This window comes from Polyodon spathula, chromosome 21 (assembly GCF_017654505.1).
Source record: "Polyodon spathula isolate WHYD16114869_AA chromosome 21, ASM1765450v1, whole genome shotgun sequence".
Lineage (NCBI taxonomy): Eukaryota > Metazoa > Chordata > Actinopteri > Acipenseriformes > Polyodontidae > Polyodon > Polyodon spathula.
The window spans coordinates 27,685,806-27,757,894 of record NC_054554.1 but is presented as its reverse complement, the minus strand read 5'-3'; the positions used below and the strand labels follow the sequence as shown (position 1 = coordinate 27,757,894).

The 72,089-nt window shown below is 37.9% G+C and overlaps 2 protein-coding genes across 2 annotated transcripts; both read left to right on the top strand.

Annotated features, from left to right (window-relative positions):
* Positions 1-38,605: 38,605 nt before the first annotated feature.
* LOC121296259 (inward rectifier potassium channel 16-like) lies at positions 38,606-39,875 on the top strand. Its single transcript, XM_041221599.1, has one exon. It carries the CDS (start codon positions 38,606-38,608, stop codon positions 39,848-39,850), a length of 1,245 nt encoding a protein of 414 aa, XP_041077533.1. The 3' UTR covers positions 39,851-39,875.
* A 6,310-nt stretch (positions 39,876-46,185) lies between these two features.
* Positions 46,186-53,052, top strand: LOC121296643 (inward rectifier potassium channel 2). The gene is made up of 2 exons (XM_041222400.1): positions 46,186-46,327; positions 50,256-53,052. The coding sequence occupies exon 2, from the start codon at positions 50,492-50,494 to the stop codon at positions 51,773-51,775; it is 1,284 nt and encodes a 427-aa protein (XP_041078334.1). The 5' UTR covers positions 46,186-46,327; positions 50,256-50,491; the 3' UTR covers positions 51,776-53,052.
* Positions 53,053-72,089: the final 19,037 nt, after the last annotated feature.

Genomic DNA, 72,089 nt, shown 5'->3' with positions numbered 1-72,089 from the left:
CAATAATGCTAATTCAAAAGTATTCCTCCCCTTTGATGCTGTGATAGTATTGTCTACAAGGTGCTAGAAATATGACAGTGCAAAACCTAATTTTAGAAAATGCTGGATTGTAGGTGAACATGCTTAGAGAGTATAAAAGAGTTAGGCATATTGCTGTCATTACCAATAAGTCAATATGGGAAAAAGTAAAGATCTATCTGAAGACCTTATGCAGAAAATTATTTATTGTCATAAAGCTGGAAGAAGATTTCCAAGCATCTGAGTAGCCCAATTTCAACTGTTGTTTCTATTATCAAGAAGTACAAGACTCATGGTACTGTCACAACGATTCTTCAGTCTGGAAAAAAAAGGTTATTTCACCAAGAACAAATAGAAGAATTGTGAAGAAGGTTAATAACAATCTGAGATTGACTGTCAAAGATATTCAAAGTGAACTGGCTGCAAGTGTGACTGGGGTTTCCATTTCAACCAGAGGTCAAGTATTGCACGGTGAAGGTCTCAATGGTCGCAGGCCAAGGAAAAAGCCACTCAGGAAAACGTCACAAGGACAATCTCATAAAGTTTGCAAAACGGCATTTGAATGTTGGAGATGTGTTCTGGTCAAAGGCTTTGTGGAGTGATGAAACAAAAACTGAGCTATTTGGTCACGCTGCTAATCGTTACATTTGGAGAAAGTCTAATTTTCCTTGTCAGGGTATGAATACACTTGAGTTTGCATTTTTAGAATTTTACAAACAGAATTGCTGAAATAAATTGTAGATGTCTACCTCTTATAACTTTTTTTTTCCCTCATAGACAAAAGCAAAACTTTTGCTGCAAAAGATTTTCCCCATAACTATTTGTCTGAGAAATTTGTAGAAATTATAAATTTACATTGGTGTATGTAAGGAACAAATGGGACTCCAGAATTACTCCAAAGAACGACCTCAATAAATTGAATTCACACCACATGGCTCTGAGCGAGTCCTTGTTGCCACTTCCCTTGCGAAACAGGAGGACTTGCTACAGTTATGACTCTCGATCACCACTGTATGCAACAGTCTTGTGATCTAAAATAAGGCAGAAGGCAACTTTTTTGTATGTTTAAAACAAATACTTTAGTAACTGCTTCAATGGCAATTATATAAAACACAAAGAAAAAAGCAATTAATGAGAAATTCCACACATATTTCACCACATAGCCAGACTATGTCACCTGGTGGAGAAACTACGGGCAACAGGTCCTGTTAAAGTATGAGGGTTAAAAATACTTCCCACCAAACATCGTAGGGACTATGCAGGTTTTCTGATTCAACTTTCCTTAAACTTTAAACAAGTTGTCCACATTTAAAAAGTTTCCCCTCTCAGTTCTTACCCTGTTCCTTTACTTTCTTTGCTTCTTTGTTGCTTGCTACATTTTGTTCCACAGCTCTCGTTTCTTATTACATTTCATTCCAGTTCTCTCGACACTTCATTCCAGTTCTGTTCTGCTCTGTTCTGATTAAACTACCTTTATATATACCCAAGATATTCTTCATTTCTCCTTCAATCCCGGTGCGTAGTTAACAAGCAATCAAAACTCTAGCGCATTTTACATGGGGATCCTTACAAAAAACGTGATCAAATAATTAGTGCTAAATAAAAATCATCGACACACAGAAAAAAAAAAAATCAATAATGAAGTGATGAAAAAGTTTACAATCAGAAAATAAAATAAAATAACAAAAAGAAAATGAAAACTGCATATAGTGATCATAAAAAAATTAAATAAAAAAAGACTCAAATTCATCCTGTACCCCAGACCTAGTAGGAATGTACCATGAACAGACACACAGTTTTTAATATGAATGCGTGTTGAATGAATCATCAAAAAACATTACTTCTTAGGAATTCCATATGAAAGAATATAAAATCATCAGTTAGTTCATTAGTAATTCAATTTTTATTCATTTCAATTTGCCATAAGAACTAGGAAATTAGCCAGAGTAAACAAAAACACATATATTTCCATTGTGAACCCATATAAGGGGACATGTTGGTGGGTGTTTTGTTGGAAAATGTAATCTGAACCACAATAAAATGGAGACAATTCCAATAATTATTTCCCCGCACAAAAATGCTTTTTTTTTTCTGATAAACTTGGAAATAATTCTAAGACACTCATAAGTGTAAGCATGCTGCTGGGGTGGCAGCAGTGCATTGTGACTCAGTGGCAAGGGTTACAGTAAGCAGGCTCCCACCACTCCCTCGATCTCTTTGCTTCCTGGCATGCTCCCTTTGCATAAATACACTGGCATGAGAACAAGGGGCAGGAGAGGAAGTGAGCATGCAGCAGCTCGTGTCCATGCTCATGCCACATCAAGGTCCGTCTTCGAAAGACAGTCATGGAATACGTCTCACGCTGCTGAGACGGCCAGCCAAAAACTCTTGCACTGTGCTGGATGATGATTCCAGCTCTATTTGCACAGATCCTGCTCAAACTGCAGGCTCTGATAATTAAGAAAACAAGCTCTAAACAAAAAGCAGCCCTTTTTAAATTCATCTGCAACACAAAGCCTAGGTGAGCTATATTTAGCCTGTCTGTGCAAATTAAAATAATGACAGGAGAACACAAAATGGTTATTGTACCAATACAAGCTTGTTAAACCATCAAATGTATATGGGCTGTAAAGCATTTGCTTCTCTGCTGATCTGTGCTAGCCAAGCTGTATTCAGCTTCTCCGTCTTTGGTGGCCAGGTCAAGCCTGCAACTAATCATGTGGGTCACAGATGGATAAATAGTGTAGAGGTCGAACTGTTACAGCAGTCAGACCCTAGGGACTGGGAAACAGTATAGCTTAGTGGTTAGAGCTAAGAGACTCCTCTGTAAAATGACTTCCATGTTTCCTTTATGATTCCCACTAACCTAAAGAATCATGGACAGCGGTTGTAATTCTGAGGCTGATGTCTCAAAGGATTGGTTGATTTTTATTACATGACAGTAGCTTTATTTAGAAAGTTTATAACTTTATTTACTTCATGCTCGGTTTTTGCCAAGATAAAAAGAGAAGGTGAGGACCAACCGAGAAGAAGCTTCACTGCAACACCTGCACACATTGAAGAAGGATTATGTCCTATTTAATCCAATTCTCCAGGTGTTGTCACAGACAATTTACAGCCTCACTGGCATGTCAGCACACACAAGGGCAGCGATGCTGGCCCAAGGGATTTCTGATTCGGAAACGAAAAAGGCACATGACCACAACATGGCAGCTACCACAGCTACCCTTAGATGTGGGGTTTCGCTGCAAATATAAAGTCAACATCTCAAATGGTTTATGCGATATAGGCAGCAAGCAGCAGAATGTAGTGACTTTTTTTGTTTTATAATGGAGGATATTAACATGCTTTTTACAGAGTGTTCGTTTTTCTAAAGGAAACTACTATCGTTTGTTAAATATTTAATAACCTGCAGGCTTACAGGGTAGGCAGTTGCTTTAGCAGCAGCTATAAAATGCTGTTATCCTCCTTTCTGTATTTAAAACACTGGCACTCCTAACCAGATGCTTTGCTCTCGTTTCTCCATTAAAAACCAAATGCACCTTCACAGCTTCAGTAGCAGCTGGGTTCTGGGGAGAGGGGCTAGACAGAGACTGGGTAAACTTTTAAATGAGTTTTCTCCAGGGGTACGAGGGGAAATGTGTAATGCAGATACAGATAAAATCAGGCCTTTTGCAGAGTCACAGGTGATATTTCGCAAAGAGGGTTCAGACATCACAGATAACGAAGAACACAGTTGATATAGAAAACAGGTACTGGTAATACAAAACACAGGTAGACTGGTATAAATCCACAGTGGGGCAGAGCACAGTTATTGCAGAAATCAGGTTAACATTTCAAAAGGTATTTTAGAACGCAGGTTTTAAAAAGGACAAGGTTTACAGATCTCGATAGAACGGAACACAGGAAATACAAACACTGCCCAGAAGAAGGCAGCCCAGTGCTTTTTTTTTTTTCAATGTAAATTTCTTAAAGATGGATTCAGCTGCTCTGCTTTACAAATCACCTGGCTTTAATCACCTCACTGCCCAGGCCCAGGGACAGAAAGCCTACCCAGGCAAAGCCATGTGTTAGGCTTTGAAAAAAATAAAAAGCTCTTGTTTTATAAACAGAGCAGTAAATATATTAATATATTAATTCTGCTTCGATTTCAATTTGTGTTTAACCTGTGTGGTTTGTTTTGTTTATTTATTTATCAGGTAAACAGCTTAGCCGTCCTGCAAGATAGTTTAGATTCCTGTTTATTTATTTTTTTGTTTGTTGATTAAAAATAGCGTGTAAGCACTCTTAAAACTCTCTCTCTCTCTCTCTCTCTCTCTCTCTCTCTCTCTCTCTCTCTCTCTCTCTCTCTCTCTCTCTCTCTCTCTCTATATATATATATATATATATATATATATATATATATATATATATATATAGTACATTGACAGTGTAACTTATATATTTTGCAGGTTACAGAAGCAGCATAGGTAGGGGGAAAATAACCAGATCATTTTGTGAAAGAATGTGATGCTGATCTCTGTGTTCTGTAATTGGACATTATCTTCTTCATAGACAGGCTAAAGATGATGGGAATGAGTAAACTGGAGTACGTATGACATCTGTACATCACTGCACTTCAAGAAAAAAGTTAATGTCAAATGAGTCAGTGTGTTAGGGTTAGGCAAAAGCGATTAGGCTAAAAGGTAGGAAATCAGGCATTCGTTGAAATAGCGATGCTGTTCAGTATTTTTACTTAACAAAATTAAAACAAAACAGGAGATTTTTGAACAAATAACAAGTTTGAAGTCTTGGCTTTCTTGCTGCTTTTTTTTCTCTCTATTTTTTATTTTTATTTTTATTTTATTGACAACAACCCACTGGTGCTCCTTCCTAAGCAAGATTGAACACAGGCAGCCTGCATCATTGAAACCATTCATGAATTGATTTGCCAACCAGTTAAGGCCCCCATTCTCCTTAATTCCAGCCACATTCTCACATGGAAATGAATGGTCAAGAAGGCTCAAAATGAACTCTCCTGTGTTCAGACACCACACACAGCAAACAACAAAAACTAACACTTGAGCTTTTACAAAGTAATTAAATTAAATTAATACTAATGCAAATCAGGATAATACTGTTGCTGGTGTAGTTAGTGGAATAATTCTGCACATTTATGCTGGCAAATGAAAACAAGTACTGGTACAAAATAAACCACAAAAATAAACCCTGTTTACATGTAAGGCGTTTTAAACCAGACACAGCACTGTTATTTAAATTTACCACCACACAAAACAAAGCTCTAGAAAAGCTTTGAAGGACAAGCCATTTTTCAGGTTGTCTCCAAATCTTTGAGTAGGCTTCCAGTGTGTTTATCTATATGCCAGGAACAAAGATGAGTGATGCAATATCATGACATACCTGACCAAAGGCAGAATAAAGAACTAAGCGGCAATGACGCACTGTACTATATGTTACTAAAGACTTCGACTTTTCAGGTCATTGCTGTTGACTGATAACTGTCGGTGTAAATGCAGTTCACTGGTCAACCACAATTTTTTATAAGGGTCTATAAGGTAAATGAATGCGAACCCACAGAAGCAGCAGGGTGTAAATGAGATCACTTGGGTCTCTTTCTATCCACCAGCAGCATCAGCAGGTATGGAAATCCCCGCCCATCTTCATGTTAAAGAACAGGGTTTGACAACATATGAAAAGAATTATATATACCTGGAAAAAATGATACATACTTAATATATGATCTATTTTTATCTAAGCACTCTGTATAAAACACGTTTTTATAGCAGTTCCCAGGGATTTTTTTTTTATGTGCAGCCTGCAATATAATTAGTGTCTCAGGCTAACTAATTCCCAATAGAGCGCTTAAACATTTTCTATCCTGCTGGCAGTCAGTCCAACTATACTGTCAGCCGGAGGATGGAAAATGTTGAGCCCTCGTCTAACATTCGGTTAAAGCAACAGAAATAAAACACCGTTAGATGTTTATATTTTGCATACCTTTTGAAATGTGAGTTTGCGGCTAGCCGCTGAGGTCACCATCTATTGGCGTTCAGGGTTTTTTAGAAGTTCAGAAGTAATGTGATGGAAAAATAAATAGAGTGTCCAAGTCTGATAAGCATCTGGAAGTGATCTTAGTGGTGCAGCTCCTTGATTCTATTGTCATGTGATCCCTCAAGTTACTTAACTGCTCAGAGCTGAAAATAACTTTCACTGCACCCTATATGAACAGCTCTGACATGAAGATTATACAGATTATACTGACTAACGAGGAGTAGGGAGTAATTGTACATTTATTTATTTCTGATGAATTCAATTATTATTTATCTCATCATCTTGACTTAATGGGTTGAAAGTTCTGTTTTTTATTTTCCACTGTCCTTAATGAACCACTATACAATCATGAGACCTCCAGAAATATGCATATGCTGGGAACTGTACTGTATGGCCCGTCTATATTTAAAAGCAGAGACATTATACACCCTATTATTATTGCTTTTTTTTTTCATTTCCACAGCCTTTACAGAAACAACTCCATGGGATACGAGCGAATGGAAAAACAAAGTAATGGGTGTTCAATATGTTTTAAATAAACGCCGGTATTTGTAAACCTTTAGAATGCTGTATGTGTTTAAAGATTTAGGGCAATGCATAATAAAAAAAAAAAATAGGTCTCCAATGCATTGACTGACATGAAGCGTTTCAAAGAGATATGGCACATAATCACGACTATGCAACAGCAGTCTGGCGACACTGAGCCACAATTAGATGGATATTTATTTATTATAGGTATTTGTTTTGTTTATTTTAGTTTCCTTTCCTTTTTGCATGTGCCAATGAGATAATAAGAAGTAGTATATTTCAAGATGAATTATGGGTTCTTAAGTTTGGAGTCTTTCACAGCACAGTAATACAAATGATTAAATCAGTCTCTAGTTCTATGTGGCGTTGCTTTATTTTTACGTTGTATTTTGTATAGGACATCACCTCAAAGATTGACTGAGTCTTCCAGCCTATCACAATGTTAGTTAACCCCTGCATTTTGAAAAAACATGTTGAAGTGCACTGCCATAGGGCAAATGCAAATCAGCCCAAGTGCTTTAGTGCCTTCCATTATTTTAACATATTTTATCAGTGGCTAGAAGTCTTTTATCAGATAAAGTGATTTGGGGTAAATTAAATATGAATTTCTGTTAAAGACTCCGCCACACCACCATACTTTTCACAAACATATTCAAATCAGGCTTAGTTAATACCAGTGCTAAAATTAAGCCAGGATTTTTACTTGTGGAATTATTATGGTATTGCTTTATGCAAACGGAAAGATAATAATTCAATGTTTGTATCCAGACACTTGTCTTATTCAATTAAATATGAATACAACGTTTAATTTCTTTTTAGTGTTGCAATTGGAATTGCACAATGTTAACGGTTACAGGGCTGCTATATATATAATCGATATATATATATATATATATATATATATATATATATATATATATATATATATATTATATCATTAGTAATATATATATAATATTTTTTGCATTTCTATTAAAAAAAATGAAAATATTTTTGCATTTCAGACTACCCACTTGGAAAACAGGAGTCACAGCTCCTCCAAATTCTTGGGATGATATTACATAAGTGGGATACATTTCCACATCTGAGGAGCTTATTTCCTAACATATCTCTTAAGGGGTCTTGGGCAACTGGTCCATGTAAACAGCTCACCTCAGAGCCTGCTGGATACGTGCCCTCTGGAATCGGCCACCAGGATGTGGAACCATTCCACTTCATGCAAGACCACAAGTGTTGTTCTAGCTGAAGCTGAGGGACTGATTTTTGTACATGCGTTACTAATGCACAGCTTTAGCACCTGCACAGGGCAGAGCAGAGCCCAGAGACAAAGCTCAGCTGGGGTAAAGTTGTGATTGGTCGATGGTTTGGCTGTGGTTATCAAATCCTGACTTCTTTTTTTTAGTATACTGCAGCATTCAACACTGCCAACCATTTGATACCAAATGATACTTCCATGAAATGTGCTACTAAGTGTTCCTTTAGTTTATTCAGATGTGAGCTGTCCAACAGGGGTGAATTGTTTCACCCTCTGCTGTTCATCTCATTGACCCCTCAGCCGAATCATGTTCAGCTCATTTTCATGATCTGACCGGTTGTACGTTGTGACCAGCTATCGTCACGGTAATGCTCGTTCTCATGAGAGAAAAGGAGAGCCCGCCCAAAGCTTTCTGTCCTTCCCAATCTGAGCCCTCGGGATTAAGATTTATCATTGTAAGATGTCTCTGAAAAGGGGCTGAAGAAAAAAGTGTTTGTATTTTAATTGTCCTTAAGTTTAGAAAAAGGGAAAGGGGTTCCTGTAGCATTACCAGGCAATCTGATATTTATACCATGGTTTACCAAATCGCTTCTAAAACATAACATGGATACTAAAAAGGAGCTCCATTTATTTTTTGTGTGCAAAAATCCAAGTAATTTTGGCCCCACATAGGAATCGATTAAACAGAAGAGTTTATTCAGCACTGTCTCAATATTAGTGTTATTAGTTGTACTGTTAATTTCAGTTCAGTGACTGTACAGTTGAAGAATTCTGAGCAGGTCTCTAAATGAGTAAGATATAACACAGGAACATAATGTTGGGAGGAATTTAATAAAGTGGAGACCTGTACCCAAAGAAATAGTAAGGCTTCGTAGGAAACAATTAAGAAATGGGTTTGGCTTAAAAATGAAACAAAACTGATATCAGTCCCTCATTAACCAGGGGTTGAAAGGAGAACTGAACTGATTTATAGAACAAAATATTTCTAATTATTGCAAACCAATTGTTTCGCCAGAACGGAAGGCCAGGAACCAATTATATTGCTCCTTGTTGATATTCTTAGACAAAGTTATAGGTCTGCAGCTTGACAAGAAACATGACCAAATAACTGTATTATAATGAGGGGAATTCATTAACCTGCCCCCACTGCTCTCTGTGTTTGTACTAGCAAACAAGATTTACAGTCTGGTTGCGAGTTCAAAGCTACAGCAGTAAATTCTTTATTTATAAAGAGGACAAAAAAATTGAAATGTACCCTTATTATGAGCTGCACTTATTTTTTTATTTGCGGGATTAACAAGACAAGGATTGGAACACCCTCAGAGGTATACCTAGACTTTTCTAGACTTTGTTAAACGTTCCATCAAAACTATATAATAGATTATTTTAAAAATGTAAGGCTCTGAAACCTTCTTGGACCACATCTCTCCTTCTCAAACAGTTCCATTTGAACGCTAGGGGAAAACTGGATGAAAAATGGCTGAACACAGCGATTGGTGTCAATGTTCTGTGAAACCACTAGTGCAGCGTGAGCCGGCGAGCATGCGAGAGAGAAAGGCACGCATTAGAGCTGGAGCCAGGAGAGTTGTACCAACAGGGGTCAACAAGTTTGTAGCATCCAAGATCTAAACCAGCAAAATCTGTGTTTTACAACAGCACATATATACATTACAGTGCTGTCGTTCTTTAACACGTCTATACGAAAGGAATGTTAAAAAAACAAATTAAACTTTATTAATCCATGTTTTTAAAAAAGAAGACAAATATATTGTTCAAGATTACCATGGCCTCTTCACGAGCAAAGCTTTTATTTATTTTAAATTCTCTAGCCAAGACTGACTAAGCTTGGAGGCTGTGTGGTCCAGTGGTTAAAGAAACAAGCTTATAACCAGAAGGCCCCTAGTTCAAATCCCCATTCAGCCACTGACTCACTGTGTGATCCTGAGCAAGTAACTTAACCTCCTTATGCTCCATCTTTCAGGTGAGACATTCTTGTAAGTGACTCTGCAGCTGATGCATAGTTCAAACACCCTAGTCTTGTATCTTGTAAAGTGCTTTGTGATGGTGGTCCACTATGAAAGATGCTATATAAAGATTATTATTATTATTATTAAGCTACAACACCTTGTTTGCCCAGCTTCCCTTAATGAATTTAAGGGAGTAATCAGCAAAGAATGGACACCTAACCCCCAGCATTTGAACCACTGTGCAGTCATATCAAACCAGTGCTGTCTTGACGGCCCATTGACAGTGCTATGGCGGGTGTATGTCAAGATGATTCACATGGGACTGCTTTGGTCCACACAGTGTTACAGAATTCTTGTGGTTTCAAATTGAACTTGGTCTTACTCATGAACACCTACCTGCACACAGTCACAATCCAGCACCATGGCATACTATGAACCACATCCCTACCCAGGACTGCTGTATCGCTGCCTGTGCCTGAGTAATTGCTTCTTTATGTAAAGGAACTAAGGCACAAAAGGGCGGGCTGGTCAGTAATTACCTTCAGCTGCTCTGGTTAGTTAGGGATATAAATCTGTAGCCACATCAGAAATTATCCACAAAAGTTACAGCTTAGGAAAACCATGGGTGTGGCTGCAGTAAACTCCCCCAACCGAAAAGACGTTCTCTTGCACCATCATCTTTTGCTCGGATCATTCAAAGGTGAGGTCAGGGGGGGGGGGGGGGGTATTTTTGTATGCAGGGATTATTTTAAGGATGAGGGGATTTAGGTAAGTCAACAGCGATGGACATCTGATTTCTAGTAAGACATAAGGCCTGTAACACATGGGTCGAATTGTGCTTTAAAAAAAAAAATTAAATCTTTTAAAGAAAATGCAAATAAAAAACAAATCCCTATACAGCCTATCGGTCATTATAATGAGCAGTAAGATTTCAAGCAGGAGTTACGAGGACCTACTTAACACGACTCTCCAAATATTTATAAATATATTTTTATTAACTGCCAAAAACCATTAAGAATGCTGCCAGGATTTGGAAGCGGTCGCACATCTGCAATCTATTAATATCTTGATCTGTCCATTTCCCCCGTCCATCTACACAGTGTTATCTTAATTGTTTGTTATGTACTGCTTTTCAGCCATGACTTCAAGCACTCATCTGAATTAAATCGAAGAGACTAGAAGTCCTTTAGATAAATTTTTCAGCCAGGCACCTCTTTTTCAATGGATTCTCTTACTGGTTCTATGGCATGTGCTTAGTATGCAGTGGGTGTAGAAGCTGGCGCAAAGCGAGACTGTGTCTAACCCTTGCCCTCTGCTATGAACATACAGTGTGAAGATGAACGGTGGTCTACAGTGGAAATCTCAAAGCTACATCACAATTCAGCCCAAGTGGCCCAGGAATAAAATGTCAGGAGTTTTATTAATTTTTTTTTTTTTTTTACGTGTACACACCAGGAAAACCACATTAATTTGGTACATCCAGCTTGTTTTTCAAAAGGGACCCTAAGAAACAAAGTAGACAAATGTACATTGAACATGATTGATTCTCATGCACATTTTTCTATAATCAGTGATTGCATACACTTTGAGTAAGAAAGTCATTGAGAGTCGCATGTTTAGAGTCACCTGGTGAAGCTGCATTTCGAATGTCAAGCGGTAACTGATTCCAGAATTCAGGAGCTCTGTCTTTGTTCTCGTAAAAGGAATATTCAGTTTACAGTCAGTGTTCCTTAAAATATAACGTTCATGAACTTCACTTGCTAACAGTGGATTGTAAGGTCAGGTCAGGACTGAGCTAACTTGCAGAGCTGTGCTTGGCTATGGTCAATGTCATCACCACTACTGCAAAAAACAAAACACCTTACTTCTTATTTTAAAAGATACACACAGTATGTACTGTGAAGTGTTGTGTTCCACTACCACCGCTATCACCACCACCCAGAAAAAGCCAAGAACAGTCCCACTCTGCACACTTGAAATGGATGCTCCAATGCGGAGCGTGCAGTTTGGGGTTTGTGTGTCTAATGACTCAGCCCCTGTCTTATCCGTTCTGTTGGTCCAGGCAGCACAATGCTGCAGCTCACACCCTCATTGATCCCTGTCTTCAGTGCTCATGAATGGGACACTCATTCAAAAAAATCAGCTCATTAACGTCAGCTGGCTAGTCACAATTATCCTGACAGCTTTATCATAGAAACCCTGCAGACTACCTCCCTCTAGTGGAGAACAGTCCAGGTACAGTGGCATGGGTGCATGGGTAGAACTAGTGTTGACTCTGATTATAGAAAATGACAGAGTAGGACTCTGTGGCAAGTTAAATAAGTTGCAATTCAAACATTGAGCCACTAGTGACACTTTATGCTGAGCAAAATGTCTATATAATAAATAAATACATAATTAAAAAAGCAGAATGGCAGGCTTCCTTGATAAAAACAAATTTCTCAGCAAAAACAAAAGCCCTTTCACCAAGCTGTAATGGAGTAAAAGGAATACATGTTTAAAAATGTCTTTTTGAGCAAGCTTCCTTACTTGCCAAGAAATGGATTTGGGATAGGAATACCAGATAAAAAGTTAAAGATTTAACTTTTTTTTTCTGTTTACTTTCTAAGAGGCCTGCAACAGCGGTGAAATTTACTTTTTAAAAAATGTGTTAGCCCAAATGTGCTTTGATATTTATTTCGTTAATTTAAATTTGAAGACTATGATGAGGCAAAAAACAAAAAAAAGTTCTGAAACGTGTGGTAGTGCTGTCATGTGATCAATAACAACCAATCATAGAACTTGGTTTGCCCAGGACATTTTAAAATATAGTTTAATTGCCATACTCTTTCGTTGTGTGACTGAGTTGCTTCTAGATCGGGATTATTTGTGAATTTGACACAATCAGTAAGCCTTTTTCAATGTTCTTGTTTTTTTTTTTAGTGTTTTAGAAAGACAATCTATACATGTATCTGTCCTTCAGTCTATTGCTCTATCAAGTAATCTGGCCATTACCCTTATTTACCTTTATTGTTTCTGGTGCAAACAGCTCTCTTGAAACTGCACTGAATGATGTCCTTGTCAATATGCTTCTTGTTTCTGTTCTTTGTTCTTAGCTTATGACACTGAAACAAGGCTTTTCAAAGTTAATATAAAGTGTTAAAGTTGCTTTTTTTATTTCTTACTCTTTACAGCGCAGGGATAAACGGGGCTATGGCAAATGAATGGCATGCAAGGAAAGGTAAATTGCCTTACCAGTAAAGGTGTTTTGTTTTGTTTTTGATTGACCAGAATTGGATGATGTAATGCAAAGTTGGTCCTTCCAGTCCTGGTGTTTGTTTCAACCCTGTTCTAATTTTTAATTGAACTAATTAAACCGCCACCCAGATCCTAAAGTATTTAATTGTATAATTTTACCTGTTGAACCTGGAGTAGAACGGCTCTTCAGGAATGGGATTGGACACTTGTCAGACTCCCTTCCTCAGTCCACAGTTTATAAATAGAGTGCTCAATGTTAGCCACTGCTTGTGTTTCTACTGCGTCAGGACAACTGTGTGTCATTATATGCTCCACATAGCATTTTTTACCTTTATCTCTGCATAACACATTCAATGTCAAGTCTGTTATTCCAGAATAACGGCACAAAGCGTTTCTTTTAAAAACGTAAACAGACCCAGTTAACCTGTTTGACAAGTACTTGCTACAGCAGACTAAGACAAGAACAACAAAACCCTTAACACAAATGAGCCATAACAACACAGTACAAATAAACCATGTTTAACTACATCAATGCTATAGTCTGTATTTGTTCCAGAAGGTTTATGTTACACAAACCATAAAATGCAATCTTTTTTCATTTGGAAACATACTATAATAGTGCAATTGCACACTGTATGGCTGTACTAAAACCAGCGGCTACAACACAGTGTCTATGTTAATGCTTGCAAGTACTATAGGTATGTTCCTATAGCTTATGTTCATGTGTGCATAAAGGGAAGTGCAATGTCTTCACCAAGCAGTCTTCATAGACACTGTAGTGGTACCAACATGGTAATGGTTCTCTACTTCCATTGGTAGCACTAGGCAGCTATAATAGTATCATCCATTGGCAGAACTGTACCACTGTGGTTATATTTTTACATATTGACTAATAGTATCATAATGGCAATACACACTGCTAATCCATTGCAGTACCTGGTACCTGCTGTACCTATCTGTATGCATGTGTGTGCATGTCTAAGAGTCCTGAGGAGTGTGTTTTTCACAGGATGTCAATTCTCCACATTGAGGGCTTGCCACAGCTCTGACCATGTGGTATTGAACCCAGGATGCTGTATCCTTCCTGGCTGAAACCGCCCTGCTCTGGTTTTTCCCTTTTTTCCCAATCCCTCCCTTTTTGTTTTTGCTTATCCAGCAACTTTTTCCCTTTAAAAAAGCTGATTTAAGCTACGGGCACATGATGCAAACCCATTTTCTAAAGCCGCAAATCTTTGGAAGTAATCCACGAGATTAGATGGCTCCCGTTCCATAGATCCAGTGCTATCCCAAACGGAATGAACCCCTTGAACTTTCAATTATCCATCTGTAGCGTTTTAGCTAGACTGTTGGAGATCAGGAAACACAACTGATTACAATGCACTGGCCTCAGAACGCAAGCATAAAGAGTGACAAGTCAGCCGGTCCAAGAGTTTGTAATTAAGACCTAATCTTCCATGCTAATTAAATCACCACTCTTTAAATAATAAAAACTGAGTCTCTGTGACCTGGCAGATAACACTCCATGACACGAACTGCAAACTGCAGTGAACGTGGTGTTATAATAATCATGCAATAATTATTTCTTTATAGTCTTTTTTCTTCCTTTTTTAATTCACTTCTAACTACAAAATATAGAAGGTAGTAAGCAAATCCATACAAAAATAAATAAATTCCAAAATAACATTTTCTTTTTAACACTTGCTCATTCGTTTTATGATTCATTAATTAATGAGGCTTTTCACAAAATACTAAATAAAGTCTTTATGTTGGGGTGTTGGTGGGGGGTTATAGCTGAAGGGAATAAAGCTTTTGATACTGTAAACAAAAAAGCTTCATCAGAAAATTGGTTCACATAAACTGAAGTGAAACATAAACTAATCTGAGACCAGCTGTGAAGAGTAAAATACAAGTTACATTAAAAGGGTGAAAAAACCAATATAGTATCAGGTTAAGAAATCTGTAGGCATGTATGCACAGTAATGTGTGTACAAACAGCAGTGTCATTTAGAACTGTAGGTGCTAGAGGTGCTTATTTAATCTTCTTATCAAAGTACAGGCAGAGTCGAGTTTTTTACAGAGAGGGTTAAGAAGCAGGTTTGTGTGTTTAGGATTTTCTGTCAAGATGTGGCCTGCTTGTATTCTGTCTCTTGCTTGCCTTACTTTTAAGTTTCTGTTTCACGTCTTACCTCCAGCTAGGTTCGTGTCATGCAGATCCCATTAAGAAGGCTGACTTACTGGTTAGTTTTTGTTGGTGGTGGGTTTTTTTTTTTTTTGTTTGTTTGTTTGTTTTTTAAATACATTTTGAAATATCTCCCTGTGATTTATTTCTTCCATCTGTGGTAAGTGAGTTTTTTTTTTTTTTTTTTATTTTATTTTTTTACTGTTTCTCAGCTCTGAGGAGTAAAAGGAAATACGTACTGTACAGACCACATTGTTATATACAGTAATGATATTACTTTATACAAAGTGTCTTTCGCCACTTTGTTTATTATGCAAAAACTACAATACCGGGGATACAATGAAAAAAAGTCTACTACATTGTTTTCTTAAGAGTAGTGCCTGTTAAATTAAAAATTAAAGGGGGATTTTAGCCCCTATTGTGCATTGTTTGACTTAGACCTTTTTGTTTCATTTTTTCATAGCACAGTTGTCTTTTTTAAACATTTTTTATAACATCATCATATTTTTAGGATATCTTGAAACAAAACCCTCTCTACAGCAGTTACTGTATAGTGTAATATTTATTAATGCTCGTCATTTAAGGTTTAACTGAAGTGTTATATTACAGTACATGACTGAGTGATACAAGCAATGGGTACAAAGCTTTCAGTTTTTTCAGCTTCCTTGTTTATGGTGAATTGGTTATATTTTATTAAAAAATGTATCGTGTACTGATATGTATACTTTCTAAAAGTATTTATTCATTGGCACTCAAATTGCCACCCCTGCATGAGAACAATTCTATACAGTAGAATGCTTTACTTTATAGTGAAATTATTAGACACAATACTTACAATTCCTATACTGATCATTCAAAGAAATATATCAGTGTGTTCTTTTTTTTATTTTATTTTTTATTTGTAATACGACACAAACAAGTTGCCAAAATGACACGGTTCTTCAATCCACAGCAGCAGTGGTTAATTGCAAGCACGGAAAGACTAAAATACATGCTCACCCAAAGAACACAGATTCAAAATGAATACTGTCTCTGGCTTCATGACTACGGTAGGAGATGAAGTTCTGCATTTGATGCATTTCACAGTCAAGCTAAATTGTTGACCTCTTTCTTTTCAAACCAAAATTTGACTAGACGGGCACTTCAGGTTCCCAGAAAAATCCATGGACTGCCAAAAAAGCAGAAATGGAACATCTTGAGAAATAATAAACTGAAAACGTTCAAAATCATGATACCGCGATAAGTCAAGATAAAAATAACTTTCAGAGCTGGAGGTTTATGAGATTTCCATGCATCGCAGAAATCTAAGTTAAAAACAAAACACTTCACACAGTCTCATTTAACAGAGTTCAAGACAAGGAATGCATTCTCACGCAATGCTTTGTCAGAAAAGGAGTGTTAATTATACTTATGTTTCAAACAGGGTAAACGAAAATCATTGTGTGGTGTTCAGGCATCTCAAATGATGAGGTTGGTCTGTCTAACTTTGACATGAATGCGACTCAGGTCACTGCAGAGAGTGAGAGATTACAGAGCCTGAACAAGAAGATGCGATGTTCTAGAGGGTGTAAAAAGAAACAGACAAAGAGAAAATGCATTGCTAACGGGGGTGTAACAAACCTTTGAGGAAGGCTGGCTGAGAAAGCAAAGTTTTATAGAGGCAAATTAGAAGCTGTTTATAGGCTGGCTACCCCAAAGTGGGCACAAGTAATAATAGACTTGGTAATCTGCATTGTGTTGAGGGAATGTTAATTGGGGGTACTTAAATTTTATTGTTTCAAACCCCATGAGGGTGACCACAAAAGAAAGTGTTTACAAAGTTTTAAATGCCTAAAAACACATGATTAGTGCCTAATTATTATAAGTGTCTGATTACATTTATACAGTTCTACTTTTGTGGAGTGTGTGTGTGTGTGTGTGTGTGTGTGTGTGTGTGTGTGTGTGTGTGTGTGTGTGCACTCAGATATTTGAAACAAACCTTTAGGCAAATGAAAGAACTTGCTTGTGTTAAGCACTGACTAGGGCAAAGTCTATTTAGCTTCTGAGATCAGATCATCTCCAAGTTCAGAACCTGCGTTTCTGTGGTGACGACAATAGCGTGACTGCTGTCTACACACTAACAACCCCGTTTTCAAACTTGTTTTGCTTCGTTGCAAAATCCGAAATGTAAAAACCACCGTTCATGTAACAAACCCAAACGTGAAGAACTACTCAACAGTGATTTGAATGCACTTAAGTTGTTAAGCACAGGTTTTCTATGTTTTTAAAGGGTTTGTTTTTCTTGAAAGGGAGAAGGTAAACAAGTGGACACCGCTATGATTTTTCCAAACTCTTCTGCGGGGAAAATGACACCTTATTTACTTTATATTCCTTATTTACTGAAATGTTTTTATAGATGTAAAGTTAGGGAGGGAGGGAGAGAGAGAGAGAGAGATAGAGAGAGAGAGAGCAAGAGAGAGAGAGAGAGAGAGAGAGAGAGAGAGAGAGAGAGAGAGAAAGAGAGAGAGAATGACAATTCACCATTCTGTGTGAAGGCCTGTTTCCGAGGAGTCTGGAAATCTCCTCGTCAATAGTTTACTCTCTGTACAGCTTTTATGCACAGCCAGTAACCTCTTTTAAGCAGCACACATTTAAAGTCTATTACCTGAAAAAAAAGAAGAAAAAGAAAAAAATCTTTGATGGAAAAGCAGATCAGGAGCCAAGTCGGGATAAAGTAGCTGTTTCCTTTTTAAAATGTTCTGTTAAATTAATGTTACTTTGATTCCATATGAGTTTTGACATGCAATACAGTACAGAAACCCTCTGAGCTGTGGTCTGCTCACAAAAGTCTGGGAGACTTAACAGGATGGGACCAAGCTGCTTAAGATGTGGTTACATAGCAGTGTCTTTCTTTCTTTCTTTCTTTCTTTCTTTCTTTCTTTCTTTCTTTGACGATAGGCTCTTTATCCTTTTACACAGTCAAGGACTACCCAAATCCACCCAGGCACATACTTATGTAAAGCAGATGTCTTAAACAGTGAATTTCTCTTTTTTGCAAAATGAATGAACTCTTTCCCTCCAGTTCATGCACAAGCTACGATTCCAGTCTATTTGCAGAATGCAGTTTGCAATAATCTTTTTAAAAACTGCTAAGTCGGCTTTTAATCGATGTTACGAATACCTTATTCATGCACGTTGAAATCTGAATTTAGATTTTGTGGACAAGGTGTTATTAAGTTCCTCTCTTTGGGCACAGTGATGAGAACTGGAAAAAACATATGTTTTTTTTACTCCAGCGAAAACTACTATTTTAACTACTGATAAAAAATTGATTTCAACAGCAACCTGGATGGCTATTTCTCATTTGTCTGACTGGCAAACATTCTATATCTGTCTTTTCTGTACATGTCTTCCCTCTCAGCTACCCAGTGTGCTCTCCAGTCTAAGTGGTTGTCAACAACAACAGCAAAAGATTTGCTTACAAGCAAGTTGCAGAATGTCTTTCTGAATCATGGAAAATTGCTTGGACAAGAATGCCAACAGGATACTGTATGTTTACAATACTGGTGTGTGTTGCACAGGAGGAAATAAGTCAGATTTACAGGGTACAATAAAACACAATTTGGCTTTAACATTCAGGCTATAGGGTTACAGAAACTACAGTGCCTCATGTACCAAAAATCCTTAAGAATACCTATAAAAACACACTTGGAGTACAGGAGTATTCCTGAGGTTTTTTTTCTTTGTTTTATTCCTTTTGTAAGAAATGTCTGATAACATAGAAGACAATACATGGTCTTGATAGACAGTAAGTGCCAGTATGCCCTTGGATTCTGTTACATCACATGTGACTTTCAAAAGCACTTCTGGTGTCTTCATCACTTATGAAGTACTGGAGCAAAAGTATTGTAGGTGCCAGGGGACAGGCTCTGTAGGAAGTCTGTAAATTCAGATTTCTGTTGCTTCAGTCTCTTTGAGTTTAGTTATGTGAGATTTTCTGCTGAACCATATGGTCTTCCCATAGGACTATTGTAAAAAATGTAGCTTCCTTTCAATGGGAAAATGAAAAGCATGAGTTTGAATGTCACTAATCCTTCGGGCTGCAACCTGTAATGAACCAGAAATAGGGTCTGGCTCAGAGAAACCTCACCAGCCAGTTGGAAAGGGGAGGTGAAAGTTACCTGGGTGTTGGGTCACAAGGACAGAGGAAGGGGACCAGTGTCTCTCTCTCTCCCAGTCTCAGGGTGTGCAGACCTACTGTAGACTAGACTGAGTTATGTTTGTGTCCAATTTAAAAGCTGTTGCCTACCTTTCAATAACTTTTTAACTTGTTGTTTTTGACGTAGAGCAGTTGTAATAGAACCAAGCAAAACCAATAATATACTGAGCATCAAATAGTGATAAAACTTTATCACCTACTTAGTGAGAAAGTTGAATGGACATTGGGTATGGAGTGATTTCAGCTGTTGAATTTCAAGCTTGAATAAAAGCAATAAAGAAAATCACAGCACCTTCGTGCAATCGATATGTTGGAGGCTAGACTAGGGCAACATAATGTGACTCGCCATATTGGGTGCTCACAGCCAGCAATTTCAAACCTGGTGAGACAGTATAACCAGACACACTCTGTCAATGACAGGCCACGAACTGGGAGACCAAGAGTCACAACACCTGCCCAAGCTCGACAGATCATTTTGCAACATCTTCGTGATATTTGTATGGTTTTAGTATATTAGAAACTGAGAAATGGAGGCTTTGTCATTTGTTTGTTATTGTGTTTGGAGAGGGGGATAAATTCCCTTTGTAGAGCTGTAGATTCCGGGAATGCATGCGAGCTGGAAGAACGACAAACAAGAGAGGTTTCTTATGGCTTATTGGGAGCTAAGTGAGTATATAATGAGCTGAATCATGTTTTAAAGAGAGATAACACAGGGTTTGTGGTGGAGACGGACACAACAACATTGTGCTGCTACAGAGTCTCATAACCAGGATTAACTGTTCTTCTGAGGTAGCAGATTCTATTTTCTCCATGTACAGTATATATATATATATATATATATATATATATATATATATATATATATATATACATACACACACACACACACACACACACACACACACACACACACACACACACACACACACACACACACACACACACACACACACACACATATATTCTCGACCAGTTGCACCGTTCAGATTACTTGATTAATGTTATTATTTGGTAGAATTAAACAAATGTAAAATATTTAGGTTGCTCTTTGATGTGTTATTTTATTCTTAATACAGCAAAAATGACTGTTGTGTGCTGCACAGCTAATGTGGTACTGTATCTTTAACTGGAAGACCGATGCGCATTGTAGCGTTGCTGCTGGCTGCTTGAGTTAGGTTGTGTCTTTGGATGATCTTTTTCAGATTGATTAATTTTCTGCATCGTGAAGGAGTCATTCAAAAGACAGCCCCACCCTGAATACGAAAAGATTTAGGAGTTCTGAAAATGTAACCCCAACCTGATCTAGAACCCCGTATAAAGTCCAACCCCAGGTTATATATAATATATATATAATATATATATATATATATATATATATATATATATATATATATATATATATATATATATATATATATATATATACAATACATACAAATTCATTCAATTTTTTATAGCGCCCTTTATGCCAGAGCGCTCTACAGAGTTAAAAACAGAGAGCTCATGTGTTCCATACACTCCAGCTACATAAAAGCACATTTTAAAAAGGAAGTTTCAACCTGAATAGAGTTTGACAAATGTGGAGCACAACAGCAAAAGGCAATTTTTGGAACAACTAAAAGTTCTGCAATTTCTGATCTGAAGGGACAAATAGAAATATGCAGAGTGAGCAGCTCTTCGAGACATGGATGTTCGTAATCCATGAAGACCTTATACATGAGCTTGTTTTGTTAGTCTTCTTACTGTATATCAAGCAAGGGGTATCAGGTTTAAAAGGTAAAATGAATGGTACCCAATCGTATCCTGTTATGTGCTGTGAGGCACATGTGCTGTCTAGCTGCAATCAAACCGTTCAAACTCCTGCACTGGCTGTACCAGGAAGCAGCAGCCTTTTTAAACCTATAGTACTCATTAGGTAAAAACACATATGCAAAGATACATTGAATAAAAAGATCTTCAGTGCTACAATAATGCAACTATTAATGATGTTACCAATACTAATTGTGACTCAATAGATTTTAATGCCTTCTTTATCATTCCATGAAGTAGCAGGAACGAGAAGGCATGAGGTGCATTATTTGGTTTAAACCGATTTGACTTAATCTTTCAACTCAGGTTCAGACTGGTTCCATTTCCTTGCAGCAGCAGCAGCAGCAGCTTCAGTGCCCCTGTACACAGCTGCGATCACTGGGGGGGGACACTCTATAAAACTAACCCTGGGATGGTATGCATTTCCAGCCACCACCTCATTGTGGTCACCAAAGCTCTGCCTTTCATCATTAAGTGACATAAGGAGAAATTAAATGCAGCAGGGGAAAAAAAAAAACGGCAACCGTAAAATGGGTGAAAATGTAAATCATCTGTGCCAACTCTTAGAAGAAGCTATCAGAATATAAGATCAAAATAACGGTTATTTGGAAACATGTATCATTCCAGTGTCAAATAAATATTGATATATATTTCATGAAGTGTCTCTAATTACTCTGTATTTACACAGTAGTTACTTTGTAAATACATGTGGACTTACATATAATTACAAAGTTAGTATGCATAGTTACAATGTACTTAATGTGTAACTCTTTTTGTGCGATATATGTAAATATGCAATTGTATCAGAAAAAGGTTAAGGGGGCTAGTGTTAGGGGGGTTAGGGTTAGGGTTAGAGGTCATATATTAGCGTTATAGCGTGCAATAAGATATATATTGCACGTACATTATAACTATGCATACTAACATTGTAATTATGTGTAAGTACATATATATTTAATAAATAACCACTAAGAGGCACTTAATATGAAGTGTTACCTATTATAGTTACAGTGGAGTTCATTCTAACCTCATCAATTCATGTACAACACTACGACGATCCCTATACACTGGTCCTTTATTAAAGTCTACTGAGGTATGTTATAGTATAGGCATATCAAAGTGTAGTAAAGAATAGTGAAAGCATGGTAAAAATGACAATAACAAATTTTAATCTACAGAAACACATAAATCAAAGCATGAGGGAAATGCAACACTACAGTGCCTACTTTCTATGGTAAATATATTTTAAAGAAAGGAACTATCCTATAAACTTATAGCACAGATCCCTTTTCCCACTCTGCTTTCTGTAATTCAAATGCACAGAGTTGATTCCCCATGTTCTCACAACAGGTGGGGAGGTGGGTGCAGAGTGAAGAAATTGCATAAGAGAAGTTGGGCAACAACATGTGGATGGTCATGATTAGGACACAAATATACATTTACATTTATTTTTACATCTACTTGCACTTGCATCTCTCCCACAAGCATATCAGAACAATGCACCAACATCAACACAGTGATTACTGTTCCAGAAAGCATTGCATTAACTGTTTCATGCAACCATCAAAAAATACAGGGTAAAAGCAATTTGTTCTCCCACAGCACAGATAATAGCTACAATAGTGATATTTCTCACACTGTTGAGGAGTAAGCCCTCACTAATTGAATTGTTCATGTCCAAGGCTAGCTCATTAGAAGGTGCATGTTATGCTGTATCTTATATTCAGTGACATTGTCTTTGGATCTAAGAATTAGAATAAAGTTAGCTAAGACAGGACAAAGAGGACTATTCAGCCCAGCTCATGTCACAGTAGACACTCAGAGCTGGGAACCACACCACAGCTCCTAGAACCCCCAGAGGTTTCCTAAGAAAATGGGAGACTTCAGCAACAATAGCAGCCCACTGGAGCAGAAGTGCTTGAATTAGCTTTTATGTCTTTTGGGGGTATTTAAACACATCCTCCAATCTTCTCAAGTTGCATTGAGTCAAGGTCAAACTTTCACATTTTGCATATTTAGTACAGGGAAACCCACAGGTCAACGTGAACCAATCCTCACTGTCATTATAATGATATGATTTCATTTTTAAGAGAAAATGCCCAGCAGATGGCGCTGATGTATATACCTCTGGTTCTAGATGCTTTGTACTGCTTGTTTAATTCTGGCTAAAGAGAGAGAGAGAGAAATAGATGATTTCTAACTAATCCAGTTCTGCATAGGTAATTGCAGTCATGCCCTCCAACTTCTTGGCTGATGTCAATTTGAAATAACATGAAATTAACTTAAACCCACGTGCATTTTAATTTATTACAGGACTGAATGAGAATACATTCCATGCTCCATTTTTTCTGAGCTGATTTCTGGTTGTTTTAAATCTCTTAGCAACAGTTGCTACAGGTAACATTGAAATGACCTCACACTAGGTTTGGTTTATGGTGGGAGTAATTCTGTAATTCATGTTGGCCATCATCCAGTCCTCCAAGGTTCTGAGACTGAGAATGTGTTTACTTTGCAAGAATAGGGTGATGCATTATGATTTTAATGTTCAAACTTAATCCAAAAAGCAATGAAATGCATCAGAGTAAGAGAAAATGTGCATGCAATGATGGTTAACTTATTTTTGTTACACAATCAGACCTATACATATTCCCTTCAGCAATATAAGCAAAAATATATTTTAGAGGTCAGCGAAGATTTCCTACTCATCTAAACAAGCACAGAATCAAGATCAAGGTTATTAATTTTGTTAGCTGCCACCCTATTGAGTTGATTTTATTTTGGATTTTAAATTAGGAATGAAGCAATTAAGAGAATGAGTGGGGTAGCTTAAAAATGTCTGCTAGCTTGTGAATAAATACAATCTAATTAGTAGCCCTGGAGCCCTGAATTCAGTCTATAATCCGGCTGGAAGTCCATTACACCATAAATTGTATAGGGATCTGTCTTTGATATTGGGGTACCAAATGTGTTTATTGAGAGAACACATTTTAATTAACAGCCACATTTTCTATTTAGATGTATCATTAACAATTAAAGAAAACAAATGCATGTGTTATATAATAGATACAATGAATATTCAGGATTATTTTAGTTTTTAATAACAAACATAAGTTATGCATTTGCCACACTAAACTGCTTCTTTTACAATATAAAATCTTTCTAAATCTTTCTAAATCTATTTGCTATAATTTGTGTACCTTTCTTTACTTGGTTTTAACAGTAGAGTACAAGCCAAATGAGAGTGCAGTCCTAAATGAGATCTCTACCTCATTACATATACATTTGAGTCAATGTAATCATCTACATGCCCTTAGCAGCATGTGATCCCTGTGTCTAAATAATCTTGAGTATGTCAAATTAATCACAGTACACCCTGTAATTCCACACAACAAGATGGACAGGTTTCAGTAATTTCTGGGGCCATTAATTAGATATATATGAGCAAATTTGCCTGCAAGGGACAAATGACTTGAGCTCAAAACAGATCTTGGTTTGAGGCCCAGGAGGTCACTTGTTTAAATTCTTCCTTATCCACCATCGGGTTTACAATCTGCACTAATACCTTCAGCCCTCAGACCAACAGCTGCATGCATGGACTGAAGCCCTAAGGGGTTAACTAGTAGATCTATCAGTGCAGAGCTTGCTGGAATGCTGGCAGGCACAGATTTTAGTACAAGGTTGCAAAGCTCATTCAAGCAAAACTGCTAGGGTTACCAATCTTACCATATAGAAGCAACACCCCCACCTTCTACCCAGAGGAGGTGTCAATGTTTAACTTACCAGAGCCAAATAAAGCTCAGACTCTTCAATCTACACCCAGTGGCACTGCTCTCATGACAGACGCACACTCTCTTCCATCCTGCTGTGTTGGCTTGGCATCAGTGCCCAGGTAAGGAACTCTACCTCTCTATCTTGGCACTTGGGGATGGAGATATGCTGTAGTTATAGAATATGCTTTGCATGGTCCAAAGCTGCCAATCCAGCATCAGATAGAGCAGAATACAGGGTCTGTGTTTATTAAAATTTTAAACGTTTGCCAGGATAAACTTTTGTCCCTATAGCAACACACTATTTTGTTACGCTCTTATCTGATTGCTGAAATCCATTCGAGCGCACTCCGTTTCTAAGAATCACTGATATAAGAATCAACTGCATATAGTGATCAAAACCACTGGGAGAAAATCATTCCTATACTGTATTTGAACTGCTGATAGCACGCTTTTGGTAATTGTAATGTGAGAGAGTGGTCACAGTGTAAACTATCAAACTGGAGTCTTGATTTACAGTTTTAAACCGGTGTTGGTTTTATTTTTCTTACACTGCAGTGGCAAAACAACCTCTAATAAAGAAAAACAAAGCAAACCTAGCTCTCAGCTGGCGCACTAACAGTACTTCATGTGGAACAAACACTAAATCTCTTACTCGAGGTTTTTTTTTTTTTTGTTACTTCTGCTTCCTTACTCCTCTATATCCGCATGACAAAGCTACAGGCTAAGTCATTTCTATCAAGGTATCATTAACTTTAACAAGCAGTTAACCAATTGACTATTATCCATAATTCGTTAAGGAAAAGCAGCTGTGGATTTTTCGTAGGCGTGCATACATGCAGAAACTTGTGGTCAACCCATTACACTGCAGCCAGGGAACAAGCTCTTATTATTCTCATACTAGTTGGATTCTGCACCAAAGTAATCATACAGGTCCCCTTTTAAGAATCAACCGCTTATAAGAATCAAAACACCACATTAATATTAATTTTAGGGATGCAATTCTCCTTAACCGAAAACAAACCATAACCAACATTTTCATAAAACTCCAAACCAAACAGTATCGACAAAAGATAAAACCGAATGGAAACCAAAATCTGCATGTAGGTGGCTCATATTAACATCCCTTAATCACAATAATATTGTGACATAAATGAGTACTGTGAGGAGATGTTCCTGATTGATACATTCATACTTAGTCTAGGTGTTCAGATCTCTAGGGCTGTTTTCTTTTTAGGTTTTTAAAATGGTTTGTTGATGAACGGTGATGTTACTGGTGATAGTATTGGCAGGCATACCCTAACTTAAACTAAGAAGTTTTTGAGTTAAAAAGTTGTTGAGCCAAACCATTGTGAAACTGGAATAACCCATAAACATGCAAAACCAGCTAAAGGGATGCTGTGTGGACCAACTTGATAGTAATTTGTGGAAGACTGGAAGTCTTACTAAGCACTTGTATTCAAATGGGCATTATAGTCTACCCCTTGGATTCTTAGTGCAAATATCTGTAAGATGCTTTAAATTAGATGCTTCTATGATTAGGTCAGGTTATTCTTTATTAAGGTAGCCCTGTTTACTGTGCAGGAATTTAAATGCGTTGCATTTGTCTGATTACTTTATTGCTATTCAAGTTTGATTGAATTCCAGAGGAACAGCCTTAGCCTTAGCCATAGTCATCTGTATTATAGTAAAAGGTTCTAATAAACCAGCATACTAAACAGTTATTTTGTCTGTGTTTTTTTTTTTTTGGGGGGGGGGGGGGGGGGGGGGGGGGGGGGGGGGGGGGGGGGGGGGGGGGGGGGGGGGGGGGGGGTGTAGCCTGGCAGTGGACCTGAGTTTTGGCTTTCTAGCGTTCTAGTTTTTTTGCTGACATAAGAGGACAATTTAATTTAGAAATGTTTCCTCATCAGAATAAAACGTCAAATGCTGCCAAACATCTTAGTCACTTTGAAGCCAATATGTTGATTAAATCGTTTCAATTTCGAAAAACCTTAAGAAGCAGTACTACTTAGATGTGTTTTGCCACTAGCAGTATAGAGACCTATTAACCAAGCTTGCATCACAGAAACTTCAGTCGGTTATAGACATGCTGTCGGCTTATAGAATACACACTGTATTTAAAAAAAAAATCTTTCAGCTAAAAGTGGAGCAAATGCAGTAAACCAGTCCTTATACAGTATTACGTAAACAGTACATAGGCTTAATCCGCTCAGCTGCACCACAATTAAAACATAAAAGCCTCTGTCATGATTATTTTTCTCACAGCAACATGAGTAATAGTTGAAGGTGACTCATGTTTTTTCCTGCGTAGGTGGGGCTCTGAAACCAATTGACAATTACACTTTTATTAGTTGATTTTATAATACTTGATCAAAGAAACAATGACAGTCCTTTTCCTTTGACAGTCCGATCTGGTCTTTTCTGAATTGGAGGGTTATTAATTCCATTACTGACTGTTGTTTAAGGTGCTTTTTTTCTGTACAAGAAAGTAGTTCCTAAAAAAAAATTAATTTTTTTTTTGTTTCTGTGTCGCTGCCAACTCACGTGAAAAACAAACAAATCTTGTCGTAAACAGTTAACCAAGCAGTTTTGTGTATTTTGTAAAACTATAAGCCTGGGAAACAGCAAATTGTCAGTATTCTTTACTTTGCTCTTATTTCAATCTTATTTTCTACTGATCTAATTGTACTTTATAAATGCTCTTAACTGTAATATGATAGTTTGTAATGTGATTTTCTGCTCTGTGTTATTTTGTAGTGTGATACTTTGTAGTGTGATATTTTGTAATAACTGTAAGTCGCCCTGGATAAGGGAGTCTGCTAATAAATAAATAACAATAATAAAGGTTGTTTGCACTAGCACAACATCTAAAACCAAAATAGCAAAACTCATTAAGCATTAAGGATGACTGGCAAGAGTGTATGGTGTTGCAGAAGCCATGTCTGAAGAACAGACAACAGTGACTGTGGGGGAGCTTGTAACTGCTGCGGCCCCTTCTCTCCCAGCAGGTGTCACTAGTAGACTGTGAAGGGGGTTGAGGATCCTTTAAATATCAACGTTGGGCAATCACTCTACCTGCATACTTTGCTTCAACACCTAAAACTGTGGAGTTAAAAAACACACACCAAAACCCAAGGTCGCTGGAGTACTCTGCAGTAGTGGCTGAGCTATTAAACACACAAAATTACATGCCACAAGGTAAAGAAATAAATCCCTCATTGCAAAACCCTGTGACTCTACCTATGTGATTAAAACAATGAAAAACACAAATGAAAAAGAGGTGCACAGGTGCAAATGAAAAAGAGTAATTACGTGGAATTTAATACAGGGGGTAAGTCTTTAAAGAAAGAGAAAGGCACATTTTCATTGCGGTTTAAAAGTAGCATTCCTATTGCTCTGAGTGGTTTACAGATGGGTTCTTTTTATTTTATATTTTTATTATACATTTATGATGTAGGCGGGGCGCTCTGTAGCCTCGTTTGTTTATAAACTTCAGATATGACAGAAACGGAATATTATTATCAAGTGGAAACAAGTTCCTATCAAGATATACAATACTTTCCAATCAGTGTAGAATTTGTGATATGATTGAAAACAAGCATGCTAACATTTGAAGAGTGACCTTAAGATAACATGGCTGGTGTATTTCATGGTAAATTCTTAACTAAATCTACGTCAACCTATAACATATTATGTTTGTGTTGGAAATGAAACAGTCTCCTGTTGTGTGGTGACTGTGAACTTTAAATGGCACCTATTACTGTATTAACTTGCATTTTATACAGCCTTAAAGCACAAACATACAATTAAGAATTATTGAAATAAAAACACAATTAAGCCTACCTCGCCTTTCAATACTGAATTTAGACTGGAAAGTAAAAAAAAAAACATAAAACTTGCATTGCTGCTCCTGACCAACGTGAAACTCTCTACAAACATGCGCATATATATATATATATATATATATATATATATATATATATATATATATATATATATATATATATATATATATACATACTTCAAGGTGTATGTTGAACAGAGGTCATGTTGGGGGTTCTGTGGACAATGAGGATTAAGACAGGCAGCAGTGAAACCTAATTGAAACCCAGCACAGGTCAATCACCCAGGTTGACCTCGGCTAAATCTCCAATGCATGCCTGCAGTCCCCTGTTAACCACAGTTAATGAGGTCCTGTTGTCTGTTGTTGTCTTTATTCAATTTTTCTCCTCTGCTGGTGACACTTAAAAGTGCTGGATTAATGTGCTTTGCTCTCCAGCTCTAATTCACCAAACTAAAATGTGTCAGCCTTGCCTGGCATGCTTCAACAAGCAATACAAAATATGAAAAATATTGAAATACAGGGGTTATTATTTAAATATGACTTGGGTGGGTGACATCAGCTGTGGAATAAAAGCAATCTGAGCCATCTTGATTCCTGCGGTGTGATAAACATCTAGTTTATGACCCACATAATTCCTCTTCTCTATTATAATTTGTCGTAGTTGTAGTATTCAGTCAATCAGAAGAGGACAATGCCCAAAAAATACCCTTGCAAAATATTGGCTAATGTGAATTAAACAGAGGTATAATTCTGGTTCCCTATGTATATGGTTGACTTTGTTGCTATTATTTATGCATGACAATATACTTACTTGTATTTTTTTTCATAGGGTTTGTATTTCTTGGAATCATGAAGACCTCAAGATTCTTGATCGAGAGTTAAAGTTATAGAAGGGTATGAATGTTATTTCCATCTTTGGGTGGTTATGTTCGCCGACAGGGAGAATTTATCAGAGAATTTAGGACCAAGGTTTTGCACTCTTGACATACAGTGCAATTATTTACATTGCAAGGCTAATGCCTCCTTTGCAACATTCTGGTTACAGCTGTTCTACATCAAAAAGACATGTAAAGCTTTCCCCATTAACATAATGGCTCTTGTAAAATATTAACCATGATAAAAATGCTAAATGCACTTAAAGGACTGCTTTGAACTCTCGACAAGATGAAGGTCATTGCACACCTTGCTGCAGGCTATGAACAGATTAGCTGCTAAACAGATGATCGTACATGACCAACCATGCAAGTTTTGCAGGATGCTATTTGAATCTCATGGATTGAGACAGGTCTCCCTCGGCTTCCAGCCAAAATCTTGTAAGCTTCTAAGCAATTTGCCTTTGTCTTGTTGTTTGAGATTACCAGCACACCAAGACGTTTGGTGCTCAGATTTTGCAAGCTGCAGAAAAAACTTTGGCTCCTATCAATAATGAGCACCAGTACCACTGCAAGGAAAAAAGGTGCAATGTAAGAGAAGACTCTTACCTCTTAACCCCCTTTGCTATACAAAGTAATAAGTAAAATAACTTTAAAATGCATTTTATTACCCTTTTAGCACTAGTAATGCCACTTCCCCTTTTCTTATGCTGAAGGTGGCACTTTTCTTGTTTTTAAATTTTAATTTGCAAAATCAATGCTATAGATGAAATGTTTCTACTCCTCCCTGGTGCCTAATCACTTTATGTGGGGTACTTTAAACTCACTGCAATGGTCTGTTCTAGCTGCTTCCCGACTATGTTCTCTACAGCAAGCGTACCAGGATGCAGCAGTTTATCCATGGCAGTTTATTCTGGTCGGTTTGGATTAAAGCATCCAATAGATGGTGTTATGGCTATTGGTATGTGTAGTAATGTAGCAAGCTGCTCAGTAGGGGGTTGCTTTCTCCTGTGCAAGGTGCCAAAGGGAAATTAGATTGAGTTGTATACAGTTAAAGCCAAGAGGATGAGAATTGTTTCTGTGGAATGTGACTTTGTCAGTGTTACTATGGAAAAACACTCTGAGCAAACATTGTACTGAAGCAGAGGTGTGCGTTTCTTAATGTTGGCATTGCATAACTGAGAAACCAGGAAACAGTGTTGCAGGTGTTTATTTTGATACATGGTATATTGACATAAGGGATGATATTTATACTGGGTAATTTGAAGCGTGAACAGTGAGTTTTGATTGTTACTTTTTAAGCTTAGCTGAGAGAGTCAAATAAAAAATTTTAAAAAGGGAAATGGTCACACAATATTTGAAGATATTTGCACAAACCAGTTGTTCTGTATAACTCTGTATTGTGGCGTATGCTCAGGCCATGCCATGCTTACTATTCCAGCAAAACTTGCTTCTGAAAAGACTCCTCAAGACCGATTGTGGGGAAGATTAATAGCGCTGCTCTGTGCTCTGAAGTGAGCCTGTCTAACACTAATATGTCCCACTCCCCACTTCACCTTACCTCTTCGCAACTAGCCCTGAGGAACAATTTAAATGACACTAGGTTGCTTTATAATATGTCACAAAAAAACACACACAAAAAAACACATTATGTTATGTTTATTTCGCCCAATTAATGTTAGCCAGTGTTTGACCCTTGCATATATTCCCTGTACTACTCAAGCATAATGATCCCTTTATTTTGGCTTGCTGCTGGGATGGGGGTTGAGCTGGAGAGCCGGGTGTTATAATGGGTAGGAGCTCTAGAGGGCATACTCAATGAATAGCAGTCACATCATTGAACACAGTGCCGAAAGACCTTTCAGGAGGTCCCCTGCTGACAATCTATAGCATAGGAACAGGGCAGAAAAGAATAGTGAATCAGGAAAACTAGCCAGATCCATTAATTAGCAAGAAGGTTTGCAGTTCACTGGAAGGTGGCCGAAGTCCCTCTGCACTGGTATTGACGTCACTGCCTAGCCTCAGGCTGAAGTGGACATTCTTTAAAAATGACATCTAATAAAGCATTGAATTTCTGAAGGAACCAGATCCCCACAGACCTAAGAAAACCAGCCACATAAAATGAAGTTGTAACAGGAACCTATCCGCTTCTTAATGAGCTTCAACGGCAGTGGTGCTATGTGGTGATGTTGGGTTCTGATAATGCTTCTGCTACGAGTTTTATAAATGGTATCTCAATGTAAATTCCATTCTTGAACAAACATGAATCCAGTATTTCTATTATTTAGCATGCTAGACAAGAAACATCTGCACAGCTACTGAGAGACATTCAACCAGCAGGAACTCAAAATTGTCTGTGCGTGGCTCCTGGTTATAATTTTTTTCCAAAGGCTATTCCACTACAGCACATGATATTACAGCATGGGATATTCTACAGCAGAGCAGGTTATTCTTTTTCTGCTGTAATTACTTTAGAGTGTCGGCCAAAAGGAACATTACAAAATTAAAAGTGACTTCTAATAAGACTCTGCAGTCTCTGCGTTCTCCCTTTTGCTTTTCATGCCAAGCTCAGATAAATTGATAGCAGCAGCATGATATGCAATGTATCAGAATCAGTTTTAAAAAAAGTGTGTGTTGTGTATCCCTATCAGTAAATCTCAGCCCTCCTATTACTACATTATACTTTATAAATACTTAATAGATTGTGGTAAAAAAAAAAAACATAAAGGAATTCATGTCATAAATGGTCGCAACAACATTAGTGTTTTATTTGACGGTTTTATGTAATATTTCACTGTAGGGTTTCACTAAACACACCCTTGAGATTCAACACCCTTTTTCTTCCCTGCCAGCTTCTCAAATGACCCCTCGAGAGTAATTGTCTCCAAGCATCCGTTTATCCACACTCCTTTAGTTTGATTTTCCACTTGTTGCATCAATTCTATTGTTTTTGTATGGCCTGGCATAATAAGATTAAGTCACCCTTATCGTTCTGACTTTAAGTTCAGGCTGAGTCACAAAAAGGTTTGCTGGTATTGTGCCATCTGTAATTCAGGGCCCACTGGGAACACAATTACAGTACAAAAGAGTTGGCTGTCGCAATGTGGCCTCTGTAATTGGAAGGAAACACACACACACACCTCTGCGGAAAAGCCACCTACACAAAAACAACAGATTACATTAATATGTTTGAATAAGAAAAGTAGTGTGCTGTACTCTTAGTTACAAGATTTTGGAGATAAAAAGCCGTAGGCACAGACAGACATTGCAAAAAAGCGAAATACAGTGTAAAAAGAACATGCAGAAAATGAATGTGTCAAGCTCTTCAATTGTAAATGATTTATAGTATCTCTTAGTATCGCTTAAGTTATTTTTCACACACCTGTCTGGAATACTCTTAACAGGTTTAGTCGAGTTTAAATGCTATGTTGTGTAAAAGTTGTGTTCATTTCAAATAACATTTTCGGGGGGGGGGGAGGGGGGATTTCATTACTGCTAATGACTTTTGATTTCTTGAAACATAGAGGAAAAGCTACAGGTTTAACAGTTTGGAAATTTACTCTACCAGGCACAATACACTGACTGCAATCAAAATAATTGCTCTGCAATTATATGGAAAATGATTCTGCAGCATCAGTGTGAAGCATATTACAATATCGAACTTCTTAGTCTGCAGTCTTATACAATAAAATGAAAGTGAAGATGACACGGTGTCATATCCAATTTGTAAAGCAGGGAAACACTCATGAGTCAGATTGCAAAATATGGAGTTATATGGGATAAATGCTAATCCCCATAGATTGAGGTATAGAGATGTGATTATTTACTTTAGGTGCATCCTACATTGTAAAACCTTACCAGCAGCTTTGCCAAACCACTGTGGGTTTCTCTAATGTCAGAAACAACAAGAATATCTCAGGGCGTGCAACTGCACACTCCCTGAACAACTTGCCTCCTGAGACTTGTAACCAGGTAACGATTTACCAAGTGTTGCTGTTGCATAGGAGTGTTTGTGACACAGAGACATGTCAGTTTATTTGTTGGGTATGTCACCTGTGACTAACAGTTAGTCATTCCTCCCAACGTTGGTTAATGTTTGGTTGGGAATCTGAAAGCCAAAGATCGGTCAAATAAATACTGCAGCATCCTAAGTTTCTCCTCACACCCTTCTGAAAAAGGTCAAAAGGTTTGAAAGGTTGAACAAACGGTGCTCTTTTCACAGGCTCAGAACTAACGATCACCAAGAAAGTAGCCTTGGTCGTGGTTTTGGGAAGAGTGTGGCAAGGCTGGGTTCTTTCTGCTCACGGGCAAAACAACCACCACTGCCATCAGTGCAGCTCTGCAGAGCAATAACAAATACAGTATCTGTATCTGGGGGGCTACAAATGATGGGGCATTTGTTATTCTGGAGGTGTTTTCATTGTGGTACCTGGATAAAATTGACACTGTTGGAAGTAAATAGTGTTTACATTTTAAAACAGGTGTCACTTCAGGGGGATTGAAAATACCACAATAGCAATACTGTGCTGCATCCTGCTGTTACAAGATCAACATTTTACCTTGCAATATGTCAGTGTGATCTCATGCACATGCTGATTAAAGCTAGATGACTTTTTAGTCAGTTCGTATGGTGCTTGCTTTTATGGCTTGATTGTAGCTTTTAATATGGTTGTTTGACCTGCGTAGTAATTTTCAATGTCGTTCAGGTTTGCAAAGCAGCATCTTCCTTTGTTTAAAAAAGAGAATTTTGAACCGAGGCATGATTATTTTCAGGAAGCCTTTCAGTATTAATCATCCTCTCTTCTGCATTCCTATAAATTTAGTTCAGTATTTTTGGCTACTAAGGGGAAATAGTTTTAGCAAGTGCCAGGCTGTTGGATAAGTCAGAGAGTGATTCAGAGTTCTTTCAGTTATTTCGGGAAGACCTGGTGTGTGACATTGGCTTGCCATTCACAGTTCTGGCTTTTAACTTCCTCTAGTGGGATGCTGGGATCATATGATTGCAGTTTCCAGACTGTCATCGTGCACAAACCAAGATCAGTGTATGGAATCTTCCGGTGACGACTCCAAGACATCCCATTGAACAATCACCTGCTCAAAGCAGATAGACGTCACTTACTGCTTTGTCTGCCAGAAAGTCAGTCATATGAATTACAGCTATAATAATTGGTAAGTTCATCAATAACTACAGCATAATACACTCAATGGCAGAATAGGTGGAAATGCTAAAAGTAAAAGTATTTGGTAAATGTTTCCACTGGAAGTCCTTGTCATTGAAGACAGAGAGAACGGATTCTGGTGGGAAAGTGAGAGTGAGTGAGAGATTACCTTTTAAGAGTAAAAGCAAATAAGTAATTTGTTTTTCCATGAGTTAGCAGCAGGCTCACTCCTCCCACACAAAAGTCTGTAAAGCATGGCTGGAACTGACGACAAGCCAAATTAAAGTAGAGTGTGCCAAGCATTGTTCTTCAGTGATGAGATTGCTGGTGTTTGCAAGATATTAAAAGAAAAAAAAGAAAGAAGGAACTTCACAGCACTCCTGGATGCTGAGGACAAATGACGTGTTTGGTTGGAAACACCGAATCATGCACAGGGTCTGAAGTGTTGAGGTTAACACAGAGGACACCCAGAGCTTTGTATTTGCAGCCCCTGGGCTTGGTAGAGAGCCCCTGATAGTTTATTTTGGTGGTTGAAGTTTTGCTCTGACAACCAATGGTGTTTTCTGTAAATGGCTGATATGGACTTAACAGGTCAGACAAGTTCTTGTCAACAGTTCATCTGTAACTATAAAACACTTGATGGTAGAATAGGTTGTGTTACTAAGAATGATTTCTTATCAACCGTCCACATCGCAATATTAAACTTGCTAAAAGCCTTTTCTCTAAATCCTTGTATTTTTGTAAGTTAAGGAGTGTTCTAAGGACAGCGCACTGTCCTTTGTTTCCTACTTTTAAAGGATTTTAAGGCACGGTGCTTATAAAGCATTGGAAAATTATACACCTTTCTTAATATGGCATCAGCATGTCAGTGATGCGTTGTACCTGCTTAGCGACTGTGCTCGCTAATTCCACGTTGCTAGGAGCAATATCGAGAGAGCACCATGGCGATTCATTGCTGTCTCCTGGCAACTATCTCATTATACCAAACTATTGACACAGAACAGAAATTATAAATGGTAGTGATGCCCAGATTTGTGTCCTAAAATAGAACAGGGATCATGCAAAGTGCGCTAGCAGACAGAAAAGGGACATAAACACAAAATCACATGAATGGAGCCCGTGAACCAACTGGGAAAGAGGGCGTTGTCACATCCAAATAGTTGTATATAAGTACTGATAATACACATCTCGAATTTCCTTGGCACGTACAATATCTCAGTGGTAGCTTCAAGCATTCTTCTGTGTGTTGCTTCACTGCATTATCTGAACAGTGATTTCAGAGCTAACAGGACCCAAGCAGGAGTGCTGGCATACAGACGGTCTCCAACAGTAAAAAATCTGTATAGAAAATAACTTTTTGAGACACTGTTGAATTGCTGATAATTGATAATGTCAACTATAATGTACACAGGGGTCAGGATATACTGCAAGACTAAATAGTCACTGAGGAATGGCCACAAAGGATGGTCATTGTAGCCATACAGCATATTTAAAGTGTTATGGAAAATGTACCAATTCAACTTATCTTATTCTTTAAGCATGTGTGAGGGGAGGCCTAATTGTTTTTACAGCATGTAGTGTATTTATGAAAACAGAGGAGAAGTGCTTCCTTTTTGTGTCTGACCTAAGTGTTAGCCAATCAATATAAGCCTTGGTGTTGCAGGATTTGCCCATGAGGGTGATGCAACTGTGATAAGGTCACTGGTTCACAAACTGGAGCACACTGGAGCAAACTTGAGCTGATCTTTAAGTGGTGCCATGTTTATGATTTATAGCGATGAAAATTGGTAATTTATTCAAATGTTTGCCTCGGGCATGTGGATGTGTGCAAAGCAGACTGCCTGGGTCCTGGCCGAACGCTGCTGTTTCCTAAGTCACAGCCTGTGTGTTCTTCCTTGTCAAGAGAACTGTAAATGTTTTGTTTGTCTTCCAAGTCTCTGATTCATTCACTGAGGAGGAGTCGTGCTGCAGACGAGCATGTTGCACAACAGCCTGGCTGCAGCCCAGCTTGTGGTTTTGCATCACTGTGTGTGTGTAAAGTTGCAGCTGACATCGATTCTCAATTACAAAGACGAGCAGCTTGCTCCTGTCAGCTCCACACAGGCGTGAAGTCTGTGTGCCTGTATATTTCCCAATTTAAAATGCAGCATAAAATTGATTGAAGTGCTCTTTGCCTTTTAGACTTCGGTTCATATTGAGAATATCCTCTTGCCTGAAATATGCTGGCGCACGGATGGAAATTGTAAAGCGTTTCCCACCACTTGCTTAAAAAAATATTTTAAAAAAATCGACCGCATTTAATGTGGCTCAGAGGTAGCATGGCCTAATGGTTCAAACTTAGAAATGGGAAGCATGATGGCTTAAGAGTTGGTCAAGTGGTCAAAGCTGAATGATTAAGATGCACTGTGGCCTAGTGGGTAGAGCTGAGAGACTGAGAAGCAGTGTGGCCTTGTTGTTAGCACCTATTCAAACGAGAGAGGTGGAGGTAGTGTGGTCCATGAACTGTGAGGCAATGTGTGAGGATATGGAGCCTAAAAAATGTACTGCTGCAACCAGAGGAATGAAAACAGCCATAGGTCATAAATGGGTGGGTTCTGCTTCCAAGAATAAAAAAAATGCTTGATAAATCTTGTGAAAGTTCTTCCAAGGCATAGAGACAGAGACAGTTGGTGACCACAGTGATACAATTTCATTTCAGACATTCCATTGCTATCAACCAGTACACACTGGGAATCCAAGTGGCAATATTCATACCAGTGTGCATTCCCAATCCATTCTAATGCCATTGGTAGAGTATCTTCAGTAGCTCCAGTGGAATTTTTAAACTTTTCTGTAAGGGCACCTCAACTCTGCTTTCTTTACACCAGGTGATGTGTATTCGGCTGGAGAGGAGAATGAAAGCATTTGAGTATTTGTGTTTGATACCCCCCCCCCGAGACCTCTCCCCTCCTCAGCTCACAGCACTGTTGTCAGTCGCAGGAGCTGCAAGAATGAGGTCCCCAGGTGCCTGTGACATGAACAGGCAGCCTTGTTCTGAACCCAAAGAAACTGTTTATAAAACATTTGCAGACAGCATGTCTCAACTCCAAGCACTGAACAAGATCCACAGCAGAGAGGTTTTTAAACAATCTAGTACTTGGAACAGAGAACAAAGAACACCCACTTGAATTCAAGCTCATTGTATACTCCTCAGTGCTAGCTCAGCTGTAAAACATGTTGGAAACACAAACACATTGTTAAAATGCTTATAGTGTTGCAAAATTGTGAATTTTAATTCTGTTTTCTTCTTGTTTTGCTACACCGGGTTTCTTGTACACTCTCACACTCTCACCCTCTCACCCAAACATACACACCTACAATCCTGAACATACATACACACCTACTTCTACTGAAGGTAAAATAACTGTAGTACAACAGAAACTTAGCTCAATATTATTGATATACCACACAGCACTGCAATAGATCACCAATGTGTATTGGTTCAAACCATTTTGATAACATTAGTATGTCAAAAATAAAAATTCTACGGTCATCCAATGGCTCACACCAAAGGTCACCACTACAGCTAGATCTTATGACTGAGTGTTTGAAGTAAGGGACATGTCTGATTTTGCCATCTCTTTTTACTTCTCTCAGGATTTACAGAAAAGACTCTTTGAAGAACAATGTGAGTGCGCCGCTGACTGCCTATAGGAGACACGTTGAGCAACTTTGAGCAGAGATGAGTGCTAACAGCACCAACTACACCACCATCCTGCACTCAGAAAAAGGAGGGAGTCCCAGCAGGAGTGGTTTCCATGGAGCAGGTGGATGCAGAAGGCGCTACGTGCAGAAGGATGGCAGCTGCAATGTTTTGTTGCAAAACCTACCGGGGGAGTTGGGCAGCTACATGGCTGACATCTTCACTACCTTGGTGGAAATAAAGTGGCGTCTCATGTTCCTCATCTATTCGCTCTCCTACATCCTATCCTGGCTCTTGTTCGGGGCAGTCTTCTGGCTGATCGGATTTTGGAATGGCGACATGGAGGACCAAGAGAATGAGCCTTGTGTCTACAATGTACGCAGCTTCACCGCAGCGTTTCTCTTCTCCCTCGAGTCCCAAACCACCATCGGCTACGGCTACCGCTGTGTGACAGAGGAGTGCATGCTTGCTGTCATCTTCGTGACACTGCAGTCCATCACCAGCTGCATCATCGACACCTTCATCATTGGGGGGGTAGTGGCCAAGATGGCATCCGCCCGGAGGAGGGCACAGACTGTTGGCTTCAGTGACTGTGCAGTAATTGCCATGAGGGATGGCCAGCTCTGCCTCATGTGGCGTATCGGAGATTTCCGCCAAAACCACATGGTGGAGGGCACAGCAAGGGCACAGCTACTCCGCTACCAGGAGCACCCCACCGACAAAATGATCGTGACTTACCGCGACTTGGAGCTCTCTGACAATGAAATTCTTCTGGCCATGCCAGCCCTTTTAATCCATAAGATCGGTCCTGCAAGTCCCCTGTATGGGCTGAGCTGGCAGAGCTTACAGCAAGAGAATTTTGAGCTGGTGGTCACTTTCACTTACACAGGGGACTTTACGGGAAGCTCACACCAGACACGCACCTCCTACATCCCTGCTGAGATCCGCTGGGGCCAACAATTCCGAGACTTGCTCGTAGTGAAGGAGAAGTACTACAAGGTGAATTACTCCCAGTTTCATGAGACCAGAGAGGCGTGGACCCCAGAGTGCAGCGCTGAGGAACGCGACTGGAAAGAACAAGAAGTGGCTCCACAGCCAAGTGACGCAGGACACGGGCCAAAATCCAACACACTTATCAGGGAGCCCCGTGAGAGTGCAGGGATCACCATCAATAGAGAGAGTGTCATTCCTCCCGATAAGTCATGGAACATAGAACCAGATGAGCCGCTGATTAAAAAAGCTGTTGTGATGTTAGGGAAAGTTTCATGGGAGTCTCAGATGTGAATTATGTATGGAAATTTACAGAGAGAAACTGTTCTTCTTCATTGAAAGCTACTTGAGGATTATGGTAAGGCCATATTTGGCCCAAGCATATTTCTATACAGTTTTTTCTTAAAGAGTAAGTAGCAGGGTTCCAAAAAATATAGTTTTATACGTCCCCACATGTTGCTACAACTGTTTAAATAACATGCCTGTACTTTTTCTTTTCATTGTTAACATCCTGACAACTTTTTACACTTAGAACTTTAACCAGTTGCAGCCCATTTATTCAGCGCTTGTCGGGTCCAATTTATTTTCACACGCGCTGCTTATTTTATATGCGCTGTTTAAAATGTTTTTTTTTTTCAGAGTAAAACAGGTTTAAAAGGCACTAAATCATAAAAGGACACTCAGTACTGCATCACCAGCCAAGTCCACCCCATGTTCACTGTGTTTTTCACATACCTCTTTATAGACATGCATACTGATAAATCCTGTCTTGATCACTCGTTTCATCACCAAACTCCTCAATAATGCGATCCAAGACATTATTTTATTACTATAACTTCTCAAAAAGCTCTACAAATGTCTGTGATATTCTTTGAGCGCTGGATGCAGAAGCAGCGACCTCCTTTGTTTATGTCTGTGTTATCTCTGTGGTGCATGGGGCTGTCAGATACGCCCTTTTTTTGGCTTCATTCGGATCCTATCGGACTCACTTAGCCATTGAAAGGTTTTCTCTGCTTTTTCCGACGTCTTTTTGATGATGTCGGACAGGTTCCGACATCGGACCGGAAAGGGAAAATTGTAATGCCGGACCTGGTCCGACATAGGACCGCAAAGCATTAAAGTCTGTTTAAAAACCCTTCTCAAAATGGCCGCTCTAGTGCACTGGGGTTTGAGATCTGTCCTCTAAATCACTGCAGGCAGAGCAATTAAAAAAAAAAAAAAACATAACAAGTGCTCTGGCTTTTCTGTTCCGTGTCACACTGTGGATCCTTATTGCTGTGTTACTTGTTTCACTATGTGGACAATAATCCCTACACTATCAGTGCAATAGAGCAGCCATTTTGAAAAGAGCTTTGAAACAGACTTCAAAGTTATACATGTAAAAAGTTGTCAGCTTGTTAACAATAAAAAGAAAAATTACAAGTCCGTTATTTAAACAGTTGTAGCAGCACGTGGGGACGTGTAACGCTATATTTTTCTGAACCCCGCTACTTACTTTTTAAGTAGGTGCTTAATATATACCCATAGAAACGCTGAAGGTAAAATCCTGTTGGAGCTAAAGTCAAAATTGGAATATCATTTTAGAGCCAGATTTCAGCTGTTCCTTGTTTGCTAATCATGATTTTAGTACCGGCTGTGAAAATGTCCCAAGTATTTTTACAGAGCAATACATCTCTTGCATGACTTGATTCTGAACAGGCTTTGTGCATTTTGCAGCTTTAGAGGTATATGTATAAGTATATCAGTACATCAATTATTTGAACATACTTTAGCCAATTTCTGTCTCATGCATAATAAAAATTAGGCAGAGTAATAAACGCAAATGGAAAAAGAAAAGACCAAAAGGCGAAGCAATGCGCTGAATTACTGTTAAGGAAACACAATTGCTTTTTATGTTCTTTGCCCAGTTATTTCCCTTTTAATTGATTTTATTTTTCCATTTCAGAGTTTCCTTCGACTAAATAATTTCCCTTTTACTGTACATTTCCACAAAAAGGCAAGTCCCTGTGAAATTAAGAAGCACTAGGACATTTGGTGGGACCCACAAGAAAATAAAAAAAACTTCCACTGGCCAATGAAAAAATTGTGAACGAATTCTCCCCTCTCTGAATTCTCTACTTTAACTGGCCTATACTTTAAGAATATATATATATATATATATATATATATATATATATATATATATATATATATATATATATATATATATTATATATATATATATATATATATGTTGTTGTGTTTATAAACATATTATGGTATATATTGTTTTCTACACAAATATTGACAATGGTATTACTTATATTATGGCACACAAGAGTTCTAAGCTCATGGAATTCTCAGTTACCAACTAAGAATTCCATATTTGTTCCAAACTGGGGAAAAAAAAGATACACTTTATTTTATTGAGCTGTACAGCATAGAAATGCATGGTGTTGGGTTTTATAAGGTTGTTTGAAAGCAATTTGTTGAAAAATATTGTGTGAAAACTTTTGTCAGCTTTATGAAATCAACATGATATCTGCATTGTCTGCCCAATAAAGTACTTAGTATCATCAAAACAGTGTTTTTAATGTTTGTTTGTTTGTTTGTTTTTTTACTTTTGACCAGATTTTGTCAGCTTTTGCTCAAGTGCTAGGTCTGTACAAGAGACTTCTCTGTTTAAAAATGACATCAGCAACACAGAATCAGAAGCGTCTAAGCGTTCCTTAGTTGTGTCTGTATGTAAATGTTTATGTTTACTACAGTATAATATCATGCTTATCATCACCCCGTGGTTGCACTGCATTTATCACATTTCACTGTGTATTAACAAGCACTATATGGTTTTAGTTGGGTGCATTTTAATAAGGGATAACTCCTATTGGAAACAATATTTCTTTTTCAGTTCAACAGTGCATGTGTGTGTGCTTGTCATTCAATTTCAATGTATGTTCTTATTCTTTCTTGCTTTGTTTTTTATACAGAATTGGATTATGATTATGAAGTGTACCATTTTAAGCATGATCTTGCCCATTCGATAAGGCAAGTGATTGTGATAATCTGTTGATCTATCTATCTCTCTCTCTCTCTCTCTCTCTCTCTCTCTCTCTCTCTCTCTCTCTCTCTCTCTCTCTCTCTCTCTCTCTCTATATATATATATATATATATATATATATATATATATATATATATATATATATAATATATATATATATATTATATATATTATATATATATATATTATTAGTATCCCAATGCAATAAAGTAATCATCTTTGTATCTTGCTGTATCATGTATGTGTACACAGACGCGCTGTACTAGGAATCTCTAGCTCGCCACCTTGTGGGCAAATCTAGTACCGACTGTGTTCCTGGAAGGTTAATCGCCTGTCTAACTGCATGCTAAACTAACGTGAAGCAGGCAGCCAGCGCAAGGAGCATGCCCGGGCACGCTAGACCGTGTCCGGGCTAAAAATAATCGCCCATATTTATAGCAGGAGCAGAAATAAATAAATAAATAAATAAATAAAACACTTCTAAACAAGTACAGAGAAAGATAAACTATTACAATGCACGGCCCACTTCTGGCAATTAATCCCGTGTGCATGGCATGATGAAACAGCGTCAGTGAGAGAGAGGCAGTGTGGAATAAGGTTTCTAAATATAGTGTGCGCACAGTATTACAACAATAAACTCATGCTGTACTCTTAATAAGGACGGGGCTGCCAAAAATCCATTATTTTGTGACGGCTTTAAGATCTAATACTCCAGACGACCCCTCCCTTCAGACAGTACAGCTGTTGAGCGCTCTCAGATGCGGTAATATCAGTTATCTGTGCTTGTGAAAAACACGAGTTTTAATAATGAATACATAGTATCCTTTTGGCTGTCAGCATTTATGTCGGTGCATTGATCATCACCCCCTTACTCAGCTGCGTGTATATAATTTTTCTCGTGATATTTGTTATTGTGCTTGATGTAAAACACTACAGAGAAACTGCAGTGTGATCAAACAATATACTGAGTATTTTCTTCACTGTAAAACGCTCTTTTGATGCACTGGAGATTAAAATAAATAATTGATTTGCTTTGGGTTCATTGAATTTCACTGTAAAATTGTATTTAATTTTATATCGCCATAATTCCTTCGTTCGAAACGCGTTGGATAATGAGGTATGCACTGCAGCATAATGTATTCCAAGTATTATTATTATTATTATTATTATTATTATTATTATTATTATTATTATTATTATTAGTAGTAGTAGTCTAATTACTAGTAGTAGTTGTACTAGTATAGTTGGCGTGGTTGTTCAACTACAGACTTTTTTTTGTATCCATACAACCGGTAGTGTATATAACTCCGTCTACTGTACTTTCATACTCGTGTGTGCCCCTAATTGAGCCATAACACCAAACTGGCTATTAAAGTGATGTACAGTAAATATACATCATTAGTCCCGGTGCTTTAAACTGCTCCCCTGGGGTGACCTAGGGTAATACTCCGGGGTTAATGGACTAGTAAAGCAGGAAAGAGATATTCGTTCAAATACTGTTGTAGGGTTAGCCAGCACACATCTAGTTGCTTGTAGCTCGCTGGCCCAGTGCCAAACAGAAATAAGCGACTTATCTCTGACTGGAATAGTTGAATGTAAATTACTTGCGGCAGGTGAGTTGAGTTTCTGTATTGTGTTCTGACGGCGCCGAGGAACAGTGCTGCAGTGTTTTTATAGATTGTGTTTCAACATCACAAGTGAAGCAAAAACACACCCCTTCTGTCTAGGGAAAACAAATTATTCTATGAATTAAAGTGTTGTAATACTACTACTACTAATAATAATAATAATAATAATAATAATAATAATAATAATAATAATAATAATAATAATAATAATAATGCGGTCTTTTGATTTATTTCTATACAAAACTCCAGGAGGGCTTTGAACTTCAATTAACTTATCAATGTCGTTGGTTTATTAAAACACACTTTTTAAAAATAAAAGGTAACGTGTAATTAGTTATTAAGTAGGCTACTTGTTTTGATGGCTTCGGGTTAAAAAGAAAAGTCCCATCTACATTATACAGCCTAACTAAACTAAAGACACAAAATGCATAGGCTATTGAACAGGCGTGGTTTAAACTACTGTACACGAACACAATGCTTCTATAAAACACAGACAAGGCAAACACGTGACATGTTGTCTGTTCAACCCGTGCTAAATGCACCGGGTACTGTGATATAATAACAGTATAGTACGGGTCTGTGTATTGTGTTTAAATCAATTACAATTCAAAGTATGGCATTTGTCCTATGCGGTATGCAAAATTAATAGTTGAGGCAAACATAATCTTTATTTAGGCAAGCGCTTTTCACAAAATGAATACAAACTTTTTTTATTGTTTTTTATTTTTTTATTTTTTTCAGTTATTGAAATACTATAGTGGTAAATGCAAATTGAAATGTATTGTTATTATTACCAGTGGTATCTGTACAGAAACAAATAAGTTGTGCGTGTTTTGTTGTCCCTAGTATTTAATTATCTAATTCATGTTCAAACAGTTACATTTTTCTAAATACATTATTATTACCAGTAATAATAATAATAATAATAATAATAATAATAATAATAATAATAATAATGTTCTAATTATTATTGTTGTTACTAGTGTTATTATTATTTGTAGTATTAGTATTATTAGTAGTTTTAAAAAAGTATTTCTAAATATATGTCCCTTGCCGAAGAGTTTTGTTTTTACATGTTCTTTGTGTAAATAACTCTTACACGACAGTTCTAACACCCTGATAAATAAGAATCCCGCAAGGCTATATGTACAGTACAATACACGAATCCACGGTGTCAAATCATTTTACACGTGCAGGTAATAAATAGACATAATTTGATCATGTAGGTTTCATCTGAGCAATTAATATTCAGTCACCTGTCATAATTTGGAACCTTCATCACGTTCGAATATTGCCATTCAGAACTAGGAGGTCCACTGACAGATAGGATATGCAGCGCTCGCTGGACAGGACAAGCACAGGGTCTCATTGAGCGCTACTGTACAGTGCTGTAGTTGGACAAACTGCAACTCAAACTTTGAAATCGATGTGTTTATTAATGTAGCCAGTTAGTGTGATGCTTACTTCGCTCTCATATATGTCACAATATGTAAAAAAAAAAAAAAAAAAAAAAAAAAAGATAGATGACTAGATAGGCAGACAGATAGATAGATAGATAGATAGATAGATAGATAGATAGATAGATAGATAGATAGATCATCTGTTTCTAGATAGATAGATAGATAGACAGACAGACAGGGTATTCATAGTATGAAAAATCTATCTAGAAACAGATGAAACTACAGACAAAATACTTGGGTCTGAATATGTGCGCTTGCGTAACAGGCATTCCCAAATAAATAAAGCTGTCTTTTACACGTTGTATATACTGTGCACAGTGACATCATGAAGCATTCAACATCAACGCTGCTTGAACACGGCAACAGAAGGGACTCGTCGCGCCTGTCACTCACATCGACCCTTTCGCACTCTGATTGGCAGAGAAGGGGTGTGGGCGGAGAGAGTCGGCAAACGGTATTTAAAATGCATTGTGGAAAGATTTGGCGAGACAGAGTACCGTTCAGTCACAGAGATAGCATGTGGGGGTAGGGGTTACAATCACAATTACACAACGTGAACCTGACTTGGGATACTCAAGAAGACAACAAAACCCCTGGGGTCTTTTAAATGCATCCCGGTTTACCGTTCCCTGACAGAGATCAAAAGGTAGGTATTTTCTTATTTTACATCTCAATCTCCTACAGCGGCTTCCTGCTATTCTGTTAACTATTTTAGCTACACGAGCTGACAAACTTTCCGCAGCAACCTGTCTGAATTTTAACAGGTGTGGTGTCATTCGCTATAGTTTTACAAAAGTGTTCTGCACACTGTGCATTCTTGTTTTATCTCTAGGGTAAGGTTATGGTTCCAGTTTTAAATAAAACGGGGGGAAAAAAAAAAACAGATGAATTAGCTGGTATGCATTTTTGTATCTGTGGTGATCCGTGCTGAATTGCTGCACCGTTAAAAAAAAAATACATTGATGTCCATGTAAATATATATTGCGATTGTCGATTCACTTACGAATGAAATACAAGATCCGTTCGAAATGATAGAAGTATATTTAAACAGAGACATCGTTTCTTTTCTTTCTGTGCTGCACGGTTATAAATGGAAGCAGGCGGGACTCGAGCAATGGAAATGAACCCTGGTGCTGTTCATACATATGTTTAAATGTTTCCAGTATACACTGCATTTGGAAGTGGTCCTGGTGTGAATGGTTATACTCAGCTTGACACCCATCACATCAATCATAGCCTAAGTTGCATCGCTTTGCATGTCTCCCTAGCGTTCGAGGTTTTGAGGCGAGGCTTATGTCATCGTCGAGTTTATAATATATATATATATATATATATATATAATATTATATGATTATATATATATATATATATATATAAGTAGGCTCGACTCTCTCTTACAAAAGACTGTGTGATATGAGCCCACTATACCCAAATTTATATATATATATATATATAATATATATATATATATATATATATATATATATATAGTAGTATATATATATTTTTACACAAGAAGATTTGAGACGAGCATGTGTTCTTGGATTTTATGAGTGAACGACACACGTGGACGATCAAAAAAAATTCCAAAAGCTGTTTCACTGTCAAGTTTTTAAAGTTTTCGGAAAGTGACAGTTCACATCTTAATTAATAATAATAATAATAATAATAATAATAATAATAATAATAATAATAATAATAATTGCTTTCAAGTCTACCGTTGGTAAATTCTTCTTTTTTTAACTGTAAATCTTGAATTGAACGTACCAATGACGTTATTATATTATTATTATTATTATTATTATTATTAGTAGTAGTAGTAGTAGTATTCATTCCAGTTTCGTGTGTGTGTTCATGATCTGTGTACAATGCTGTATGTTTTTCTTCAATTTTTCTATTCAGCCGACTGTTTTTCACTTGCTCCTCAATAACGCAACAGTTGTGCTCCTAGGCAACAAGTGCTGAGCAGCAGCGGCAACAGGGCCGTTCTGCAGTCAGATGAAGCCGAGCCGCGCCCCCTTAGGAACTCGGAGAGCGTTCGCACTATTCAGAGGCCCTCCCACCCCACCGACACACACACTCCGCGAACCCCTGTCCCAGCAGTGCGACGGTCGCACCCAGTCTCTTCGCGTTAGCAACGGTTGAGAAAAATTTAAGTAGCATCTGGGAAACTGTTGTGTTTTAACGCTTTCAAAATAATCAGCATCTCTCTCTCTCTCTCTCTCTCTCTCTCTCTCTCTCTCTCTCTCTCTCTCTCTCTCTCTCTCTCTCTCGCTCTCTCTCTCTCTCTCTCTCATTCAGGAGAAGTTCAGAGTAGAGCTATCATTGAGGAACTGTAATATAAAACAGGCAGTATTATAGCTCATTGAAGACTCTAATGACCCCAGGACTCACAGCTGCAGGACAAATGCTGGAGTTTTGAAATGCTTGTTGTTCTTTGTTTGGTCTTCTTCACACAAAAATAGAAATAAAAAACTAACTTTAAGAGGCGGCAAAATTCCGTTCCATCTCTGTAGGTTTTTGCATTCTGGAACTTGAAGAATCCAGTGACATTCCAAAAGAAGGGGCGCATTCCATCTTTAAAAACTTTCTCCCCGTTAGAATCCTATAAAACATATGGGTTATGACAGCCTTTAACCAGGGCAGCTGGTATTACGAATGGCCAGTAATTTGAGTCTCTGTGGCATTATATACACTACAGAGAGATAAGCAGTTTCTTGTGATTTATTTGTTAGTGCAATTTCACAATTTAAAGCACCATTTAATAAAATATGACCCTGGCATTATAAAAACCTTTTTACAGATCAGATAGCTTCTCTTTATTTGCGGTGATAAAGAATGCAGATTGTGACTGCAGTTCTGAGGGAACGCTGCAGCTCTTAGGTTTTTAGTGAGTCAACAAGTCCTATGGGTTCCCTTGAGGGCTGCTATTCAAGGCCCTTCTAGGAGAAAGCAACTGCTTGCCTTTGAAATCCTAAAGATTTCAGAAAAAAAGGCCTTTCTCTGTCAAGGGTGGTTCTTGCTATAAAAGCAGCTATGTACCTTTGCATCTGCTAATCTTCATCTTAATATCAGAGTCAGAGAGGGACTGGGAAAAATATCAAGCTGACAGCTTAAAGACGGAAACAAATAAATTGTAAATATTTAAGGTTCACGCAGCAGCTTTTTGTTCTGCGTAGACTACATTTCTCCAACCAAGCATGTTTTTACATCTGACGCACCAAAGCAACCGTGCAAACAATGACTTGCACGACGAAATACAAAATCATAAATGCTTCGAGACATTTTAATACAGGACAGTATGCGTGCCTCTGGGTTCTAGTCAGGGTGTCGTTCATTACGATCATTAAATAGTTGTTAATTGAATGTCCTCATCACTCATGTCAGTACGTGCTGCTTCATTTTCAAATTGCCTGTTGCCTGGGGATGGTGTCCTGGTAGCTCCAGTTACTTCAATACTGAACTCGCTGCAGGAAAAGTAGACCTTTTCGAATTGGATGATATTGACACAGCAGATGTTGACCTAGTAAAGTCTGTCATTAATGCAGTCTGTTGTCTAACATGCACATGCAACAATACAGAACACATTCAGACTGTGTGAGTGCAGACCATTTCAACATAGATTTTATACTCAGTAGCTATTTCTTCCTTCCTAATGGAGTGTTTTGTTAATTGAGTGTAATCCGAGACCTCAGGTCTCTTCAGATTGAGTTTCAGGTCTTTATGAAAGAAAAAAATAAATGCTAAGAAAAATAACTTCAATCGTGTAGAAAAAAAACTTAAAGCAGTCTTGAAGTGTTCAACAGAGTCATTCAAATGTCAACAGCTTGATTCCACACCTCTGATATCTTTTTTTAATTGGGTAAAAATAATTGCTGGGTCTCAAATAATCACCTGTCTCCAAAGCTTTTATTGTTCATTTTTATAAACATTTTAGCAGTTTGAATTATTATTATTATTATTATTATTATTATTATTATTATTATTATTATTATTATTATTATTAATGGTCGATCTAATTCAATTTTTAAGTGCAAATTCGTGCTTCTGCTTGTTCATTTGTTAACTTTGTTAACCAGTGCATATAAAAAGACTGTAATAATACTTTCGCTTTATACTTGAGGGAGTACAATCCAGTGTAATTTTGTTATAAAACAAAACTGTTACTTAGTTCCCACTGACACACAGCTGTTTAGCAAAGTTGCTAGAATGTTTAAATTGAGTTACAATGTTGCTACAAGGTTGTGTGTTAGCGGCTTCTCAAAGACCGCATGAAGCATGTGAAGCTAGAGATCTAATACAAACAGGGATCCAATAATCACCAGTCTCCAATTATCGCCAGTCTCCAATATGCACCGGGTTTGCTGACAAATATTGTAAATAAACGCCAGAGACGTTTTATTGAAGTTTTACAGTATGTTTTAAATGAATAATGTGATTTAATAAAATACAGATTTATCTTTTTATATGCTGTTTTAATCAATAAGCTGAAGCAAATGTATAAATAGTCCTGATTGAAGTCTGTTTTCTAAACTGTATAAACTGTATTTTTTTTTTTTTTTTTTTTTAAACAGGATATGTCACCAAAGAGCTCTTCGTACCAGATGAAAAAGGACTGACAAGCCCTGTCCAAACTCCTGAGATATTCCTTGGCAGAGCCAAGGACAGCAGAGGACAAGGCGCCTTTGTTCCGTACCCATTTTTCCTGTGTGTGTGGTCCCACGAACGTTCAAAACTGTTTCTCCAAAGGTTTTTACAGAAACTCAGACTGTTTTCCAAAGCAGAAGCACAGCCGTCCCAGACGGAAGTGATGGGAAGCGTGCGAGCGAACCGCTACAACATTGTGTCGTCCGAGGAAGACGGGATGAAGCTGGCCACCATGGCGGTGCCCAATGGCTACGGCAACAGCAAGGGTAAAGTGCACACCAGGCACCAGAGCCACAGCCGCTTCGTCAAGAAGGATGGCCACTGCAATGTGCAGTTTGTTAACGTGAGTGAGAAGAAACAGCGCTATCTGGCTGACATCTTCACCACCTGCGTGGACATTCGCTGGCGCTGGATGCTGGTTATCTTCTGCCTTGGCTTCGTGCTCTCCTGGCTCTTCTTTGGCTGCGTCTTCTGGCTGGTGGCTCTTCTCCATGGTGACCTGGATGCCGGGGTCCCAAAGCCCTGTGTCTCTCAGGTCAGCAGCTTCACAGCGGCTTTCCTCTTCTCCATCGAGACGCAGACCACCATTGGGTACGGCTTCCGCTACGTGACGGATGAGTGCCCCATCGCCGTCTTCATGGTGGTGTTCCAGAGCATCGTGGGTTGCATCATCGATGCCTTCATCATCGGGGCTGTCATGGCCAAGATGGCAAAGCCCAAGAAGAGGAACGAGACACTGATCTTCAGCCACAATGCAACGGTGGCCATGCGAGACAACAAACTCTGCCTGATGTGGCGCGTGGGCAACCTGCGTAAGAGCCACCTGGTGGAGGCCCATGTGCGGGCGCAGCTCCTCAAGTCCCGGACCACAGCTGAGGGGGAGTACATCCCTCTTGACCAGATTGACATTGATGTGGGCTTTGACAGCGGCATTGACCGTATCTTTCTGGTGTCGCCAATCACCATCGTGCACGAGATCAATGAGGACAGCCCCTTCTATGACATGAGCAAACAGGAACTGGACAACTCTGAGTTTGAGATTGTGGTCATCTTGGAAGGCATGGTGGAAGCCACTGCCATGACCACCCAGTGCCGCAGTTCCTATCTGGCCAGTGAGATCCTCTGGGGTCACCGCTTTGACCCAGTGCTCTTCGAGGAAAAGAACTACTACAAAGTGGACTACTCACGCTTTCACAAAACCTATGAGGTGCCTAGCACGCCCCTGTGCAGTGCCAGGGACCTCGCGGAGAAGAAGTACATCCTTTCCCATGCCAATTCCTTCTGTTATGAGAATGAGGTGGCGCTTTTGAGCAAGGAGGAGATGGGGGACATTGGGGGCAGCTTGGGGCTGGAAGGCACCAGCACAGACACAAACTCTGACATTGACCACACTCAGGCTACTGTGCCTCTGGAGCCTAGACCTTTGAGACGAGAGTCAGAAATATGACTGTATGACCTTTGGAAAAAAATTGAAAAGAAATATGTTCAAAGGCACATTGAGCTGAACTGGACCCAAAAACAAAATCAGATTTCAGCTGATGGTACTGCTTCGTGGCTTGGTTTGAGGACTTGAAATAGGAAAGGAAAGACACACAGACAGAAAGTTACAGGCTCATGTGATGAATATGAACACAGCTGTTCTTTAAGCACAGCAAACTTGTATTTATTTGTATACAAAGGAAATAATTATGCTTCTGTGTGTAACTTAGGGGAGTGGTTGATAAGGGACAAGGTTAAGGATAAGGGACAGAGAGAAGTGTGTGATTTAATTTTTTTTTTTTTTTTATAAAACTTGAAAAAGGCAGGCATGTCTCTTTGGTTATCTGTCGAGCCTAATTTAAAGCAGGACAAGACGGGTCAAGTAGCATGACACCAAGTATATCAGCCTTACATTTTTAATGCTGCTATCAAAATAAAACACAACTTGTAAAAAAATGCATATATTAATAACATAGTGAAGGCGGATTACGATAGATAATTTATCTGCAAATATGTGTAAAGTAAATTATAAAACCACTGTGTATGGGAATTAATGGATCGAAAGCTACTTCATATATGATTAGCTCCCTATTTCAGTTCCAGCTCATACCAGAGAAATTGTGTGATTTGCACATGGGATTTCCGGAGTACTAAGAGGTTCACTGGCGCCAGGTTAGAGCACTTACTGCACTCCTTTGTTTTTAGGTCAGATTGCTGCTGTACTAAGTAAGACCTTTTTAAAGTAGGCTGAGGACTTTCTTCCACACTCTGAAAGGGAACTCTAGGTCTTGCACCTGTTCCTTCCCATCAGCTGACTCCTGCTGAGGGCCGGAGTATTGGTGGGGGGTAATGAAGGGTCACATGTCTAGCAAAGCTGAGTGCATAACTTCTCCCTAGACTTAGACTTGGTATGTTGCAAGAAAAAAAAAAAAACACTGCCAGAGCATTAGAATGTATTTGTATTATTATTAAATATTATTAGTAAGTAGTATTATCTGGCCACGAATTAGGGCAGCATAGCACACGGATATAGCAGAGCTATAGTATGGTGTTGTTGAATGGCGTGGTATAAAATATCAATAGCTGTGCTATTGTTCATATTGAATCCAGGCCTAAATCTAGTTTTAGAAAACTTCCCACCAAGTTTCCCCTGGCGGTGAGCTGGTCTCTTGCCACAGAGGTGTGCTTGGTTGCTTAGGAACAGGGAGATTGACAGTCCCATTTGTATTAGTCTTGGGGGGGGGGGGGGGGGGGGGGGGGGGGGCTTGTGCAGCTCCAGGCTTCAAACAGATGGTAGGCCAGAAAGCAATACACAGTTCAGAGTAGGAGGGGCAAACATATACGAGAGTGTATGCTACTGAACCCATGTTTTTCTTGTCTCAAAGTGTAGCATCTTTTTGCAACATGAGCCTCCAACCCAGTCTCCGACTTCCTCTCTAAATAAGACAGCGGAATGCTGGAAACACAAAGCAGTGTTTTCAAATATTATAGCCTGCCTGGCCGAGTTGGTTGGTTGGTTGGGTGCCTCTTTTAGAAGACAATCCCACTAGTGGCATTACAGAGGACTGTCTGAGCTGGGTAGAAGTAATAATGAGAGTGTGTCTGCATCTGGGCAACAAATCGAAGCCGGGAAGCAGATCTAGGGAATTGATCAGGAGAACTTGAATTCAGCTTTCTCGAGAAAGTGAATGTTAAAAAGTGCTGCTACGTTGTATATTGATAGGATAACAAATGATTAAAGCCAAAGAGTATTCATTGTCTCAGACGTAATATTTTATTTTAACAAAACCTAACACCAATGATAGAAACAAACTAAAATATTAGGAGACTTTTTCTATGTTTTGTTGGGAGAATGTAAAACGAACTAGAAATAATAATAAAAAAAAAAAAAAACATGACAAGAGTTTCAAATGGTGCACATTATTTTTAAAAGGAGAAAAGACACATTTATCAGAAACACTATGTTTGTCAAATGATGTACATGTATAAAGTTGATCAAATATTTTCATATTTATAGCCAAATGTAAAGGATTTCTCTAAGATATAAACGGCAAAGGGTTGTGCTCTATTGCTGCAGGTTAGCACACTTATTACCTGTCCATGTCAAGACTTTTAGGGTTCCTAGTGCTTTATTTATTATTTAAGCATGATATTGTTACGATTAAAGCAATCTTTGTTGGAACAGCCTTGTCAAAAGAGCAGGTAATCGCAATGCAAACCCCCACACAAAGTGCATTGCATGTCTGCCTGTCCTTTGTCTTGTGACAGGGCTGGCTTGCAGAAGGCATTGTTTTAAATTTACAATACGATGCTGGCTGATGGAGTGGCATGTATTATCATTATAATTATTTGAGATTTTATTATAACATGCATTTCAAAACCCAATTCGAAAATATGAGCCCCGGTGACTGCACAAAATCAGCCTTGTGCTTTCATTGGGAAGTCTCTACACACAAGTCCCGCTTCTGCCAATACTTCAAATATGTTGTATACATACATTGTAATATATAGTTCATCTAAAACAATGATAGGGACTGCTTCATATTAGGAAACACATCTTTCATACATACTGTATGTAATATGTATTGGGTTCCATATGCTTCAGTTAAGGACAGCTATACAAGTTGGTTCTTTGAAAAGCTGCAACTCTCTCCAGCATAAGGAAAAATGATTGCCTGGTATTTCCTTTAACATTAGGTTTTTGTGAGTATGACAAGGTTGAAAGTCAAAAGTACTGTAATGTATTTTCTAAGTGGTTTCTGTCAGCCATAGGTTCCATGCAGAACGGTTGCTTTTCTTTGCGATTCTCTTGACTTGTATCAACGATTTGAAGCCTCAGCAGCACTGCATCCCTTCCCTTTTTCCTGTAGATATCTCCTTTCATTTGTAGCCTTTTGTATCAGAGTCTTCCTATTTTACTGCAAAATCAATGGAATGTACAGATTTTTTTTATTATTATTATTATTATTATTATTTATTATTATTATTATTATTATTGGTGTTGTTGTTATTGTATGTTTTATTTTATTATTTTTAAATAAAACCGTGATTAATTATTACAAACGCTTCTTTTGTTTTATAATGTGCTCACAAGGCTTTGAACTGTGAAAAAAAAAAATGCGTGAAATTATAAAATGACTATCCTGGCTCTCAACTAATCCACTTTCCTTACACCAGCTTTTAGAATAAGATTACTTACAAAGACAATCAGGTGCCAGCAACAGAGGAAGTCAGGACAGATACAGCTGCTGTGAATCTGTTTATATCGGCAATGTGAAACTCAGTTTTACCAAGGGTCAGATTCTCAATGTTATTTTTCTTCTTGAATGAAGAGCTGGCGCTCCAAACTCACAACTGGCTCTTTAAAAGACGGTGTGAGCCTGAGTATGACCCAGTGAATATATATACACGTGTACGTGACTCGTCATTTTTCTAAGTTCAGCGTGGCCATACAGCAGTCTACAGAGGCTATTACTGTGATGCTTCAGTAAAGAGTTTGGCAGGCCTATTGTTTTTCTGTCCCAATGATGTACTGTATTATATTCTAGCTTTCTTTTTTAACTGTTGATCTATTAATACTTGCAGCTGTAGAAATACAGGAAGGGGTTGAAGTGAATTCAATTTGAAAAAACAACTCTCCGCCACCTTTTTAGCCACGACAAATGCAGTGATGATCTGAAGAGCTCTGATAGAAGTGGCTGGATGCTGTCAGGAGGTAGGCTATATTAATCAGCAATTTAGAAACAGTGTTGACGTCAATTGTCTACATTTGTCAGAGCTCCTTCTCTCGGCTGCCAAGCTCCCTTTGTGGGCCAAACTCATACTGGAGGAAGTTTGTGCAGCCTCAATAATCCCCAGGCCAAACCTGCTATATTCATAAAGGGGTCATAACACCCTTTAAAAACAATCAACTCCTCTCAAAAAGTTCATGATTTATTTTTCCAGAATTTGTTTCAATCTTGATTCAGATGAATCCAGTGTACCCACCCACCTATGAACTCACTTCCTCTTCAACAGGCTGTATGCATGGTAGGATAGATTGCTTCCCTGGGTGTATTCATTGATCACCCCTGTCCTTTACTCTCTGCTTTAGGTATGTCACATTTTCACATGGGGAAAGCTCTATGGACTTACTAGAATCCTTTACAAATGTATGTTGAACAATGAGCATAGTGATAATCATTTCTAAAAATACATAGACGGGTGATAAAAATCAGAATCAGCCTTTAATAACTTTTACAGACCACATTAAAACAGGTTTATTGTGTCTGCCCATCTGTGTTCACATTCAGCACGGTCAAATTCACTGGAAGCTGTCGAACGGATTAGATTTCTGCTAATTTAAAAAATGACGTTGATCTGAAAACAGCCTAGAATCGCGATGAACTGTTTCCAAAATTTAAAACCAAAGCAAAACTCTTAAGCAGTGCTTGCTAAAGATTCACGGCAAGGGCATCCAAAACCTGCTGATAAACCAAGTAAGAAGAAGACTGTTTATCTGAATATTTAGCAGAATTTTGTATCTGTTCAAAATAACTCAGAGACACAAGTCGTAAAATGTTTCTGTAAAATAATACCTTGCTTAGCAGAGACTGCTGAAGAGACGTGACACAAACCAGCCCACCCCATCTCCATCGACATTGAATCACAGAACATCCTCACGGCCTCTTCTCATTACAGGTTACAAGCTAATGCACAACTTGGCTTTTGACTAAATGCCTAAAAAGGTTCCACTTGAGTTCTAGATTGTGTTTTTTAACAGATTAACAGAGGGGGGGGTGGGGTGGGGGGGGTGAGAAAAGGAGATCATGAAATGATAAATGTAACTAGGAAAGTATCATTTACAGCTAACCTTTATATATATATATACCACAAAAGTGTGTAGACATTGTATTCACTGAGAAAGGCATTTCATCTTGATCTGCAATATAATTGTATGATTTGCTTTTTTTTTTTTTACTGTACTGCAAAGACTAAATACCACCATCATAAAACTCAAAACCTGCTCTGCTGTGGAGTTCTTGTCATTGAGTTTCCTTTGTAATCAGTGATGCTAATATCTGGATGAATAAATTACCACTGGGATTAACACCAGTGGGATTGCTATAGAGATAAGGCAGTGAAACTTGTATCTACTGTTGTATAGATCATTAAAGTGGACCCCTTTATGTAATACATCCTTTGTTGTATGGGTATTAGATACACAAACTAGTTATGTGGGCACAGTTTATATTTGTGTTTTACCATGCTTTCACTGTGCTTTATTACACTTTGCTATGCTTTTACATTGCTTTTACGCTGGAAAAAAGGCAAGCTGTACTCTTCCTATGTGGGTATTCTAACCTTTTTGTGGACGTGAGAGGTAGTAGCAGTCATGCTGGGTCATCAGTACTGTGTCACATAAACCAGAGAGTGCAGCTTTGTGAGAGTAGACAGAGAGTAGACAGTCATGAAGCATCAAGGTTTCCTGGACTTTGACTACACGGCATACTGTTTCCCTTGTTACTGTAAAAGACAGTGTGTTTACGACAAGTTCTTTCATTTTAACAGCTGTGGTTTTTTATTTGCTAAAAAAATAAACAAAAGTGGTTGAAAACTGAAGCCAAATAAATAGCTGTGAAACTGGTTTCATCACAGTGTAATTTTCCAATTGTGATCGGTGACTGACTAAAGGAAGGAGCAAACATCTCAGCAAAGTTTTAAATTACAGAAAAAAAGAAGCTGAAAACAAATCATACCAATGTCAGTGTCTTTTTTTTGTTGCTTTTTAATAATAATAATAATAATAATAATAATAATAATAATAATAATAATAATAATATAATGAATATATATATATATATATATATATATATATATATATATATATATATATATATATATATATATATATATATATATATATATATGAATACTAAGATATAGATATATAACGATTAGAATATATTATAATTAATGGATCGTCTGGTGTCGTGATGGACGTCACCTTTACATGACCTAAGGGTTGAAATCACCAGGACTATCCATCTCCTCCATCACAATTTTTTTTCAGTTCATCAAAATAACTTCACATATCACTTCACGTGTATAGTGAAGTGATTATTATTATATTATTATTATTATTATTATTATTATTATTATTATTATTATTATTGATAATGATGTCAGTGAAATGTAAATAAACATGGTCTGATACCTACTGGTTATTTGATGAATATACATCCAATTAAAAAAAAAAAAAAAAAAAAAAAAAAAAAAAAACGTTTTTGTAACAGGCTCACGATCTGAACACAGGTTGTTGAGAGCTTTACAAGTGAAATTAAAGATTTTAGGGAATTATTTATTTGCGAGCGTATATTACTGTATTACTTTAAACAGTAGCAACAGGCTGCAGGGTCACAATCGCAAGATGGGGCCATTTCAGCACAGCAAATAAGGCCTCAAGAGGTTTTTCCACATTATCCAATTAAATCTAGTTTCCACAGTAGTGTGTCAACAGAACTCCTTACTGTACCTGATGAGCACTGAAGCTTAGTAACAGTATGGTAACACACAGCAACTGCACTGGCTAAGCATGAGAATAACAGGAATATATAACAGTGCCAATTCAAAGGTAAACCTTTACATTAAGTGATGCACTGCCTTTATGGATTCGGAACGCTGTCGATGAAATGCGGCTCTTTTGCATAGTGGTTAAGACACTCGTTTGCGAGGTAGCCTGTACACACCCATCTTCTGCCCTGTTACATAGGGGACACTCAGTTTAAAAACTTGATCACAAACTTTAACATATTATGATTACAGAAGCGAATTAAACATAAACGAAGATTCCCACTTCAGTCTTTTCTAGGGGCTAGCTGTAGGAAATGAAGAGAAGACTTGGAATCCAGCTTCACTGTACCATTCTGCTGTTACACTCAGCCAAAAGTCTTGACCCATTGACCAGTGGATGACCTGGGCTTGCACACATTGGATCCCAGCAGTGCCGACAACACATTTCCAGATAGGAATGGAGGTATGAGCACTCAAACTGTGCTCCTGGTTATAAAACCTCTTCTTTACCCAATAGACCACACAGCCTCCTGCATGAAGCTCATGATGGGAATGACAGTGAGGGCAGGTCTGTAGGGAGTCTGGCAGAAATAAGCAGGAAAATACTGTACGCTGAAAATACCAACACTTTAGTTTAGGGATACGTTTATTAATCAAGCTATTAAAAGTCATAGATCATGATAACACTGAAATGGAAACGCTGAATTGCAATCCGCTTATATAATTTATTATACAAGCTCAATTGGAACCTTTGTATAAATAAGGGTTGGTTATTCAGGTTTAGTAACCCCAACCAAAACAGGAAACCAAAATAGAAAAAATCAAATCATTTCAAGAAATTCTGTAGTTATCCAGCAAGAGACATGATTGTTTGGTACCCTTATAAAAGTTCCCCGCTGTATTTTTGCAGTATTCCCATGCTTTTCCCATGGTTATATTGTGGCTTTACCATAGTTTACCCTGGTGTTCCATGTTTGCTTTCCCATGCCTTGCTGGTCTTTACCCTGCTTACCAATGCTTCACCATGTTTTCACTACACTTTTAATAGGATACACTTTTATAAAGTTACTGAAAGAGAAAAGTAAAATATGATAACAAAAAGTATTCAAGAACTTATTTTTGCCACCTAAAAACCCTAGAAAACCCTTGCTGTAGTCATTTGTATTTACTTCCCAAAATACAGAAACAAAACAATTCAGGTTATCTCATAGTATCAGCCTGTTCCTGTTTGTAATCTCCAAATTTCTTGATGATATCTTCAAACCCATTGTTGAATCGCTGCCTACATATGTACACATTTTCTACAAATATTGAACAATTTCCAAGAACATTGACACTGTGATAATCCTATTCTGTTTACAGTGGACATTAACCACCTCTACACTGTTATCCCCAACAGTGAAGGTTTAATAGCTTTAAAACGCTTCCTTGATGAATGGAGAGTGAAGGAGCCCCCAACAGATATCATTTTGAGACTAGCTGAACATGTGCTCACTTTTAATTGTTTTTCTTTTAATGGAAATTTTTACACTCAAGTAAGAGGTGTCAGCATGGGAAACAAAATGGGACAATCCTATGCCTGCCTTTTTGTAGGATCATTTGAGAACACATTTTTGCAGCAATACAATGGTAACACACCGAAACTCTTATGAAGATTTGAAACAGTTCATTCAGTCAGCATCAAATTCCCACCCAGCTTTAGAATACACATGGGACACCTCAGAGACCTACCGACTCTGTTTCATATCTACAATATGACTCCTCACACCCAAACACGACTCAATTCCCTGTTCCTAACTTTTAAGACTCAGACGTATTTGCAGTGATGATCAAGATGTTTTCATTAAAATTGAGGAAATGTGTGGTTTTTGCAAATTGCGGTTTTCCTGACAAGATCATCAACAGTGTTAAATCCCATGTTTCGATTTTAGACAGAAGGCATGCTTTACATACCACGAAAAAAACCACAGTGAACAGAATTCCTCTAGTCGTCACTTACCGTCCCACCAGCAGAGAACTTTCTATTCTGGCATCATCTGAACATCATCCTCAGAATATTTGAAAAACAAGTTTACTGCACTGTGTTTACTTTTCTTTCTACACAGCTGAAGAAGGGCTTTTGCCCAAAACATCCTGAAATAAAGATTTTTTAATAATTTAAACTTTTTTGTGTACATTAATTTTAATTATATTTTATTTTTGACGTCATAAATAATTTTTATACTGTCACAGAAACCAGAGATGGAAATATTTTCCTGTAACTCACTGAGGAGGCCCTTCTATTATTTTTTCTAATACATGGATCTCACATTTCTGTACTGTCGGTGTTGAGTGATTGAAAACGAAACATTTTGTGTTTGAATTGAAAGTGATGGTCTCGAGGAGTCGAATGGGTCAAAGTATATATATATATATATATATATATATATATATATATATATATATATATATAGAGATATAGAGAGAGAGAGAGAGAGAGAGAGAGAGAGAGAGAGAGAGAGAGAGAGAGAGAGAGAGAGAGAGAGAGAGAGAGAGAGCCAGCTGCCCAATGTTTTCGAAATGTTATACATATCTCTCTCAAGGGAGCATGTGTTTTAATTAAAACATTGGAGGTATTTAGAGGTAGAATTGTAAAAATACATAAATAAATAATATGGTTTAACACAGTAAGGCATGCTAAATGCATAGAACAGACATGGGAAAATGGGTTCCAGGTGAGCTTGTTTGTAAACACAATGCAGCCCTAGGCATTTACCACAGCACTTATTACAGCCCTTCAGAATCCATCAGAAACACATGCAAAGAACAACAGGAGCTATTTTTAAGTAACAGTGCATTTGCATATCATGCTAACTCTGTGAGCTCTTGATGTGTGGGATCCAGCACACAGCAGAGCCAAACACGTTCCGCTGCTATACAGTTTCTGGGAATCGCAAAGAATAAAGAATCACGTTTTCCGGTCTCACCATTTTAATATTTCGTTTATTTATTGAATTATTAACTGAAACACTCACTAGGAAAAGCACATTAGAGCTTTTCTTCCTGTTGACAAAGGAAATTGTCTTTTCACATTGTTAACCACACTCAGTAGCAAAAGGTAACAGTTTCCACAACCCGGTCAACAGTAAATACTATCCAGTAAAACCAACCCACTGTTCAGTGCATATGGATTTCACTGAGGCTTGAGCCTTTGTGACAGTTTGCCTGTTTTACTTTTTTCAATGGCTTTCAGCACCCCCACTTTAAAAATCATTCCAGTGCCACTCCAGTTACCATTTTAAATCAACTGTATGATAGCTTAAGACCACCCATTGATACAGACCACTTATAAATGGTCTCTTATATGACTGTTTAAGCATGTTTCTTGCTGTAAAAGTTTTTATATATTTATTCTGGGAGAGGGGAGATGGGGAGGGAGAGGTTAGGGGGCTTCTTTATCTGAACCCCTTTCTGCAGTTAGGGCGGCATTACACTGGCATTACCCCGAGATACTGGGAGCCGATCGCTCGGCCCGACCTTCACCACACCAAGCCTGCTCTAATGAAGTGCTGTCACCCGATCAGGACTGAGGAATGTTCCATACCGCACATCTTCCCTTGGAGGAGGACTTCAAAGCAGGCTTGGGTCCAGATTGCAGCCTGATAGCTCCCTCTGGGTGTCCCTTTTCCGGAGATGAAACACTGCCATGTCCTTCTTCCTTCCCCTTCACATTAGAAGCCATTAGGATCTAGATTTCATTAAGACAGCTGGCTCTTCAATTACAAACCATTTACAGTACATTTACTATGCATGATATTTGAAAGCGTATTCCCCCCATGGTTTGCCTAACTGAGATCCCAGTCTATTCCTTTCCGTTCTTCTAACTTTTTATTGACAAATTCTATGAGATCCGTTGTTTTATCCATTGTGACTGTAACATTCTTTTATCTATAACTTTGAATGATTCAATCAGAATATACTATAAGCAACTACCATATGTCAAGAAGACAAAAGCGTTTCAGCTAGTGCCTTATTTAGTGCAACTCTGTGTACTGCCTTGGTTTCTTATTGTTTTTCCTTATGGTTGAAACTTGCAACAGAGAGATTCTGAATGTCACTCGCACAGCTTATAAACACATCAACAATGGACCTACTTTGCTGTATTCATGTCACAGGTGTTTCCAATTTATATTTTTAGACCCTGTAGGTCTTTTGTAGGACTACGTGTTCCACAAGCTGTGACTGTAGGTCACAGCAATCGACTTGTTCAAGGTACTGACACTGTCTTTAGCATTCCACTTCCCCACACTACAGCAGTATGTCAACCAGGACAGGGCCAACTCAGAAACAAGCATGCCTGCTCCCAGTCCCTGAAGTGATATCTTCACTTCCTTCATCTGCTACTTGGCCCTAGCCTCAGGTTACTTAATAATATTGTGCTACACATGTGGTTTGCAATGTTTTTACCAGACAGGCGATACAGTATATTTCTAACTCTAGGTAGTGCTGTATTTAAAGTTATATTATTATCATCAATGTAATTACAAACGAACTAACACCTGGTTTGCTACTAGATTCTATAATTAGCTTTGAATTCGAATGGTAACTCGAGAGTGTTCTTGGTACAGTCATAATACACACCTGAGATCACAGGGCTAGCAATCCTGCCTTCCACACAGTCTGCCACTGCAAGGCTTGGTTATTTAATTGGGTTCAGTCCCAATAAACAACAGGCAGTCCAATGTAAATGTGTTTATTAACTCTCCTATTATGTTCAGAATTTGGGATAGTCTGTTCTGTTACAGGTTGACCCAGTGCAATTTCAAACAAATTTAAACAGCCTTGAATTGAGCTGCTTTTTTGTTGTTTTATTTTATTTTTTAATTGCATCATAAGATTATATAACATAGAAATCAACATTGTATTGTACCCTAGTATTTGGAGAAGGGAATGAACGAAGCTTGAGCACAGTATATAATTTTATGTAAAACAATAATTCTTGAGGTGGTAATAATTATGGTACATCATTTTCAATAACATTTCATTATAAATGTCCCAATATATAAATAGGTCATTAAGTGTTGGAGGTAGTTGTGACAAAACAAAATTAAAACATTTCTGTCCAGGATGAGTTATATAAAGAACACTCCTGCCTGGGATGAATGATATTTTGGTATTTTCAGACACATCAGGGGATGATTCATGTTAATCCGCATCATCATCATTATTCTCTTCAGTTTCTTCTACTTCCTCTTCCACTTCACTGTCTCCATCCAGCTCTGATAAAACGTCACTTGAAGCTGCTCTTTTTTCATTACAAAAGACATCAACATTTTGTAAGCATGTTGATATGTGCTCATGTCACTGTTTGCGGTATTAATTAGCATGAACTATATTATCAGAATCATCTGTGTGTATAAATGCATGCCAACGCACAATGCAGAAAAGGAGTTTGCCCTTTGAACTGATCCGTAAGAACCCATTTCAAATTGCCTTGATTAAAAGCACTGACAGGGAGGAAATCCCTTCCCTACCACCAGGCACCTGAACTGGGGAATGTGTTGCCACGGGAAGTGAAACGAGCGATGTCCGTTCTCATCCTTTTGGAGATTAACGTTCTGTATTATGACTTGCAGAAATCAACCAACTATTTAAAGCAAGTGATAAGTTTGCCCTCATTTTCGACTTAATAAAATAGTTGTTTTTGTCTGTCGTTTTATTAACAAAATTGTTTCAGTACTACTGTACTACTCTGTAATATATATTCTGTATATAGATTATCATATCAAGCCCTGTATGGTACAATGAAAGTGGATAAAGAATAATATTGCTAATTGTAATGTGTTGTCATTTACATTTAGAACATAAGAACATAAGAACATAAGAAAGTTTACAAACGAGAGGAGGCCATTCGGCCCATCTTGCTCGTTTGGTTGTTAGTAGCTTATTGATCCCAAAATCTCATCAAGCAGCTTCTTGAAGGATCCCAGGGTGTCACCTTCAACAACATTACTGGGGAGTTGATTCCAGACCCTCACAATTCTCTGTGTAAAAAAGTGTCTCCTATTTTCTGTTCTGAATGCCCCTTTGTCTAAACTCCATTTGTGACCCCTGGTCCTTGTTTCTTTTTTCAGGCTGAAAAAGTCCCTTGGGTCGACACTGTCAATACCTTTTAGAATTTTGAATGCTTGAATTAGGTCGCCACGTAGTCTTCTTTGTTCAAGACTGAACAGATTCAATTCTTTTAGCCTGTCTGCATATGACATGCCTTTTAAGCCCGGAATAATTCTGGTCGCTCTTCTTTGCACTCTTTCTAGAGCAGCAATATCTTTTTTATAGCGAGGTGACCAGAACTGCACAAGTACACTTTGTGTGACCAGATACACACAAAGACACAAAGACATTTCAGAGGGCTGCAACACATCAGTATCAAGGCTGACTCTAGATTATAAATTCCAATTGTTTAGTCATGGATGAAAATGAAAGACAAGGAACATACTGCAACTTTGTAAATGATTTGAAAGTTTTCCTTTTGTGTTGACGTGTCTGCTTTTTCCATTTCTGATGGCATATTCTTCAAAATGGAGTGCATTAGAGGAATGAAAAAAATGTAAATGATTAAAAAAAAATGAATAAAACTTCCTTCTGGCATTCCGGTCTGTCACAGGAATTATTAATAAGGCAATCAGGAAGACCAGGAGCAACACATTGTGCCATCTGACTTTTCAGTCCTCTACTTGAATCTCACAGTAAAACATCTTGTACTGATGTTTGTGAATGAAAGGTATCAGTTTTAATGCTCTTAGTGTTCATATTTACTCATTAAGCTAGTCTGTATATCATAAGCTCTAATACAATGTAAATGCTTGTCCTCACAGATGAATAATACATATATGCCTGGGTTACAGATTATCCATTAAATGCATCAAGTGAAATGACAGGAAGTTAAACCAGCTGAACCGGTTGTTCTTGATTAAAATAACAGAAGGAAATTGTCAATGCCACTCGAAGCTCTTGTCACTCTGGGGGACTGTGTGAAGAATCCTTTATACAATTCAATAATCATTCACAAACTGCTTTATAATCGTGGTAAAACCAATTTGTTGTTTTTTACAAAAACCCTTAAAAAAACAGAACCAGGTGGCTTCAGTTTTGCATAGAAAAGTTCAGTTTCTGAACAGTCAATAACAGACACCCCCTGTGGAGCAATTGGATTGAAAGCTGAAGCCACTAAATATTAGACCTACATTACTGCTAGTTAAAAGATGTTTTGGATTCCCCAGTGTATTTGTATTACAGTTCTAATTTTGTGAGTTGAGCAATAATAAAACTGCCCTTGCAGCTGATGCAAATGGCAAATCCCTGAGGGGCAGTGAGCACAGAGCCAGCCCATAGCTGGGTGCTATTTATTGAGAGTGTGACTTCGGAGCATTATTCTATCAGCACTCTCTAGCAATGTATCGGTAGCATGTTGCCTGCCACAGCATCCCTGATCGGATGCCCCTCTCCACACAGAGCACTTGTTAGCCAGACTGGAAAAATCAATAGAGTTTTCCATGCTGCAAACCAAGCTCTGCTCAATCCCTCTCAATACAGGAATTTGCAACGCTCCTGGCGTGTCGCTAGGGCATTTAAGGGGGATTGTGAATGTCACTAAACCGGCCAGCAAGCATGCCAATGATACCTTCTTTATGATATTGTTTGCATAGTTTTACATTATAAAAATGTTTAATTTCTAAATATTTGATGTTGATGACATGCCGAGGGCCAGTATAATGAACAGGAGGCTTTGAAGACAATCTCTTTTTGTGTATGTCAGTCAAGGATAGATAACATAGACCACCAACTGTGAATGATACCTAAATACTGTGTCTGCTAATACCTACAAAGAAGTACATACAACATGCTTTATTACAGTTTTAAACTACATGGCATGACTCCTTTCTCTCTATCTCTGTCTCATGTTGATTCTCCTCCTCTATGTCTCTCATGAAACAACTGGAGGAACGATCTGTGGTATATTTTGTGCTTTGCTAAATGGCATGGAGGGAGTCAATATACTGTACTTTATGCACGGAACCACCGGCGATCATATTAAAGTGACATCACAGCTCTGAAATACTGTGAATTTGTATTATTCCCAGTGTAAAGGGAATATGATGATATCCTTCAGTCCAGTAATTCACAAATACAGCACCTGTTCAGACCATGCTCATGTGACCTTGATCAAGCAATCCCCCCAGCTGCTGTCAGAAGCAGGAGTCATTACCACATTTATAGCTGGCCCAGGACATAAAAACTTAAACCCGTTAACAGCCTGCAATGAAACAAGAAGCATGTGCACAGTACACCATATACCCTTATGTGTCTATCTATACTGCAATTACTGAATGTATTACAGTGTTCATAATTAGCCCTGGCTCTTCATATAGGCAGTTCAGTGGAAAATCTCATTCCAAGGAAAGCTGCATTTTAAGAATGCAATTTTCCACTAAATTGCCCATCCCTAAGAGCCAGGATTATACAAGAATGGCGTTCTATTTAAAAAAAATAGCAGTCTGCGAAATTGGACTACACTGATATTGTATTGACCTGTCACCCAATAATAATACTGGTATGTGGGAAAATAAAAGGTTGATATTTTCCTTATATTAAATGCTTTTTTGTGAGTGTTTTTTTTGTATATAATCATCAGTAGTATCACAAGATGAATCATCATCTCATTAATATATTATTAATTATTATTATTATTATTATTATTATTATTATTATTATTATTATTATTATTATTATTATTATTATTATTAATAATATAATAATAATAATAATAATTAATTAAATAATTAATTAATTAATTAATTAATAAAAATAATTCATAATTAATCAATCAATCATCAACATCCTATTTGTACTGACCATGTAATATTTAAAATACTACAGATGGTACATCACTTCAACGTGACAAGAAAAGCCCTCTCTTTGTATTTATTGGTCCACGTTGTACAGAGTTTCCCTATCAGAAAAAAATACATACAAAGCGGTGTCATTCACCTGTCCTGCGGTTTAAGTAAAACAGGATGGCACTGCATGATTTAAGTAAAGTGACTTCATCTACTTTCAGCAAAGACAGCATGACAGACAGGGGATTTGTTTTGTGTGAAGAGAGCAACCAACAGCCCCTTTATAAAAGCATTGTTTTCAATAATGAAAATTAATATTTAGGTTTGCTTAACACTATCTGGCTGAACTTTGTGTCACACAATTTAAACAATTCAAACATTATACCATTCAAATGCAATTCATTCTGAATTGTACAGTGGCTCACTGAGGACAAATTCAAATGAAAATTTCTTATGTCAAGATCACGAGATAAAGCACCGAGATCCTGAAATAACTGATCTTGTGATCTCGACATAACACATTTCTATTTGTGTTTCTTCCACTGTCCTTAACGAGCCACTGTAGAATTGAGAAAGAAAGAAAGAAAAAAGAAAAAAAAATCTCAAAAATAAACTGAGAAACAGTCCCTCAACAGTAAACAAGGCTGATTTATATATAGCGCCACCTGCAGTCACCTTGGCTTTCTGGCTGTCACGAAGACTACATTAAAATTAAAGTTCTCACTTGAGGCACGCAAATATTTGAACCCTGGCCGTCAAGTCGTCTAACAGTAGTTGGTTCTCAGGTCACTTCCAGTTATTCCCTTAATGAAATGTAATAGCCAGCCATGTGGTTGATCCACACCTATGAATATCATGGCTGAAATGTAAGATTCCCATATGGAAAAGTCTATACCATTATCTAACCCATGTGTTTCTTGATTAGCTGTTACATTCAGACTCATTTAAGACTTTCCTAACTTTCACTTTTCTTTAAAGTAGATGCATGCTCTTTTGAGTTTAAGGAAAAACAAAAAATTAGCTATTATGTGTTCTATTTAATCTTCTGAAATGAGATTTGTCTGCATTAAATAATTATACAGACAGACGTATGCATTTTAGGAACAGATATAGATTGTGTTTAAGCTCTATTTTAATGAAAGGAAAAATAGCTTAGAAAGTGCAAGGCTGAAATCCAGACCCGCAAATAGAGATTTTCTGAACCTAGTATGGTACCAGATATCATGTTTTAAAATGAAAATACATGCTCGCTAAAACAGGTTTCTTTCAAAAGTAGACCTTTGAGCCCTGGAAAATATTATATTGTTAGTTACATACATCCATATAGTGTGAAAAAAATTAATAACATATTGCTTTCTAATGCAGACTATCTGTCTGTTTTTAGTGGTGTTCATGTGTGGACAGTAGGCTTCAAAGTCACAAGCTAAACAATGAAATTCGTGCAAACAACCCCAACCACCATCACAAATGCCAAATATGTTGTGCAACTTGATGTGACAAAACACATGATTTTGTTCATTTAATAAAGAATTGCAGGAATGCGGTTATGGCCCTACAAATGACAAAATGAAAAATGTAAGAGTCAATAATAATGGATCTCTTGACGACAGATTAATCTATGAGACCAAGTTAAATATTTGCGTCTGAGGTTCATTTGTGACATTGAATGGCAGTTCCCAGCAAAGCCATCTGTAAAAGACAATAACACGATTGTGCAAACACAAATTGCAGTGTCTTATATTTTTGTTTTTATTTTATACAATGCACAATAAACCAAGAGGAACTGCATCTAGCAACACAGAGCAGCAAGAACAAATAAATCAATAAGAGTGATGACTGACAGCACATTTGATGTGGAGTGTCAGAGATTTGAGGGTTTAGAACCCAGGTCAGAACTGTCATCCACCAATCAGTATGCTGATTTAAAGAGCACTGCTAAATTCCAAATGGCTACAGAACATTCTGATGGAATAAATGCACAGTCTACCAGTTTCTGATCGCAGTGAAACCCTGATTCGAGAGCATTGTCAGTCGACCTTGTCTCACCTTCCTGATGCGGTCAAATTAACAGTACTTGAATTTAGCCGTGCTGATTGCTACAGTGCATATGCACACTTACACGACAGAATGAAATTAGAAAAATAAGTTTTCAGTCTCATGTGGGAAGGCGTAAAGTACAGATTAAGATGAACAAGCGTCTGCTCGGTGAGGTTCTGGGGAGGTTGTTCTTTCTTGATAATTGGATTGTTCCTGTTCCAGAAAGGAGATCTGGACAGAATTATCTTGATGCATTAACATTTATTTGTCTTCCCAGTGCAGTGTGGTGCAGAAGAGGCATGGATGGGTGTGTATCAGGGTGTTGCAGGGTGAGGCTCCCCTATCACATTATTAGTTGATTCTGGGTATTTCAGCAAGGTTGGGGTTATAATTCCCTGGCTCCCTTCATTCAGCCATGTGACAATGTGGCTGAGATGGATGAGACTGTGGTCTTTGATTAGCAGTGCAATTAAGCAATTAGGATTGAATCAATCCACCTGCAAAAGGCAGGTGATTATACGGTAAATGGCTGCAGTGAGGCACTCAGGAGTGAGGGCACAGACGGTGCTATTAAAATAGTTTCTTATCTTTAAAAAGATAATGTGACTTGTATTTGAATTGTTTTGTTTTGAAAAACTATAGGAAAAAAGCACATCCTGTTGCAATTTAAGCCCATGACCACCCAATCCATCTTATCACACAGGGTCACACCAACAACCACAAGCTTTACACCAACACACACTGGCACATGTACAATGGAGCAGCACGCTAATACTGTGCAACATGTTCTGCATGTATCACTCTACCTTTGTATTGTACTCTGGGATGCATTCATGTGTTTATATATATATATGTGTGTGTGTGTGTGTGTGTGTGTATATATATATATATATTACCTTTATTATTATTATTATTATTATTATTATTATTATTATTATTATTATTATTATTTATTTATTATTATTATTATTATTATTTTATTATTATTAGATCCCTTTTAGATTGACATCCACAGCTCCGCAGATCCCTTTTAGATTGACAGACAAGTCATCTCAGAATAAATCAAGGTAAGACAATTAAAGAAGACAGACTGACAGACACACATGCATACTCACACGCACACATACACGCACACGCACACGCACACGCCGTGACAGTATCTGGGCATAGCTGTGACGAGCAGTTCTGCATTCCTCTCAGTTCTGAGATGCTGGCATCGCTGGCAGCATTAGTGGTGATATTTAACCTGATAAGATACTGCAGGGTGATAACAGTGTTCCTAGCTGTCCTGCTCTGTCTCACAGATATTAGGTTACATTGTGCCCATACTGGCTGACAGGCTGACTAGGGGGCAGTAGGAAACAAATCTCCTGCCCAACTTTGCGCTTCTGCCAACCCCCATATCTAAATTAAATTATAAGAGTCCTATTGCACAGCAGTTTTACCCATTCCATGTTTTACTACCAGCTTGATTAGCCACAGTGTATAGCTAACAAGCTCAGCTTTGTCTTTTTAAACTCATAGCAAAACCAGGAATGGATCAGACTGCAATGTAATGGGAGTCTTATTTCCATTTTGTTAGATCTCTGAAGGATCTTTCACAGCTGTTTGGAATGACTGTGTTACAACGAAAGGGACACTAGATCAGCCCCCCAGATTGTATGTTCAGGTTTTGCACACTGTAAGTTTATATGTTAACATGTTGTGTTTCTCATTAAATGAGAGGTATCATCCAGTGCATTTTGAGCGATAGGACTGTGAAGTAATATTGTCTCTTATAATAACCTATTACACCTCACAAAAACTGAAACTGTAGCCAGGAATTACTATTAAACATAAAAATGAGTCGTTGCTTTACCTGCTGTAAATGATTACTGATATTGGTTAGGTCTCGACAGTTCTATATTACATTTTTCAAAGGTATTAATGGAATGCAAAAATAGAGTTTGAAAAGGAAGGTCCTAGTTGAAGAAGTGCCTTTAATCAAAGAATTGTTCATTACTGTTAAAGTTAAAAATGCGTCCCCAACTATGAAAGTGAGCAGCAAAATCTTTGGTCACACTCAGTAAAACATGATACTTGTGTTATAAAAGGTTTAGAGCATTAACTAGGATTTGAATGACACATTACTAAGGTAAAGTGGTAACAGATATTGGATCTGATATAAATTATTATAAACGATCTATAAACATGTTATTAATGATGCTATTAACAAGTATATAGTATGATTAGAAATAATTAGATTATTATTGTACTCTTTTGCCTTTTTTTGCTATTCTTTATAATTGCTAAAAAGAGATATAGTCTGTCTGCTTGCTTTTCAGGTCTGTTTGTCTTTCTATGCCTCTCTCTCTCTCTGTCTGTCTGTCTGTCTGTCTCACTAATTGTATGGGTCTGCTTTGTTTTTGCAATAAAGTTATTATACACTTTTGCCATAGTATTTTTAGCTATTGTTTGTAACCACGTATAACGAATCTCTAAACTAAAGTGTTAATTACCGTTAAAGTTTCATGTCCTGTTAATATTATAATTGTGTTGGATGTATGTTCTTATAACATTGTAATGGTTAAGCGTTTATGTTTTTGTCTGTTTATAACATCTTTTATGACACATTTATAGACACATTATTGGATATTATTAATATCTGATCCTTGAGGGTGTGTTAAAAGAATTGTCTGGAAAATCACCCTTATTCTGCAGACTGGTAGAACGTGACTCCACGTGCAGCAGTTATGGCGGGCGGACGTGAGCGGGCGAGCTGTGCTCTGGAGGGTACCAGGAATCTGCTTATTTGTCAGGTGACATGTTACCCGA

Excerpts from the sequence above, each read along its gene's own strand:
- LOC121296259 (XM_041221599.1), top strand. The coding sequence starts at position 38,606 with ATGAGTGCTAACAGCACCAACTACACCACCATCCTGCACTCAGAAAAA.
- LOC121296643 (XM_041222400.1), top strand. The coding sequence starts at position 50,492 with ATGGGAAGCGTGCGAGCGAACCGCTACAACATTGTGTCGTCCGAGGAA.